Below are 72,089 nucleotides of genomic sequence, written 5' to 3' on the forward strand. Positions count from 1 at the left end.
GTTAACAGCAATAAAAATTGAATCCCATAAAGATCATTTTGACTTGTTTCTATCTCCATAAAATGAATCAATTATTCGTATTTATTTATAACATTCGTGCATTTTTGTTTGCCATACGTAAACGTTCAATGTAGTATGAAATCGGGCGAAATCGTAGGTCTAACAAAAAGTTGCAGTATTATTCTCTTTATATTTTCTATTTTTTTCTAGCTTTTTAATAAAACTCTAAATATACCGGCCGTTAAAATCTATTACAGAAATAGAACTGCGCAATATTTGGAAATTTTCAACAAAGTTATATTAAATGAAAAATACTAAATTAAATAATCTCTTTAGGAAACTAATTGAATAAATTGCTTTAAAAGCAGAAAGAGCGATGTCATACAGCATAAGCAGAATTACGTTTCTTTTTTTTTTTTCATTCTATTCCACTTCGTAATGCTTTAACAGAGAATCGCTATTCCTTTTACTGAATTAATAATATCAAAGAGCCGCGAATGCATTACTTTTGCTGTGAAGTATTAAACGCGGGTGCGAGCGTCCTTCGCGGTGGCATGCAATACTTATAACTATGAAAGAGAAAGGGGCAAATCCTTTCGTCTGAAATGTGTGACCGTACAAACGGCTACCTTGCCTTTGCTCCATGAATTTATTTTTTAGACCTCGTGAGGTTTGTTCATGTCCGACACTGTGAAGCTTTTGTCGTGCCACAACTTCTGCGATTTGCAAATTTCAAGCAGTCACAGGAACCATCCTCTTTTCTACGGAAAATATTGGTGAGTTCCGTATAGCGAGCTGACGTCGAGAGATAGTTTTATAATTTCAAGCAATTTTTGAACTTTTGTTATAAATACTCAACGCATAAATATAAGACACTCTGTATATCTTAGTTATATATATTATAGTATATCAAAGTTATACTCATCGTATTTTTCTTCTGTGATGTTCATATTCGTGTGAATATTAACTTTGTTGATTTTCTGAATTTAATGTAATCGTATGATTAAACGAGAGGAGAATTTTTATTTAATATAATTAGAAATGAAAACGATCCGTTGGATTCAAAGATGTAAATCTTTTACAAATAGATGGAAGATTGAGAAAATTTTGCATTGTATTTATTCGGAAAGTTGCTTATTTTGTCTTTCATTACGAATGAAAGTATCCATTCCTATTTTTGATATGCTTTTAATCGTTTACAAAAGCTTCATTTTTATTGCGTTTGAATGACGACGGAAAATCTGCACGGTTCTCATTTTCCAAAAAACTGAACACAAAATCTGGGTAGACTTGCTCATTGTTGCTTCAGCCCAGTCTCTCGATCATTACGGTGTTTTTTCATTTGGAAACAGAAGCTTGCTAGTTTAATGTCAGTTAGCTGTTTGCCTCGTGTAATTTCTGTGCCATTTTAATATTTAAAAATCACCGTGATTATAAGAGAAACGACGAACTAGTATAAAATTTCGTTTCAAATTAAAAAATTCAGCTTAGAGATTTTTCCTTGTAGTTCATGACATTTATACACAAATATATATTATATATAAATGTATATTTATAGTAAAAGTTTAACGTTGGTGATGGCAAACTGTTGTTATACATTTTGTAATGCCGAAAAAGATGTTTTTTAAAAAATGTTTCAAATTTAAATATTTAAAATTGTTCCATCATTAAAACTATCAATAGCTACCACATGGAACTTGTACTAACGAAGTTAAAATGCAAGATAAGTATATAAATATATGAAAAAATATATAATGCAAGGGAAAAATAAATCGGCGCGTATATTTTGCAAAAAATCATTTAAATCCTCCAAAATGCATAGAATAAAAAACAAAGTATAGAATTTACAGGAATACACGATTGCGGAAACTTTTTTTACGTTTCATATAAAAAAATAATCTTCTTGATCCTCATCCATACCATTTTAGAAAATGATGAACGATCTTCGTATTTTATAAAATTAATATCTATTCATTTTTACGGACACGCTACATATTTTAGTTCGCAGGTGTTGCTCGTTCCTGCAGTTACAAACTTATGTATGTATATACATATATGGCTGAAATAAGTAATATGCCATTTATTTTCTGGGTATGACGTCACCCACCCAAGTGACCTCCACTTCTTTTCAGGCATTCGCATCTGCTATGCGCTTTATGCATGAGATGCAGTATATTTTTAGGAATATTACAAATTTCTAAGTTCTTCTACGTCGAGTGAGCAGTGCGAGTTATACTTTATAATTTAATAGTTTTCCCCTTTGTTTTATAAAACCGAGAATCCATCATCAAAAACACCATTTTACAAGCTTTAGATTTTAGAAATATTTCACGATCGCGTTAAATCTTCGTATCATCGATTAGCCGTTTTTTCGTTAAAAGTATCATTACCATAAGCATCATCGTTCTTCACTTCCATTTTTCACAGAATATAAATCATCCAGCCATGAGACCAGCTGCCGTGCAATTGCATCGTACAGCTTAGAAACGGCGTCATTTTTTATCGTTCGAAAATTTTAATTTTCTTTTCGGACTCTCATTACTGGCGGAACGCGCGTGGTCGTGATTCTTTTGCAGCGGCGCCAATATCGCGAAATTTATAAGACAGTGTGCCGCTACCATATTGCGGGGCCACACTGTGCGACGTAACTGCTTGCTTAAATACCGACCAAACGCATACATACGTCTGGCGGATACAACGAGTCAGAGCGCGGCCAACTTTCGGCCCTTTGGCACGATACGACGATTCGAAAGCTCGTTCGAATCGCCCGCCGTAATCGTATATCTCTTACCGTGCCAGGCCGCCACTTCCACTCTTGGATAATTATGGCACACCTCGTGAAACAGGCTTTCGTTGTCGAGCAAAGAATATATTAAATATAATATATTCCTTTGTTGTTTATAGCGCTGTTTCTTTCGCACGGCGGTTACTCTACCGTCTAGAATTTAGAAGTACAGTACCGCGCAAAAGTATACGAATATTTGCTTAATTTTCACAGAAGATAATCTACTTGCGAGATTACAAACAGCAAGATTCAACATGGTTTCATTCTCCATTAGCGTCGTCGTAAAATATCATGAAATTTAATTCGATAACATTTGATATAAATATTCTTACGTGGACAAAATGTATGTTTAATATCCTATTAAAAAAAAAAAAAAAAAAAAAAAAAAAAAAAAATAGCACAATCATGACGGTCGAGCGGTATTATAGCACTAGTGAAATTTCAAAATGTTTCCTATAACGCAGTTAATGTATTCATAAAAGATGTCCACAGACGTTGGAATACTTTTGCGTGATCCTGTCTTATAATTTGTAAATCCTGTACACAAGTTTCGCTACAAAATATTTACTACAGTTCTTCCAGAATATAGTATCGATCACAGGAACGCGGATTTTCGATGGTTAATAGTTATAAGCGAAACGTAATAGAGTAGTTGGTGACATTTACAACAGGATGCGAAACCATAGATTACTGCGAGATAGTTCGAACAAAAGCATGCTTCGCGATAGCATACTGAAATTTAATAACCACCAAGCACCGACTTGAATCCGTTTAGAATTTAATACTAATTTAAAAGAGATTAGTTCCGTATCCGGCTCTAGACAAGGATCACTACTCTCTCAGCCGACCCCCTGCTTTCGTCCTGAGGTGAATTTCAGGGGCCAGCAACCGGGCACAGAAGCCGTGTTCCCATGGGGGAAGCGGCTTAATTAATTGAGCTTAATTTAAATTTAATTTAATTTTCCTCACGCCCTCGTCTGGTCTCTTCCGTTCTGCACATAGACACGTGTGTCTTTTCTCGTCTTTGAAAATCTTTCGAACGAATAGAGGCATTATCGAACATAGAAAATTATAGGCATTGGTATCGATGAACATTTATAGAAAAGAAATTGATTTTGTAAAATTTGTATAATCGTGTAATTTTATCTTTTTAGTTCGTCAATTTGTTTAAGGCTATTTCTCGAATTTATGTCTCACAAAATCATGAAACGGTTAGTTTAAAATTAATGCTTTTGAGATACACGACCAGTAAAATTGATTTCCTCGGAGTGTGCTTGTTGTTTGTTTGTTTTCCTCTTCTCTCAAACATTTAAGATAGCATCCATTATATATGATATTAGAAAGAGAAAAGATCTGCTTCATTTTTATTATAAATGTAGCTGGAATTATTTATCCAAGAACCGTCTCTTGTAGTTTGTCATCTATAATTCTATCGTATTATTCTTCTAGACAGCGATTTACAGAAAATTTCAACTTTCCGGCATCCGCGAACAATAAAATCCCTTCCTGCAACTGCAATTACTCTTCCTTAAGTTTCGGAATGTAATTGCTTGCCGGTGAAGTTCGAGGAAAGAGGCTGTGTAATAAGGATTGTAAACATTTAAATTCCAACCATTCTGAATCCAGTATCGATAAATTTAGATGATCGTGGATTTCCACGATCGAAATATTACCGAGAAACTGTTGAGAAAAATATCGGTTGCGGATAAAACTATCGGAATTCTATGGACAAACTTTCTTTAAACATTACGTCTTTTCGCAACGATGGTGTAACAAGAGAAATTATATCGTGTTCAAAATTATCATTAGAACGCGAATATTCGCGCATTTATGGAAAATTTGAACACGTAGAAATACACAGAACAAATCATACGCATGGTAATACGTTAGAATATATAAAACATCTAAACTATAATCGTTATGCTATTTAACGAATGAAATAAATTTCTGTTTAGATTCTATTTTCTAATTGTAATCATAGAACCATAAATTTTCAGAATTAATCGTAGCGTAACGAACATTCGATACAGAAAAATTGTTTTCTACGAACAAATTGCTCCTATAAAGCTTCACAATACATTTCACTCGTCGATTTTATATTTCGAAACATCGAAGGTGGGCCAAAGGAAAGTTTGAAGCGCGTCTAACCTCGAATGATTTACTTGGGATGTAAATCATTTTTCGCGAAGACTGTGTCGAGGTGTGCTACGTCCCCGCGTGAATTTCCAGAAACGATTCGTATCTCGTTCGTTCCACTTAGCTCGTTGGGATATCGAAGACCCTCTCGAAAGAACTTTTTCCTCGTTTTTCCCGGCTCCACTCAGGCTCCTCCCATTTTCCACGCGGAGGAATTCATCTCGTGGAAAACTTTCAGTTTTGTTCTTCCCTCTTGCGCGCGTTCCTCCGTGTGATTGCTCGTCCGCGGAAAAGAAGGAAGCGGAGAACCGATGCCAAGGAAAACTTTGAATATTTACAGATAGGGCGCGTTCCGACATTCAAGGGGGCAACCTTTAAAATTTATTAGCGAATATCGATGAAATTCCAGCACGTTTTAAGGTGAGGGAGAAACGAGAAAGAGCGAGAGAACGAACGTTCGAGGTGAGCGCGTGCGGCTAGAAAAATCTCACTCAGGACTATTTTTTGCGAAGGAAACGGTGGAACTGGATAACGGAAGTTTAAATTAAATTTCGAAAGGAGAAACGTAAGTAAATTATCGTAGGTTCTCTTACGTGAATTAGGAAACTCAAGTAAAAACACGAATTCTTTATAATATTACTATTTATCAAACAATTCCTCAAATGAGAAATAGAATTGGTTACTAAATTATTGCCCTAGAAATTGCTTTGGACGATCGATACACTCGAAGGAATATGAAAGTAAAAAAATAAAATTGAAAACGATTTATCGAATTCTTGCAATAAGAAACGCACGATCTATATAAAAAGATATTAACAATTCCATATTCTACTTTTAAAAAGTACGTTTCCTCGAAAATTATAAGCATTTATTTAAGGAAAGTTAGGTTTAAGGAAATTGAGTCGAGAATCCTAAAGAGTCACTCGAGAGGTAGAAAATTCCAAGTTAAATTTCCTAGAACGCAAAGAGGGAAGATTCTTTAGTTTCTTATGCAGATTGTGTACAATTTATACAGAACGGTTTTGTAATTCTAACGAACACAAACATGGAATTAATTCTTTCATGCAGCAGCCTGGTCGTTTCCTCTCGTGGTTAGAAACAGACACATTGTCCTCTTAATATGCGACGGAATAAAACATCGTTCGGTTAGGCGAACTTCCTCACATTTTTTCGCGTCGACTTTTACACACAGGACCCTGAATATTCATCAGTAAAGTACGATGAGAAAGTTCAATCTACAAGAAGTGGACGACCGACTTCGTTAGGGTGTTCTCTCTTTCAGTTCAAAGTTTCGGTCTGGACTGGAGCTTCGGATAAACTTTGATAAGGTAACATTGTTACCGGTACCTCTGACAAACGAATAGCTTTTTACTTTGTCAGAGAACATACCCGATATCGCTTCGAGGTAGATAGATCGGATACAAAATTACGAATGTTGTGCGTAAGATGAAAACTTTCGATAATTTCATTCGACTAAAGATAAGTTCGTACTTCGGCATGAATGTAAAAATATGGTGAAGAAACATTAGTAACAAGCTGATTGGATATTCGACCACCGATATTAGTCGATCGGATGTTGTGTTCGTTCGGGATTGGTTAGAGTTTGCACGTGGTTATTATTAATATTAATAAAAACTAACTAGCCGATTAAGAAAAATTAACTAGCTCGAAAGACCACCCACGACTGTGGGAAATAAATGGAACGATCGCTAAGGACTAAAAATGATAAAGTAAACTATCGATGACGAGAACCAACTGGAGATGACAAGTAACGACAAAACGATGAGTAACAACTAAGGATTACAACTAATTATTATATACAAACTCCCAGTCGACTCCTCCCACTAATAAAAGGATAAAGGAGCTGGGCTCTGGTGGACTCCGGCTCAACAGGATGATCCCGACAGGACAAGACTGGATATTACAAAGTATCGAAAATCGTTAGGCTCGGTACCAAGGATCTAAATTTCAGAAGGTCCTTTGGGATATGACTTTATGATAGTTCGCTAGCATGAAACCGAACAATAACTGACCTGTAACCAACGAATTTTCACTAAGTGCAGCATGTGGACCGTAGATCGGCTTGCCAAGGAAATTTGTCGATTGACGAATTAAAAATACACGACGCTTCGCTGTATCGTAGAGTTGTCCCATTGTGTTTCAATCGTTGCATGATCGATCGTGGTTTCTCCAGCAGTCGAATTATAACGTCGCAACTTGCGGATTACACGCGCCTGCGTGCATCGAACCGAAATTAATTCGGTTATAGCCATGGCGCGACGTCGAGGAGAAAGAGCAAAAGCACGTCGGAATTGGCCGTAAGAAAAAGGAAGAAGGACGGTGGCGGAAGGGAAAAGAAGAAAGATTCTCCCCTTATCCGCGGCGCTGTTCGTTGTTTGTAACGGGCGACCGGCATCAAAATGGGAAAAGAGGTGGAAGGAAGTGTCGCTGATGGGGTAGCTAATGAAGAACAGCCAGGATAATGTCGTTATAATAAGTAGTTGCGCCGTAGATGGTATGGTAGTGTTTTATAAGTCAAATGGTCCGCACGCTTAAGGATTTTAAATGTCCTTACAGACGTTAAGTGACTCGGAGTGGAAGTCAGATAGCGCTTTATTGTCATCAGCCAACCGTGCTCTTCTTTGCACCAACATCGTTTTCCTTTGCCTCTGCTAGACCATAGCCACTTATTCTTTTGTCGCCCGTACACGCCGCGTCCTCTTTTCATCTTTCTTTACTCGAACCGAGATAGCTCCTCGAATCGCAAGTTTCTTAGTAGTAGAGTCGCCGATTAAACGAATGTTGCGTTTCCAGGTTTTCATGATAATAATCGTTATCTTGTGAAACTGCAACGTAGCTTTTCATTTCGTCAATTTATTATTATCAAGAATACAACGCAAATTCTATCTATATCCGATATTTGATTTTCCAATCGTGTAAATATTAATATATTTATAATAATAATAATATAAATTATATTATTATCTTAATATTATATCTATAGTAATATAAATTATAGCCAGCATCGATCGATTAGTATTTAAACAAATTATTTCATTATTTTTCTAGAAAGATAAAAATTTCCTGATTTCTCAGAAAACATACAAAGCCTATGTGCCTTGCTACTCATTAAGTAAGCGACACGTTTCGTTTAATAAAACCGGAGTAATAACGACAGTAATGACTAGAGTGTGAAAGAATAGTCGAGAGTCGCTTGCAACGGAAATTCTTTGGATGAATATGCATGCGTCGAGTGTGTGTGACTATGGAAACGCTGTTGGGAACGGTACGCTCTCTCGTTGCATTCTAACCCGATGATTTGTTTCTGCGTTTTGCGATGAAAAATTTCCAAAGCCTATAACCTCCTTCTCGTAAATTCTCCCCCACTTTCCCAAAGAAAGAAGAAAAATCATTCGGAATATTTGCGTTCCTGTAGATTTTTTGTCTGCTCGCGATAGCTTTATGATTTTAAACCTATAGATTTTCTGGAGTATGTCGTTTATGATAACGTGGAAATCCATCCGTCCAACAATATACGGAATATACCATGTCTGACTTATTTCGGTTTGTTTCCACTGCCTACGCTATTCATCCGAATGAAAAGTTATTTGCTCAAAATTTTACTGTATATTCTGTATGTTTTATTGTATTTCACTGTATATTTACAGTAGCATGACCGACAATTTGTATTTTATTTAAGGATAATAGAAATAAAATATAAAGAAAGAAAATCGTTTTAATAGCAAGTAAATTGCGTAAAGTTCGTATATACGAAGAATCACGATATTTGAACACTTATCATAGAAAACTTTATACTGTAATTTGATAACTGATAATTTGATAACTGTAATTCGATCGATTGAAAACAATCCCGTATACGCGAAAGATTAATTCTCCCATGTCGAAGAACGCTTTACCTTACTTCGTGTTATTTACTCTTCCGTTCAGTTTTCCAATTGCGTTTGAAAGGAATGGTGTACCAAGCAAGTTTAGTTATCAGCCGCGAAAGAATGCATTTGGGAAATTGAGCTCATTTAACGTCGCACGGAATGAGGCTTGTGAGCAATACGCGCAACGTCATTCTCTATAGCAATCGTTAAATTTAATACTTCTGTTCAAGGAGGTGAAATAGTCGGTCAAGGTGTTACGCTATTCTTGAAAGCTTCAGCTATTTGCCGGGCCGGTAATCTTCTGGGAAAAATTCTCCATGCGACGCGCGATCAGAAAATGCGGCACAACGATCGGCGATTGTGAGTTCACGTGTGCCCCGATCAATCGTTCTCAGGGCCGTGGGAAAGCAACTTTTCCCGTCATACGGCAGAAGAAAAATTGTCCGAGCGTTCCGCAGCCCGATTTAAGCAACCGAGACCTTTTAAAGCGACCTTCCACGTTTGTTTGAAATTTTTATTCGCTTTCGTAATCCGGTCATTCATGGTCAGAGACATTGAGCTTGACGGTAATTCCTTGCTATTATAGCGAATCATTTTTTATATGTTGGATGATGTATGATGCTTTATATATATCGGAGAATTATTTTCGGAATTTTACCCTACCTGAAATACAAATTGACTATGATTACTTTAATCATGCACTCTTATTCGTATGCAAGTATTATTATTTAAGGACATCTACGGTCGTTATTTTCTCGAACAAAACGATCAATCAATCGGAATTTGGTATTCGTGTAAGATTGTGGCTTAAAATACATACGAAACATGATATACAAGTAATACGTAAATACAATAAGAATGCAATTATTAATCTCACCCTTTCTCCTATTTTTTGTCTTTAACCGCAAACTTCGCGTTATAATAATTTATCAAATTATGCTATCTACATTGAATCTTTCCTATTCAATTTCTCGATCCTTCCATTTACATTTATCCACCATTAATGAAGCAAAAAAATTAAATGTCACACGAACATCGCAGCAATCGATAATTCTCGGTTATTCGGTTAAACAACCAACGAAACTAACTGGTATAGTTGGATAACGGGTTCTTTCTAGACGCAAGACAGCTCGCTTTGAACGGTTCAGAACGATACATATACGTAACATAATAGAAAACGGAAGGAAGCGACGAGTTGCAGCAACTGAAGCGAACAGAGGGGAGTTGAAGGTAGGAAGCGGCCATCCAGTTTCTCTACTCCCTCTTCGTCATTCCATGGGTTGCCAGAGACAGCCGCAGAAACTTGAGAATTTATGGCCCTGTGGCTTGCGGATTTTCGTTTTCTACCGAATACCGCACGATCGTTGTTGGAAATTCCGCGCCTTCGTACGACGACACCAATGGAGACTCAATTAATATTTATGGAGATGCCTCGATTTCGTCCCCTTCGCTATTCCTTTGGTTCATGCGACGTCGGTTAAACTCCGTGGGACAAAAAGGAATATCGTTTTTCCGATCAGCTGCACGTTTAACATCGATTTCAACCGAGATCCTTACGGAACTGGTCTTTCGACTGATAAAAGAAGATCACGAGGCATTATAAGAGTGCACAGGCACAGTGCCTGTATAAGAGTGCTTGTGTCTATGTGTGTAATATCGTTGTATTCCAACACATAGAAATCTCATAAAAGATATAACTTAGAAAAAATGAACCTAGCCACCCACATGCTATATTTATTTTTATTTTATTTTTTTTTTCGCCAATAAGATATAACACTTTACCAAATGTCCATAAGGACAAATTATAAAAAAAAACCAAAATAAAATAAAAAAAACATAGAAATCTAAGTCAATGCAGTATTGGTTTCCATGAAAGAATATTCCACGTTTATTGTTATAAAAATTACATTGTATTCGATCAGATAATAAAAACGTATCGCTGCAAAGAATAAAGTTATATCATAATTATTATAATTATGAACCTAAGAAGATCAAACTGTTTTAGATGTCGAAGCACGTGACTAAATCCAAATTCTTAATATCTTGATTTGCACCACTTACACTTTTGATTTTAACGAATTCTTAATTTTCAGATCTTGAAATGAACGTTTATGATAGTACTTTGTTTCATATCATATCTTCTCTTTCTTAAGCTTCTTGCGTCTAGACAAGAAAGAGTTATTTATGGTCTAAGTAATATTTATGCTGCCCTTCTTCGATAGTAGAGCATAAGTTCATCACGACCCCTGCCATAAAAGAAGCGAAAGTTTACACGGAGATGAGCATAGTTTGTTCAACTATGTTTTGATGAGATCCTCGTCGAGGATACTCCAAATCCGGTTAAGTCGCGCTTTCGCCGTCTATTTTCGCTCATCTTTGCACGGCTCTCTGCCATTTTATGAATTGAATCGTTCAGCGAAGTAAACGAGCCGCGCGCTGACCAACGAGCAATAAAAAGAGACACTGTTGAAACGTGAAATAAAAGTTGGAGGAAAGGCTTTTGTTTATGACCTCCTCTATCCGCTTAAAGCTAACACTGTCTTGTTCAATGAAATTTTTAGAAGCTGTCATAAAATGATGTCTATGAATTTTTAAAGAAGTCGAGGGTTGTTTTGCAAGCCAGGTTGTAAATTTAAAAATTTCAAAGGGGAAAAACAAGAGATTTATTCAAGAAGCTTCAACCGTATCGAAAAACTCACCAAATGAAATTGTATACCTAAATATCTTCTTATATATAGGCAATAAATATAATTTTGTATATCAATTCATTTCTCCTTAATTATAATAAATTACCGCAATTATTTAATAAAAGAGCTTTGATAGCTCTAGTTGTTGGATATTCTCCGAAAAACTATTAGATTTACTAAATAGAAATTCCGTCTCTCCTCTCCTTTTTTCTGATATTAGACGCCGCGTTTCTCTTACATTTTATTCGCAATTATTTTGGTAATGTTCTTGGAACTACCTATAAAGCCCATTTTCTTTTTCATTTTTTTTTTTTTTTAATTGATTAACGCATTACGCTTTGTATTTTATAAGCGTGACAGCGCGGACGATCGCGTTGCTCGCTGCGACATTGAGAATAAAACAACGGATAGTCGAGTAGCGTATCTGCGAAAGACCATTTTTCCGGTCAGGAGTCATGGCTAGTTATGAACCTCTGTGAAAACGGAAACGAAAATTCCCCGGACAGAAATAAAGGTAAATTAAAGTACAGGTGGCAGGCTGTTTAAAATGTAACAGCCAATTACTGACCCTCTGGCGTTGCTGGTCGCGTCGATCGTGCCAGCGGTTGTAGCATCTTTTTCCACTGATCTTCTTTGACCTTGGTCCTTTACCAGCTTCTTGGTGTCACGCGAACCAGTCCTTTTCCTTAAAAAATGTCTTTATTTCGATATTTCAGTGACAACATTATTTACTGAATACTAAACCGTCCAATAAGGCTACGTTTGTTTAAATGGATACAACTTCACTTTAGGTAATTACATTAATTTGTCGTAGATTTGAAGTAAATGTTATTAATTTCTTACGATAATGTGACAATTAATTAAAGTAGACATGCACGCAGAAAATTGCGATATAAAATTTTCTACATAAGTGCCTAAATACTTTTGTGTATGTATCCTGTGTCATAAATGTATCCATGTTTTATTTTCTCGTGCCATTCCTTTTTTTTTTTTTTTATAAAAGGAATTTAAAAATTGAGCAAATAAACCACAATAAACTGCATTCCATGTGTCACGTAAACGTTTTTAGGATTCGTTTCGTCGTATCCGGATTTGCTTGTAACAGAGAGAGGAGCCAAGAAGCAGGATCATAGCTGTTTCTTCACTCGATCCGGACACACAACATTAAATCTTTATCGTTGGCAACAAATGTTCTTCCCTTTGCATTTCCCTCATTTCCCTTCCTCTGTAAACCCTATCTCCTTCCTCTTTACCTTTTCCCCTTTTTTCTTTTTTATTTTTTCCTCCGCATCTCGTCACTGTCCTCACGTAAGAGGATCATTCTCGCGTAGTTTTTATCTTCCACTTTGTTCCCATCCCTTACGCCCCTTTTAAACCAGCCAATTCGCCTCTCGAACGAGAAAGTGGTCTGGGACGAAATGCAGGAAGAGCGTGGAATTATCTGGTTTCTAGCGGATAGCCAGTTATCCAGGGTACGATTACGCCCGAGTTATGTCCGGATGTCCTGCCGACGTCGAGCGCCACTATCGTCTCTTTTTGCGCCAGTCGCGAGAGTGAGGAAATTGTTTCGCTCACGGCCACTCCACAGTACATCCAAGAACAGACGATAATCCGAAATTTCATTTTTCGTTCTTTCCCTTGATCGTTTCGTTGTCGTGTCGGATTATGGTCCAAGTGAAAACGCCCCACGGTTAGTCAGACTATATTTAACGCATCGTATGTTTGAGATTTTCCAACAGAGAGGGAAATTAATATTAATTTGGATAAGTAACACGGACATGTCGGATTGGAATTTAATGTCTGATAATATTGCTAGAGATATTTTAAATTATAACTATATTTATTATGAACGTGTATTAAATTAGTAATAAGTATATTTTGCGTGGATGCTGAAAGTAGAACGTATCGTGTTTGGTCAGACGTTAGGTGATAATATCATTTAAGAAGCTTTTATTGTTCTTAATTATAATCGTATCGGAGAGCATTAATTTTATGTTCAATGATACGATATATCTGCAATATATATATGGAATATATCGTATTTGATCAAACAATAGATGTTCTATTCTATAATATACATTTTATTTCAATACAATATTTTCTTCTAAGAAATTTTGTTTCATAATGTTGTTACAAGTGTCATGAGCCTTCCATCAATAAAAATTTCTTTCTCTTCGTTTTTCTACTTTTTCTTGTAATTATTAATAAAGTATCAAACTTTCCCTTCGAGGAAATATACCTGATCTTAATTAATCTTAAACCAACAATACCGTAACGAATGCCTCTACTATACATCGCTTTGTTGAATTAATATTTTGCAATCCCGTCAAGCGGATTTATATTTTATAATGGGAAAGACGGAGCTTTCGCAGAAGTTCAAACACAGCGTTCGTTTATTTTTTAATACATCGACAGAGGATCAGGCAATAGCATCGTTATCGGTCTTTTTCCACTTCTTTTAACTTATCGTCTTCTAGCAACGCGCATTACGAAGATGCTCGAGAGGATGAATGTTCGAGTCGATGGCCCTCGATGTTGAAGTGGATGAAGGCCTGCGGTACATAAGCCTGGTCCATTAATCAGGTCGCAAACGGCATTTCGCAAGCTCAGAGCTTGCGACTCGAGCTCTCGGTATTGGCTAGTCTGCCTTTTCAGAATTTATAGAGGCCTGACGAACGTTGATCTTCTTACGATAAGATACCATGTCCCTCGAAATGTAGTCATTTTTTCCACCGATTCTTCGTTATTGATGTTCGAAAAAATATTACTTTGCCCCGGTTCGGCTATTTATCGGCCTTTATCTTTTGATTCGATATTGTCTTTCGCTATTCGGTTGCCAGAGCTAAATAACCCGACGAACGAGTTAAAAAAGAAAGAACGTAAGTTATGGTCGTCGGTATGGAACTACACGGGATTTTTTATTTTCTGTTCAAGCATAAATACGTCAAATTCTGATAACAATGTTTCGTCAGTCTTTGCCTTGTGATGAGGTAATTAAATCTGTTTTATGTCTCTATATATCCACAGTGTGCTTCGTAGTATCATTTATATTAAAATATAGCCGCGAATAGAATTCAAATGGAACCTAAATCGAGATTTCTTTCGCTCTTTGAATACCATAATGAGAGCATTGGAAATTTTATATATGTTATGTATCACGTACACTTTGTATATTTCGTACATTTAAATTTCTCATAAATGTATAAAAATCCGCAGTTTAATTATTACTTTTGAATTTAAAATGTTTAAGTATATCAGAAATTATAGATAAATAATAAATCGCTGTGCTGCAGTATCTTTTATCTCTTTCGCTCTTTGAATACCATAATGAGCGCATTGGAAATTTTATATATATGTTATATATCACGTACACTTTGTATATTTCGTACATTTAAATTTCTCATAAATGTATAAAAATCCGCAGTTTAATTATTACTTCTGAATTTAAAATGTTTCAGTATATCAGAAATTATAGATAAATAATAAATCGTTGTACTGCAGTATCTTTTTACGACAGAAATACATCTTGACAAAATTAAGTAAGTGTCCAGGCACTTTTGAATACTACTCCACCTCTGTGCACGATTGAATCACATTGCATCACGCAATAAAAAGCACGCCACCGTTTTCATCTGGCTGTCTTCTGCGGTTTCATTCATCGCACATAAGCCCGCAATTTGTTAGTCTGCGGGTGCAATTTTGTCCTTTCATTGCGCTACTCTCTTCAAGACGGCGTAGTAGCGACCGTATTCCTTTTTTTTTTTTCTCTCTCTTGTCGACGAAACAATTTCAGGCAGGGCTTTACACCGATTTACGCGGTTGAGGGACCGGCGCCTCTCTCGACGGGTTCGGCTCGGCTATTCCGCAGTGCAGTCCAATACCGTGGATCCCCGGAATTATACGAAGAAGGAGGAACTATTTATCAGGCACGTATACCGGGACAGGCGTCCTCTGCGTAATCCAGCAGGGAACACGAGAGAAGCGGACAAGTTGCCATTGTTCCAACAGCTCGAAACTCCGCGAACTCGTGGATCTCCGACTCCGCTTGCAGCCATCGTCCTTCCATCCCGCTGTTTCCGTTGGCTTTGCCCAGTCCCATTGTGTCCCATTCCTCGGATGGCAGGACCAATAGACTGAGATATAGGGTCGTCGTACGAGCAGCTTGACACGACTAGCCCAAACGGAACCAAAGACCGCGAATCCAGCTGATGTTCTTGTTTCGAGGCTACCGCTGCTGAATACCGCCACTTTGCCGCTTAATCGTGGTCTTCGTCTTCATATTGTCTTCGTATAAATGGCAGATTCCTCTGGTAAACCTTCGAAATGCCACGCAATTCGTGATACCAGATGTCGGCAACCCCGATTATCACGATAAATCGCGCAATTGTCTTTTTAAAGGGTCGCCATATCGGAACAGCGAGCAATGGCCTGGCCATGAAGGAATTTCGGGGCAAGCCGCTTCTATTCCGTCGAGCAGGCTAATAATGTTGTCAGAATAGCTAGTGGCACGGGTCGAAGGATTTAAGTAGTCGGATACCTCGGACTGATCCAAGACTGGTAATATTTTCTACCGTTATTAATTCAGACATTGAGAACAGATCCATTTAGTAACATCTTTTAAACGTTATAGAAGAAACGAAAATAATTTTGAAAATTTATTTTGAAAGCAGACATGGAAGAAATCGAATCATATCGTTTTCAAGATTCTCTCAAACTATATCGTCTACAAGGAAAATATTTTTTGACTTAACAAAAATCATAAAAGTAGTTGGAAGATTACGTGAAGTAAAGTACACCTATGTGTCTTACTTGCGTCATTGTAATTTCCTTATTCTTATTTTGCTTCCTGAAACTTTTTTCGAAATCAATATTTTGAGCTTTTATGAGCTTTCTCCGTATTTCCATCGACGAGAGCTTTACTTTATTCGGATAATAACAATAAAAATAAACAATAATCCTATTATCTAATCGTTCAATTACCATTGCACGATATAAGAGTTTGTTTCAAGATTTATTACCCAATTCGTCCAACTGGCGTATGTATCTTACTGAATAGCTCCCTGAACAATCCAATTTCGCCAGTAGGTCAATCAATTTACATGATTTGTTTCGAGCAAGATAGCCTTAACTAAATTGTATTGTACTGAAGTTTGCTCAAAATGTAAACACAAGTGCTTACCTTGTTAGGGTTTCCGAGCCATTGATTTATCATGGAACCTACAAATCTTATAATTGCTTTCGCTTATAGCAGGTCATTAGTAAACATATATCGTATAGTCGATATATTTTTATACTTATCAGCAAATTTTATTTTTTTTCATCTGATTTATTTTCTTATCACAAATTATAAATAATATAATAATATAATATTATAATTCAGTATACACGTAGTACACGTAAAAGTACAAGGACATTGATTTTAAAATGTCGAGTACTCGTGGCAAAGAATTAATGCCATAGACCTTTAATGAAAGACTGTAACAATTTTAGCGAACGACTGTTGCAACCTACGATTCAAACGGCTTCTAAGCGTACTGCCGTAATCATAAGTCCGACTATATCAATGTCTGTCGCCGTTTAACGCATTAATTCACGACTTTGATGTATATTGGCTACACGGCTTCCACTTACAATTACAGGCTTCGAATAGTTAACAGTTAATACTGTTGTGAAGTAAGGTTATTCCGCAGTGCAGTGTTCATGTTAGAACACGTAGGAAAAATGTATTCCCAAAGGTCGACTCGTCTCACGCAAAGCTTTTTCCACGTTAATTGTTTCCAATGTACGTATCGTGTGCTGTTTTGAAAATACAAGCGTTCCACGCGATAAAGTAACCGAAGGTAGCAACATTGCCACCGTGTCTGTTCCCATGTCGAATACACGCACTGTCGTTCGTTTGACAAAGTGATCGTAAACGCGAACACACTTTTATTGTGCGTACAAAGCAAACGCGTCAAGTTGGTGTGATTCCCAAAGGTCTTAGCCTTCCACTGACGCATACCTGAACTTTACCGGTAGGGTAACGAGAAACGTCAGGGAAACGAAGCTTTGTCAGCAATCTATTTACTCCGATCTTAACATAAACGAATGGAAGTCGAATCTTGTTGATGTTAACAGACAATTCAATGTTAGAATGTAGTTTCGTTTTCATAAACAAAAGATTGCAAGAAGATCAATATTTCGTTAATTAAAAGAAAAATATTATCTTTCATTATTATTATTATTATTATACTGATGATACTTTTATTATTTTCTATATAATCGGAAAGTTCAGAAAGTATACGTTTGCTTTGATTCAATTAATTACGACAAGAGATTTCACAGATACGCCTGTAAGAACTGTATGGGATAGAGGAACTTCAGTACGACTGAGAAGAAACTTTTGCCGCGAGAATAATTGATCTTGCTAGACGTGGAAGACGAATGATCGTCGAAGTCCGACTATTGAAAAACCTAAGAAACGCTGACAAAGGAGGGAATTTTTCAATGAAATTCAATTAGTCCGACAATTCGTGGATATCTTCGCACATCTTTCTTTATAAATGATTTGAGTGCCCAATAAAACTACTTGAATAATGATTACATTAAATTCAAGAAAACATTGCATTAAGTAAAAATAGGAGAAATCAACTCTGTCTTAAACGATACTCGTAATCATCGTATGCAATGACTTTCAAAATTGTTGCAACGTCGTTTGAAACTGAACAACTTTTTAACAATTGAACCGCGTGACCGGTATTTTTTGAGAAGTTAGAAGCATTAATTTACTAGACGACGTATAAGACAATTTTCTAAAAATTGCAACTGGTCAGAAACGCGATTTTCAACTTTTGTTATCTGGACTTGTAATGAAAATTTCAACAACACATTTTCCACAATTATATCAGTCATACATCGCTTGGAACAAATATTTGCAGATCACTGTGTTTGACAAAGAAATTTTCATTTTAATTCCATCCATTCCATCTTACATCGCGATCTTTAATTTTCTATATTTCTATAGGATGAAAGAAATCTAAACGATCAAAGCATGATTATAAAAGCTCGTGCGATCCCCTAGTTCCAGTTAAACGATAAAGCAGGATGAGCATTACAGAACGAAATTTGTCTCGGAGGAATAATCGATGCCAAGTAGAAACAAAAGGTCTTACGATGTTCCGAGGTCGAAATCATGGAAAATTATTCCACGTAGCGTCTGGTAGGACGAAAGATATTTCAAACACGACTACCGAGTCTTGGTCAAGTTTTTCAATTACGAAATACACGTGTCCAGGATGCGCACGGAAGAGATATAATTGAAGGAAGACCAGGCTGGATGAAATGATCGATTATCATGCGTTGTTGAGCAACCGTCGCTCACTCCAGAGTCTCCAATTACATCTTTATCGGACAGAGCCATACCTACGCGCCACTACGATACATCATCTTTCCGCTGCTAACTCATAAGACGAAGTTTCGAGGTTGAGCAAAGATTTATGCCAGTTGGCTCGAGCAACGGAACGAACTCGCAACATGTTTCTCTCGAGTTTTCCTTTCTCGACTCGAGCATCGTGCGAGTTCATCGAAGAAATCATTGCTCGCACAGTTGTTGGCTGAATAGCCTCTCCTTGGGACCATCGACTATTTTTCCTTGGAATTTCTTTGGTCGAGAGGAAGTCAAAGATTGTTAAAGTCACTTGATCTTAATGATAGCTATTGTGTTTTTGTGTCTTCCTTTCTCTTTGATATGATAATTAGAAATGGAGCTTAAACGAGAGACGATTAATGTAAATGAAGTGTAACTGTTGAATAATGGTGGCTACTAAATTTAAATAAATGATTATTCCAATTTATTTCGCTCATTTACAATCCGAGTTTCTTCGTTATATTATAAGAATACGCACTATATTGTATATTCTAATAAAAAGTAGAAAATAAAAATTTCTAATGTATTTTTAGAAATCACGACAACAATTGCGCCGTACAATTGATTTTATTCCTCATTACAGTACTTCCAAATGATTCTTATTTCTTTAGATCCATCGTATCAACTTTTATTTAAACCATAAGTCATATTCTATAAAAGAAAAGTTGCGCGTAATTTACCAAAATTCCTCCAATAAATTATGAACAACGACAAGGTACCATAAGAAGATCCAACTAATTGATTTTTTATAAAAATATCTCTTCTTTACACTGTGCATGTCAAACAGGTTGTCGTATACGAAAGCGGTTATTTTGCGATTGTTGTGCATCTATTTACTGATTCCGATCAGTATGTGTAGAAGAACGATGTACGTTACCATCAAGAACAAATTAAAGGAATGGCAAGCGGGTCTAGAAAGCAAAGTAAAAAGAATCGCATTCAGATTTCATTTGTTTTTCAACACGATTTCTTCATGCTGCGGCCTGTGCACGATTCATTTTCCTCTGATACGAAATTCCTTCTTCCCTCTGTGTCGACAAAATGCACCACGAGCAAGATATTCGTTCAGGAATTTGATAGATGCGAAATGTACGAGCAACGTGAACCAACGAAGAAGCGTTTTGCTTTTACTTTTATTCGCAACGAATTCTCGTCTCAGCTGTGATTTTAGTACACAGAAAGCTTCGAAATTCTAGATGTGGAATTAGTTGATGTCGCAGAAAATATGAATTACGAAAAAATAAATAGATAGAATTCACATAATAAAAATGCTAGTATATTTTTTATAATTTCTTTTATATTATATTAGGTTTAACGACCTTATTTTTTTTTTTTTTTTTAGTTTATTTTGGTTTTTACAATTTGTCCTGAAGGAAATTTGGTAAAGTGTTATATCTCATTGGTAATAAAAAGATAAAATAAAAATAAATATAGCATGTGGGTGGCTACCCCCAGCGGGGTGCCAACTTCGTGTTTTCCAAGTTATATCTTTTATGATGGTGTAAGGATCTTGTTCGTATTTCTTTAAAAGAGCGTCACTTTCGTATGATTTATTCAATCAACGATGTATGTATTATTTTGTTCTACTATCCTTTGGAAATGGACTTTTTATTCCATCGCTTCCAAAAGTGTGATTTTTTTATTAGATGAAAAATCCAATATGCATACATATATTTTTAAATCCTTTAAATTATATAACGATTATTTGCGAACAAAATTTTCTAAATACTGAAATAATTGATATCCCGATATGAATAGTACAGTAAATATTTGTCATCAGATAATATCAAATATCGTAAACTCCAAGGAAATATAATAATTATAGTTAGAACAATAAATATTCATCAAAATTTTGTCAGACCTTTTATCGCCATTAGTTACTATTCTTTCTATTTATAATTCTAAAGTCATTTACATACGACAAATGAAATTTAAACGTTGGAGAAGATTTCATACTGTATGCAACACCGGTTGTTTGAAGATTAACGCGCCACTTTCAACAAGTTTATGAAGCAAGATCGCCCCAACAGGGTTCCCCTGTACTACAAGGTAAAAATATATAACGTACGTTTTGCACTTTACTAGAACGAAATTGTACTTTCCTCTGTGTCAAAGTTAAAAGATCATTTTAAATATTATTATTTAAAGCAAGTCATTAATTGGAAAAAATTGAAGAAACTTGTCAATAGTATATTAAAATTAAATATTCGACTCGTTGATGTGCTTCATCCATTAAATATTATTACTAGAACTAATTACGATAATCTTGCTGTACATTTGGAAAGACTTTTCTAAAAATTAAAAAAGCCAATATTAAGGCAATATTTCTAAAATAAAACGATTCCACCAAAGTTTGTCTCTTACGTGATTGCACGACAGTTTTGAAAAATAAACTTTAAAGATAATACAAAGAATACTCTCTGTTAGTCCTTTCATTCGCAATTTTCCAACTAAACGATATCTTGCTAAAATTAAACAAACTTCTATGGTATATTTATGAACTTTAGAGTATCTATTCATTTTCCATTTATAACATCGTGTACGTGCTTTAAGACGAGTCTACCTCGACTAAAATTTCCTGACAAACTCTTTTTATCGAAACTGTTCGATGAACCCTCGTTGTCGTCAAAAAATTGTCAACGACGCTAATTGCGACGCGATTCAACGCACGGAGCGGCTCGTTCACGCGCTCGCTGAACCACGTCGAATCCGCGAGGAGAGTAGATCAAACGAATGGGGCTACCGCGTCATTTTGAGTCCGTCTAGATGCATGCATTTCAGATTATGCACTCCGCTGCAACGCTGCCAGCGATCGTCGGCACAGAGGTGCTTCCATGAATCATCTTCGTCCATGATGGGCGACATTTTCTGTGGCTTCAATTCGCCTTAACAATGGCGGGTACGCGTGAGCACCGCTGAGGTAATCTAGACTCTATTGCTACTATCAGGACCGGCGATCAGGGTTGCTTGTTTCTCTTTGAACCAACCGGGTCAACTGGTTGCAGTGTCAACACGCCGGAAGTGCTCCTATAACGGTCCCCTTCACGAGCCTCATACTCTCCTCTACGTCATCCTACTCTTGCAATCTCCTTTTCTTCATCCTACCGCGCCTATCGCCCAATGCGGAGCCATCATCGTTGCACAGACGAAGCTTTTTTGCCGGAATATTTTTTTCAACGAACCGCCGCATGCCTTCGCTAAGCATAAATTTTCAGTAAGCGTGTTAAGCCTTTTCGCTTTTAGGTTGCGTGAAATTTGCAGTTTTATGGTCTTCTATTTTTGTTACACGCGATATGCTCGCCAAGGTATTCAAGTACGTGAAAAGCAGAAATAAAAATAAAATTAGAAATAGCGAAAGAAGCGACGGAAGTAGAAGTACAACTAGTGTTGTATCGATATCATAGTGTTGAATAAAATAAATAGTTCTAAGAAATACGATTTATGCAATAATTTATGTGAAGCTCGTATAATGTATCAAGAACATCGGAAATATCACAATAGAGGTACGTATGGATAAATTACACGGGCTGAATAATTATTTGAACATGTAGGTAACTCGTTATGGTTAGGAACACCTCGGATCAACGCGGAGGCGTTGAAAAATTTACGGGCTGCAAGATTAATGTTCGCATAAATGGGAAAAAGGAGTAGGCGGAAAACACGCTTGTACAACGATACGAAGTGTTTTATCAAGTTGTATGCTTTTAGACAAGGGATGAGCAACCAAAGAACTCGTAGTAAGCTCTGCGAGTCTGAACGATTCGCTGGCAAGTGTTCTTAGACTATCTCTGTTTCCAGTCCCCTGTGACAAGCGATTTGACTTCTTGAAAGTAAATATCCCAACAACCGGACGATGCGGTAAGTTAAAAGTGGCTATCTTTATGGTTGCGCTGCACCAACGATTCGTATTTATCAAGAAATTTAATGGATTTTCCTTTGAAAATCTACTTATTTCGTCGAATCTCGTTATACGCAAACCAGACGTTTGTATCGATTGTCACGAATACTGGAAACTTTCTGAACAATCTAATATTTTGTTTTAAACTGGTCGAAGCTGGCAAGGAACAAAATTCTTCTACAATATTTGTTAGTAATAAAAATAACGATGATGTTTGAATGGAAGCATTTTTATATCCTTCCTAAGATTATATGATCTCATTAAATAAATAATTTTATACGGTATTAATGATAAATAATTTCAAAGAACGTGCACCATTTAAACAAAAGTTTAAAGGTTCGTTGTAATTGCGAATTGCTTGCTAAAATTACGTGAACTGAGAGAGAAATTAAAGTTTAGCTCAGCCACGCGAAATAGAAACCGTAAGTATCTTGTTAATGTTCCTTTTCTGAGCGTTCCTCGCTCGAATTTTTCATTTCTTTTCTATTACCGAGATGCGTCCAGCTCCAGAAGGATCTGTATGCAAATAGGAAACAGAACGAGTTATATTCTTTGCACTCCGTTCTGGTTCCTCGTGGTTCTTCCATTAATTACTCGTTCTTCTCTTTCATTCCCTTTTTACCTCACATTGCACGAAAGAAAATTTCTCTTATATCGAAAATTATAAATATTAAATGTTTAGGAATTTTGTATGCAGTAAAGTATATTATTTTATATCTCGCTATTAATGTATTTTATATGACACATGTTTTCAGTTTTAATTAAAAAGAAGATTAATTAAGTTCTAAATTACACGGAGGAAAAGATACGTGCTAGAAATTAATGTATTATTAATATTATAATGTATTAATAAATATAAAGCTCGCTATTTATTAAAATTATATACCAGTTTTCAGTACCTAGAATAGGATAATTATCTTCCATCTAATTTAACATTATAAAAAATGTACAAATATTGTTAATTAATTAAACTATAATTATTCACAGTTTTTAAATTGTTGTTTCAAATCGTACCATATCTCAAATACGTAATACGTACCTTATCTAATAACATGGAAATGCTTTCACATATTTATTACATTCCAAGATATCACATTTTAAAATAACGCGTTTACATAAAAAATCAGTAAATAATCGATACATCGCTAGCACTTTACCCATCATCATCTTACAATACATCGCTTTACCCCGAAGCTAAATATACCCAGGCTACGAAATATCTTTCATATTTCATTTTGTTCAACGAGATGCCCTAATCCTGCCATAAAACGGTGCTTATATCAGAACGTACGTAGCTACGTCATAGTTTTTTTCAAACGCGCTGTCATCGATTATTATTCAATCTGGCTGTTCAATCTCGGTCGTATTACATCGAGACCTTTCGTCGGCTACTGACTCGTGTCTGAGAACACTGAATCGTAGCCAGAGTCTGATAGTAATTCATTTGCCTGTTTTCCAACCCTAGCCTCTAGGCTACGAACGGATGGAAGCTCGAGGCCTCGACCAACGTCCAACCAACCAATCATCTTCCCAGCCGGAGATAGCTGCTAGTTAGCTGGATGTTCAAGCTCGCCTGGTTATTCATAGAATGTGTAATTGCAGGGCCCGCGGACGATTCAACGCGGGGACGTTTGTCCGTCATTTAGTTTGCTCGGCTGGGAAGACAGGGGCCCCTCTCTGCTCACCTGGCCGGCTGGAATGGAGCTTGTCGTATTTGCCATCTCTCTTTGTGACGTTTGCTTCGCTTCATTTCCCACTTTGTTGAACTACGAAGACGATGAGCAAAGCTAGAGCGAAGCTGAACGCTCCGAGGAGGCACACTACAGGCTGGACCAACGGAACGGGTACAGGAGCCGGGCTCGTTTCAAAGAAAACGAGGCTAGCATTTTAATGAGACACCACTGCCAGGGAGAGTAGCTCGCGAGAGACCGGCAAATAGATTCGCTGATATCCTTCTTTTTCCAGAAACCCTCTCCTAACCTTCGAATGCCTCGTTTTCATAAACGGACGCGCGGAATCGCGTGAATCGCTTGCGTCTCCTCTCCTTCATGCTGCTCGTCTCTCTTTCTCTTTGCTTCTCGCGCCATACCATTTCCTCCGAGTCTTTCACCGCGTCTTAAATGCACGCCCTTCCTCTCTATACGACCGACCGACCAACCGAACGAACGCTTCGTATTCACGTGTCTTCTCGTGTGCCCTCCGAATGCTTTTCCGCCTGTGCACCGTTAATGATTAATGCGAATTCTCGGATATCTTTAGAAAGAGAAAGAGTGTATGTATGCCAACCGAAGAGAAATCGCACATGGATGCTTCAACTTTGATTCGAAAGCCGTGTCCCTCTGAGAGATCGTTGCCTTTTTCTAGCTCCCCTGGCTCTTGCCGATTCGAACGCAAGATCGATGGAGTACGGAGTACACGTTCCACGAAGGTTCGCTTAAAGCGTTTCGAAGTGATTACTTTTCGTTTCATACAGGTGAAAGAATTCTCTGAACGGAAACGTGTACGAGGCCAGTTTTAAAGAGTTCTGAGATTTCTTGCATCTTTATATCAGAGTATATCATATTCATCGATGGTCGATGAATGTTCTTCACTATCTCCCATACGTATCAGACTATTTTAACGAAATTGGCATAATTTTATTACGAGTTTATGATCAATTTTGTTTGTCATATTGTTTGATTTATTTAAAGCTAAACATATTTATCATGATCAAACTAAACGGGATACTGTCCATATAAGTGTAACCAGTTAGAAATCCCCAAACGTGGAATTTCTGTATGATAGATGAGATCAGGATGCGGAAAAACTTCCTCGAATGGATAAATTTAATAGCGGTGCTGCCGCAAATGCAGAGTCAAATAACTCATTCCACAACGAGCTGAAAACTCCGTTGTGATTGCGTTGTACGAACAACCCGACCGGAGCTTTTCGCCAACGGAGAACTGAATGGAATTAATTCAACGGAATCGGGATCGTTAAGGAGGATTAAATCGTTTTCACAACGACGACGACGACGACGACGACGACAACGGCGACGACGACGACGAAGAATCCACTCCATAATCTCGGCGATGGTCGATATCGCGATTTATTTGATAAATCAATGGGGTGGTTCCTAAATTATTCGTTCACCTTGATGTAGGTGGCCGTGAGGCAATTAAGAATCATGATTAACGATCGTGTCTGTAACTCTTAGGGAAGTTCGGTTTGACCTGAGTTTCGTTCAAAGTTGACGATACTTTGTCCGACTAACTATACACCAGCGACCAGTTGCAGGAATTATAGAATTATGTTCCTAGATCTTCTAACTATACATCAAATATTATATTAATTTAAATTTTCATGATTTAAAAAAAGATTAGCTGCTTAACGTTTGGAATACTCAATTTCTGACGTGTATCGAGATATTTGCACCGTAAAAAAATTGCGATGTGTAAATAAACTAGTTGAGACAACTTTAATTTTGCTAAAAATATCTGCATCGGTTAGAAAAAATTTTCTTTATCTGGAATGAAACAAAATTTGAAATTAATGTTTACAGTAATTTTAGAAAAAAGAAACAATTTCACTTTAAGCTTGCCTCGATTTTCCGTTTTCTTTTTTCGCTGTTTTATAGATATAGTGTATTGAATAAATTGTAAGCAACTCTTACAAATTCTTAAAATGATATACTTATAGTTACAGTTTTAGTTTATTATAAATGAAGTAATTTTTCAGTCGTTTATTCCATTCATAAAATACAATTCGAATTCAGGTAAACGCACAAAGGCATTGTTATCTCGCTCAAGTCAAACTGCTAACCCAGTAGAATTATATTATCAGCATTCCAGGCCGTTAATAACATTTTCAGGGCAATTAGTCCGCTCAAGGTATCTCACGACTGTTATATAACGTGTTAATAACCGCTAATTAAGTATTTGGGAATGCTATTATAAAGTTAACAACATTCGAGATGTCGTCGTCGACAAAGAACATCGTGAAAACTGAAAATGATTCAGTTTGGAATATCGTGGCCTGGAAAGCGACCGTCCAATCTAAATTGCGATATTTCCCGCGAAACGAGACAAAATTCACTGTCGGCTTGTTGCTCAACTAACGAAATCTACCGTGGAAATTCGATCTGTTTTTTGAGTGATTTGAGACAAAACAGCAAGATACAAAGTTTGTTCCATTCCACAGAGATTTAGAGGCTGGATCCACGTGAATTCTCTCTAAAATTCGAGCCACCCATGACGCGAATATATCTCAACTTGGTTCGCAACACGAAATCACATTTCGACAACTGCGAAAAGTAGTAATACGTGGAAATTTGTTTGCTTTATTGAAAAAAAAAAAAAAATGCTTTATGACAGAATCGTGAGAAATAAAACCTGTGAAAAGGTAATTATACAGATTCTTTCCATCCGTATTAAACAGATTTTCCTATGATAATTTCGAATAACTCTACAGAGTTAAATAAATATATTTATTACTTAATACGAACTTTCGTACGTGTTCTTGAGAGTAGTCGAATTGTATGAGTGGATGGTTTGATTCTAATTCTTCATAATTTTACAATTTTTATATTTTTAAATAGATTGCGATATTTTTTCATCTTTCCCTCAGCCTTTCACCGAGTACAAACAACAATTTGTTGATCTATTCCAGTTACCTAGTATTTCCTGCTATTAGGATTAATAAACCTCTTCTCATAAAAGAGTCATATATTACAATTATAATATAATTCGTAATCCAATTCCGTATAAACCAATAAATTCATTAATTTCTTTTCTTTGCCTCGTGCATCTCGAATAAACTAAATATTCTTAAGAAAGGTTTAAAAAAATCCAATATATCAAACAATGACGCCGTCGCAACGATTCAGGCGCGGTGCTCAGAGGCAAGTAGTAGACTCGAGCTAAAGCCATCAGTAAATACTCCCCTCTCCGTCGAATATTCCTTCTCTTATCAGATGATGCAGCTTCCTTTAAACGTTGTATAACTGCGCTCTATCTCAAATCATAATTCCCAGCCTCAGATGAAGTCGAAGAAGCACCCCCTTTGCAGATGGAATAAAGATGGGAAGCTATTCGGCAAACAGGAAATGTCTGCGTTCCCAAGAGTTTCTATGACTTCTCATCCGAGTCTGCTTCCGGCAGGCAAACGGTCTCTGATATCTCCATCTTTGTTAACAAACCATTAAAGTTGTACCGCAGTTTGCTCTTGCTCATTAAGTGAACCTTCTTCTTCACCCTTTTCTAATCTTTCATCTACCTTCGCCTGTGTTTGACGCGCTTAACGACAATCCATGGCTCTTAGTACAAAAAAACCATCGCTCGACCTTCGATTAATAACTCAAATATCAAGTTTCCATTTTTTCTATAGCAAAAGAATCAATTATTGGATTCCATCTAGCTGTTTCAATAAATCTCTCGATACTCAACATTTATCTCGATTCTTTTCGTTTGTACGAAACGTCAGACAGGTTTCGTTCGAAGCTTTCGTAATATTAATTTATACAAAAGGGATTGTTATGCTGCTGGCTATACAAGGTGTTAAGGAAATAGCAGACGATGTTTATAAAGTTTATAATTTGAAATAATGAAATCACGCATACCCATAACATGTCTTTCATATTGTGTCTAAGCTGAAGATTTTTTTTAACGTTAGAAAAGTTTAATTGGGTCAAAAATGAGTGAAAAGAAGTAGGGCGACTAAATTTTATTCCCAAATTTCTAGTGTTATTTGTTTTCATAGGTATTTTCAGGGTGAAGAACATGAAACGCGAATAGAATAAAGATCTGTCGTCTGATTTATTGATTTGCACTACTAGCGTAAAATTACATTGTTTACTACTCGAAAAATACTATGACCGTTTCATTGTCTTCGCGTATGCAATTTCATCGCGCCTTCTAAATATCGCTCACTTTTCTGGCACTCTGTATAACGTAATCGAACCGGATTCTTTCTGGGACGAAGATCGGAGAATATAATAAATGGAAAGCCCGAATGTACCGACGAATTATTACGTTCTTGTGTAAAGCACACGGTCCATTACCGTGTCTACGCTTTTTAACGAAATTGAATGCTGCAATCCTCTCCGATGAAATTTTTAAACTGTACTTTTCGAAATAAATCGAATGACCAATATTTGTTGAGCCAATTTAAGTAGGTAGTACGAGAATTATTAAATGGAATGCTTTCAATGATCAATGGTCGCTTTATTACAGTACCAAAAGATCCATCTCCCTAAGAATCTGAGACACGTAATTTCCTATGACCCCTTAACGTTGACCAGTGACCAACTGGAAACACGTAAAACCAAGGTGTAGCATACAAAAGGAGGTCGATACAGTTAAACAGGAGGAAGCTTTCAGCAAGGCCACCGAGGCCACCCCTTTTGGTTCAGCGCCCCGGAATTCAATAAGCCGCTTATTCCGGCACGTAATGCGGTAAGCCACGCGGAAAAGTTTACGGTGTCTGCTAGTTTCGGTACAGCAGTGCCTTAAAAGTAACGTAGGATATAGGGAGTGGTTCTCCAATGTGCAGCGCCACCCCTTTACGATGCACCGTGTAGCAGTTGATAATATCTGGTAAACCATTACTTCCGTTTTCCGGGCGGACCCTGTAGCTTATCTTAAACTGGGAAGGCGTACGAGGAACCATTTAGGAGATTTAAAGTAAACTACAGTCGGCTATGAGCCAGCACCCACTGGTTTTCGTTCTGTCTTCTATCCTTCTATCCTTTTGTTTTTTTCTAGAGTCCGCCTATCTTCCTCCCCTTTCTTCCCCCCGCTTCATCTCATTTCTATCATTTTTTATAATTTACCATGGTTTCGTTCGTACCTGAAATAATTTCACTTTTTGTCGGCTAGGTCTCGAACACTTTCCTGTTCCGCTGTCACTGACTTACAAATTGGTATTACAAGTATTGTAACAAATATCGCCCACGTATTATACCGTAGGTGAAAAGAGTATAAGTACTTATGCACGTTTTGGCTCAACGCTGAAACGGATAATTAAAGAAAGTTTTGGTCGGTGTAAGATTCTCGAGCAATATTGCATCAAAACGCTATATTGATTCTAATATTCTATCAACATTTTCATTTTTAAATTTCATTACATTTCTTACACTTAACACACTAACGTTATAATTTTATTTCCACCCCATGAACACGCTTACACATATTTTACAAATAAAAAAAAAGAAGAAGAAACCCAATAGATAGGTATAAACAGATAAATAGACATTGTCGAAGTTTCTTCGGTACGATACGGGAATGCAGTCCTAAGCAGAATCCTAACAGTTTCTATATAGGGTGCAGGATAAACGTTCGACAATTCTTCAAGTCCAGTTACAAAAGACGACAGGAAACATCCTGAGGGTTGTTCGATTTAACAAACAGATGGAATTCGTAGCAGCGTCCTAGCGAAAATAGTACCGACAGGGAAGCTTCTCACAGGGGTTAGTCCTTAGAGATTGAAGAACCTCCCTCTGAACAAGGGTCGCTATCAAGAGCCAAGCGAAACGCCCACTTCGTTCAGTGGAAACATAGTTTATTTGGGTAAACAATATCTGAATTGGTGAGTCACTGCTATGATTCATCGTGAGAAAGTTAACAGGCCATTTATATTTAGATTTATTATTTATATTTATATATATATTCGAGTTTCTCTATTTGCAAGTAGTTTGACGGAAAGGACTAATTTCTTTTTATTTGCTAACTTCGTAACCATAAATAGCTTGCTACGTTAAAAAGAATATACTTACATGTACATACTTCTTGGGCACAACAATCTTGCACAACTACAGAAAATTTTTGAATACTTTGAAAACTTTGCTCAATACACTTAATTCAATATTTCGATACCTGATACCTGAAACTTTGATTAGGAGGAATCATGACGCGTGGGAGTAAACGTTCGATCCTTAGGATGAACACACAGGGGAATCAAACTGCTTCTTGCCACTACCTCATTTCATCCTACCATATCCCTGGTCCAAGTTTACTATTTGCATAACTAAACTGTTCCAACAGCCGTGGCTGCTGTTGGCGCTCTTTAGTACGGATGCAAGCACTTTCTCGGCTCGGCTACAAAGTCACTCGATGTACGTGCACATGGATACAGGTGCACATGGATACAGGTGCACACGGGGTCATGTAAAGTCCCAGCAGTTTAGACTTCCTCTCCTTTTACCTGCGTCACCCTCTCCCTTTCTTCTTCGTCGCGTCACCGCGGTAAATTGCATAAAGTACACGGCAAATGTTTAGTTGGGCAATGCGCATGTTGAACGTGGAATTATTATACAACGAAGATATTCATAACACGATGTTGTTGAATATCGATACGTAAGAAGTTTGACATAAGTCAGTTGAATAGTTACAGCGACTGAAGGTATCGTATAAATGGATAGAATCTGATTTCATATAGACACGTTGATTAAACGCAATGCAATAAAATGCTTTCATTTGAAGTTTGTTTTTTCAATTGAAAATTAGTACAGTTCGAAACCTTTATCCTATCAAAGTCTAAAAAGTGCTCTTAACAGACATAAAGAATTATTCTATACGAATAACGAAATCGTTCTATAAAATGCCAATCTATCCGATAAGGGTTGGCTTCGTAATAACTCCGTAATTAAATATTCAAATTCCCATAAGGCTGGTTGCATTACCGTAATTTCCAACGCGAACGTTCGTGTATCACCGTGCGCAACCACGCTGACCGATTAAGAGAACACGTCAAATTTAAACTCGTTTCCCTACCATAATTTCGTTCGATCGATTCCGAAAAAAAAAATCAACGACAACATTTTTATTTGCGACAATTCTATTGGCTTTAATTATCGAAAGATCGCGAAATTGAGAAGCACAGCAACTTTTGTTTTTATAATGAGCAACATTGGCTTATTATGACAAACTCGAACGAGGCTGTTTTAAGCTGTCTGGTGTAATCAAGGTAGACAATGTCGGATATTGCTCTATCAATCTAACAACGTCCTTTCTCATTCTACTTCCTTAAACTTCTTGTAACTTTAGCCAGTCTTTAGCGACGAACGTTGAACAAATGACTAAAGAGGAGATAACCGATGCTTCCAGATGGTCGTTCGCAAAGAATCGATATCGAAGGGTAAGAGTAAGGAAAAGAGATTGTGATACGTTTTGAGTTTGAGAAGGATTCTAAAAATCACCATAGATGTATATAGGCGTAAAAATGAGAATCTAGAGAAAGAAATTAATTTTATGAACGCTTATACTCCGCGGTTGAATACTCTTTGAGATATCTTTTCCCTAAAAAACACAACAACTGTATATGTTACAATATGTCATGTTGTAGACGTAAATTTGTTCGATAACAACTTTCTCAACGTAACAAAAATCAAATTCCCATTGGGTTCTATTTTAAAACGAAAACATAAACCGAAAAGTAAATTTACGAAACGGTCTGCCATATATTTTGTTGATCATAAAAGATATAACTTAGAAAAAACGAAGCTGGCACCCCGCTGGGGGTAGCCACCCACATGCTATATTTATTTTTATTTTTTTTTCTTCACCAACAAGATATAACACTTTATCAAATGTCCATAAGGACAAATTGTAAAATAACCAAAATAAAATAAAAAAAAAAAATATATTTTGTTGAAGTGATCGCCACTTCTGAGAAAACTCTACATCTGGTCTTCGGTTTTCTCAAGCGCCGAGGCCATCGATAGCGCATAGACGAAAGAATGCGTCGAGGACAGACCATAAGCGATACATGTGCGACGTTGGCTTCAGGGTTCTTTTAGTCTCAGGGTAACGTTGCTAGCGAGAGGATCTGGATCGGCTTACATTGTATTTCACATTTTGTACTTTATTATTCACAATATATATACTTTCAATATCTTACAATTTACCCACGCATTTCTTTAATTCCACATACACCGAATAACCTTAACATATTTATATTACATTTCGGTATTACGCATATTGCAGATGCAACGTGTTCTCGCCGAATCATTTAACGTAATTACGCGTCAAGCGTGAATATCTCGTATCGAGATAAGTGAAATACAATAAAGATGCAGGAGACTTATCGCCTGTTCTTGTAGAGTTAAATCGTTTGGACTGAAACTGTGGGAAATGGGTTTGGTAGACAGAGAGAGGAACGGCCGCGAAAATGAATGGTAATTGGAGCATTTTAAAACTCATCACCATCATTTCCTGCAGCTCGTCCATTGTGGCCGTAGCTTGTTCGTTTTATCCGGAACGTTCGTACTAATGAACGACTCGGATCCCGGTTAAATTCGTTTTAAATACCTGATAGCCGCGGCTTTCGCTCGGCTAGGGCTCAAAACAACAATGTTAACAAGCTCCGGTCGACATGTGACGACGCAAAAAGGTCAGGTGGTTTTGGAACAATCGCGTTTTCGCCCATTTCACACATAGTGTTTTTCTCTTTCTCCTTTTTTTTTTTTTTCAAATGTTTCGATACTGCCCAATTAGTATTCGTTCAATCCATGGAACAATTCGTGTTCTCGCGAACAATAACAACGTTAACTTTACAATAGCTTTCATTGAAAAGCATGCGTGTTCCGACGATTTGAATTAAATTTCAGTATAAACTTTCCCAATTTTTTCTAACACCAATATTTCTCATTTTCGTTTTCTCATCTTTTCTTGGAAGTTCCTTCTGTCACGTAGAATTTGTTACGTAATATAAGTATAATACTTCAAATATTTTCATGCGTCTACGTATGGACAGTTTGATTCTATAACACTCCTTCGTTTATTTCTTAATTAATTAACATCTTTCGCAATGATTCTTAAAGTCTGTAAAGTCATCGACAGTTCGTTTGACTCGATCCTCATTTATGAATGTTTTCGGAGATTGAATGGTGGCGGATGTTTAAGCGAAATATATCAGGAAGGAAACGAATAAACCATCGTTGTTTGTTTATTTTTAAATTAGTTTCGTATTTAAGTCCATCGTAACGTGAATGAGAAAGCAATTCTATTGATAGATAACTCATAACAGGATGTTTACATTCATCTAATATTAAGTACTTATTATATTTTTGGTTAAATTAATAACATCATCCATCCGTTTCTCTTTGCTTCCTATTTGTGATTCGTAAATTCTATCATGGAAAATACACTATGATCTCGGAAAATTTTATGAGGCTATAAACTTGTCTTACGTTAGAATCGTGACGACAATCGCAAAACTTTAAGAGACACAGAGTTAACAGAAGAAACAAGGATTTATGTGTTAGGCGTTGGGAATTATAAATAAAGCTACTTGGGATTGGAAAATAGTATTCTCTTATTTCTAAAATTTATTGACAGAATTCTTTAATATACCGAGGTTTATGTGTGATTATTAAACCTCACGAGTGTCAAAATATGTAGGATTTTCAATAATTTGTTTAAATTTCAGTAAACATTTTGTGTATATATGTTCAATAAGAGTAAAATAAAATAAAATTTAGTGAGTTTCATTTCATTTAAAATAGTATTTGAACTTCGCGAAGATCCTTTTTAATCGATATACTTCTCAGAAATTTAATTTTTAATCCTTTTTATTTCTTTAGACTGTATTTAGTACTCTCTAAGCTACTTATAAATTATGAAGTAGAAGCTCTGTCAGTATCAAGACAAATTAAGGTACAATACCTTAATTTCTAATTTAATTTTAATGTTCATAGGCTTTAAAAATACTATACAAGTTTATAAACTTGCATTCTACTACTTCATTCGCACGAAACACGTATAAATTTTTATTAAACAGGCACATTGATTTCTAAAAGGTTCAACGTGACATCGCAGTTTCAATTCACTGTTCGGAGCTATCGTTTTCCATTCTACCATCGACTCGCAAAAGATCTATCGAGCGGGATTGTTTAAAAGCGGCATTATTTCGGTTGGACCAACGGCGATCTAATTTCTAGTTGGACAATGGTCCTCGGGTTCGATCAGAGCCTGGTCCTTCCGTTTCGACCTTATTCTACCTCACCCTACGGAAAACCTTTCGACCCTCCAGTCTCACCCCTGCCCTGTATCGACGATAAACAGCGCAGAGGGCTGTTCGATGTCAGTCCGCTGATTTTAATTCCAATTTCGGACGTAAATCTGTAAGGGTGTTTACAACCACGAAATCATAAAACTCGGAGCGACGTCATAAATTTAATATGGAACTTCCATAAAGCATAAACATAAACGGAAACGCAAGCAGGGTTGCGCTATGAGAGGGACGGAGTTGGTGGCAATTGTCGAAGGAGGAGCGTGAAACGGAAGTTTCAAATGGGTGGAGGTAGCTGACCTCGCGACCGAGGTGGCAGGTGACAACAGTAAGCCAAAACGGTGTCTGTAGTTGGCGGTAGAACAGAGACAGAGAGAGAGAGAGTGATAGCGAGAGAGTGTGTGAGAGAAAGAGAAAGAGAGAGGTATTGTTAAAGGTGTCGGAGGCCACAGTGAAAAGTTGCTTTGGAAATTAAAATTCGAACAACAAGCAATATCGTGGCAGCGATGGAATTTTCTGCAGCGAGTGGAAACTGAAACAGAGTAATATACACTGCCTCACGAAAATATTTACTTACAACCATAGAAAACTTTTATGTACGTATTGTAGATACGTATACACGACATACATAATTTTTGTGGGTTCGTTGTATTTCCTTTTTTCGTACGTTCTGATTCGTTCGATGGCTTCTATTGGCGGCTATATATCTAGGTACAGGTTGTAATTTCATTTTCAAACTACGTGTATTCTCTTGGAAGGTTCGCAAAGATATAGAAATCACGTTTTCATAAACTATGAACCTCTTCTTATCGAATGCTAGGAAAGTTTCTATTTATTCCAAGAATCCAACAAATTTATAAATATTCTGTATTCAATAGTAATTTTACCAATAGTAGAACGGACGATTATTTAATTTTGCCCGTGTTTCAGCCGAGTGACGATAGAAAAATCGCTGACAGGGCTAAGGCATTCGGGTCGAGTAGGCTGTAATTATCGGTGGATTTTTGGGCAGTGCGATCGAACCGTGAGAACGCGCACGCGATCGCTCGTTAATCCGTCGTTTGTATCCGATTAACGATCGTTTATATCTGCATAAATTTTCGAACGCGTACAAATCAGATTTCACGCTGGCGATTGTTTAGGAGCGACCGACGGATTCAGCGAAGCGCTGCGGGGTCTCGATTGTTGGAAGTAATTCAGGGATACGCTGTTCGGATAATGAGCCTCTTTTTCAGGCACAGTGATTAGATTCGAGCGACATGAATAGCAATTAATTGGGTAACAACATAGGTAAGTTTCGAGAACGATCGAAACGCGTGCAACGAAAGATTCTATTATCTATTTGACGATGATAAAATTATGGAAGATTAAAAGCAGAGGAACGTGATTTCCAATAAAAAGTAATCGAACCTGCGAAATAAATAACTTACAGGATAACGCTTCCTGGAAGACGTTCGAAAATGATTTTTCTGCAAAGATAGAAGAATCGTCGGTGCTACTTCAAGTGCAAGGAAACACAATTCTTATCGTGGTGAGGTTCAAAGGGCTTAACGAGTTTCCAAGATTATCTTCTTCCAACCGGACTTCGTGCACGTGTGTCAATCCATTTCTCGGTTCTCGTTATAGTTTCCCCTTTGTATGGGGAACCAGCTTCTTTCAAAGTGATCGTACCACCGCGTAATTACGAGTTCCTTTCGCGGGAAACGGTCTCTCTCGTGTGTATATATCATCTCTGCTAACGAGACCGTCCGTTGTAAGCGCGTTTGTATCGAAGTCGCGTTGAAAAATCGACGATAATCCTTCCTGAAAAAGCGCCGGCAATTTTTTGACATAGGTACATGCGCGCAAGTCACATGCCATCGGTTTTTCTTTTTTTTTCTTTTTGTCTCGCTCTTCGCCTTTTTTTTTTCGCTACCGGGAAATCGTAGCGAGTTCGGTTCGACGGGAAGTGGGTCATCGGATTGCAGTACATTCAACTCCATCGACAAAAATTGGTAAAAATATAGTAAAAAGTGAATTAAACGCAACAAACTGTGTTACATGGTGACGGCGTTTACGAAATAACATTAGATTATTTTTTACGTTCTCAACAGACCGATTTTTGGGTTTGTTTTGAAATATCTCCTGAATGTGGAAATATTCTTGCGCGCGTGTGTGTACGCGTTACGGACTAAAGTCAGATAGAATATTATCATTATCTTATTTAATTTCCATTCATCCTTTCGTATTTATACTACCTGTCTTACCATCGCACCTTACTAATTGCTTATTTACTTAGTTTCTTCTACTCCATTACTATTTTATTACTAACTAACCCTAGCTTTGGTTTTCTTGGTCTTTCTTTTTCTTTTCCAGTTCTTTCAGCCAATTTACTATTTTCTCGCAGTATCTTTCGTACTCCACTTTATCCAGACTGCTTCTTAGTCTCCAAGTTAGATAGAATACTAATCTCCATAAAATTCTGCAGAAAGAAAATTATTTAGGAAACGAAACATTTTATTATACAAATATTTATATTTGTAGAAAATTAATCGTTAATACAAAATATGAACGATATTTATTAATAGTAGAAACTGAAAAGCCACGAACTAAATGCTTTCATTGTATATCATTCTAGAGGAGAAGAAAAATTCTCGAGTCGTACCTCGCGACAGGAGCACAAATTTCATGAAATTTCTTCGTCGTTTAAGCTAGCGCTCTGCCATAAAGTGCTCGCAATTTCTTTGCGAGCGTTGTTGCGTGGACTAACTCTGTCAAGAACGATTTTCTCCAAAGAGTCACGTGTTTTTACGAGGTGAGAATCTAATCGCTGACGCAAGGAAGATAGAAAATAGTTGAGAAATTAGCTTTAAGATGAAGAGACAAGAAAGCTGTCGAGTACCGACGAGTTTCTACATGTCCCAAAATATTCACCTGTTTAATTAATGTGATACTTGACCGGTCATGGAAAATAAACGCGAGTCATTCTATCTCGTTTCTGCTGATTTTCTCTCCCTTTTTGTATCTCTTCGCCGCTATTCTTTATCGTTCATGGCTTTTTCCTATTTTTCTCCTTTCTCTCGTTTGTCGTTTTCCTATTGGCTTCTACTTTTTTTCTTAATCCATGACGAGAATTATTCCGAGTCGATGAACGCGCGCACAGATAATCGGATTTATCGACCGAGACAATGAAGAATACACCTGGAAATAGCGGTGTCCACTTTCCATTCGGTTCGTTCGCCCGTACATGATTTGGTTTACGTTTATGTCAGCGTGCCCGTGGCCTAAATTTTTGCTTCGACTCGCACGATGTGGCTACGCGCCAAAGAATCTAGTTAATGTGGTTTTCGCCATGGTTTATCGAAAATGATCTGTCTTTACGCGACAACGAACAGCATCGAATAATGCTCGTAATTCTTCACGTAATCCCCTTGATTATTTTCGTTATGTTTGTTAAATATATTTAACGTTAACAAATGTTTTTAATTTGTTTATTAAATAGTCAGTTTTACGGCACGATGTCCTTATCACGAGGAATATTTTTAATCTCTCTCGTATTCCTCTGTATAATTGGTTCTCTTTTTTGCTTTGGTCATATTGAAGGATTGTATGCTTTTGAAATCTTTCTATTTTATGATCATTGCGAGAATTATGTTACCATTACACGTTTTCATGCATATGCGCATACACGTACCATGGTATTCGATATTTCGAAATATTCCAACAGATATCCACTAAAGCCTATCCCAAACAGATCAAAGAGACATTATTTTCTATTGTGCCTTTCGATGCAAATAATCTGTATTGGATTTTACTTTATTTATTGCAAATAAAATGAAGCGTAATCCGTGTGAGCGCAAAACACGTGTAACAGAGCGAAGGAAGGGGTGAGAGAAATAGAGGGCTTCTGTATGGTTTTATCGGGTATTTGGTGTATGAAAAAATAGAAGGGCGACAGAAAAAAAGTTGAAAAAGTCAGAGAGACACCGATTATCGATTCACCGCAAACAGAAAGATCTCAATAGTCCATTCGAGTTCGTGATCGTTATGGGAATGCTGGGGATAACGCGTTTGCAAATACCAACGGACACGGTGTACCTATTCGAATAAACTGCTTCTCGTCCTAGATAATTTGTCACTGCGAAATCCACAGGGATTATTTGTCGAGCTAATAATGTGGGTCCACTGTCCCTGGCCGCTGTGCAAACGATAAAATCAGCGAAAATGCGCCCGCAACGAGTAATTGCACGCGCAAGTATCCATGTTCGCATCTTCCTGTATAATTATCAATGAAAATCAACAGTTATATCGACAATAATGCACGTCCATGTGCTTAACATTTATTGTCATCTTCGTTTTCTGTTATTTTTTCTTTCCTTCCTCGAAATAACAGTCCACGCGTGAAATGTGTTGTTAGTTATGATTCGTTACTTTCGTGAAACGTTTATGGAAGAGAAGCGAAGAAATGTTCAACCATAATGAAGTTCTTCAAAGTTAATGTACCATAATAGATCAAAGCATAAATATAATTCTGAAATGACAATTGGTTTTCGTGGCAATGCAGCAAAGCCTTTAATAATTTTATCGAGCGTAGTGCAATTTTCTGGTGGCGACCAAGACCGTGGAACAGACAAACGACGATGGCTGATCAATTTAGAATATTCGCATAATACAATGTTGACGATTTAATCCAGGTAATAATTAAAACCGTAGCGGTAAAAATGAAGAATGTACATTTTCGACGATTTTACGGTATACAACGCACTTTTTTAACTATAATTGGAACTATAAAACAGTCGAATTTGAGAGATTTGATATATTAGGTACGAGCAGGCAGTATTGACCTTCCATCGAAATAAATAGAAAAATTTAGTCAAGGAATTTTGTTATTCTAAGACAAATTATTTTAGGATGCATTGATTCATCCGTAGCAAACGCGTGAGAATACAAAGTATCTGCTTGACAATGTGTATTAATAAAATAGCCGAACATTCTTTTTTCTATGAATATCTTTATCGATATCAGTTAGTATTAGTTAATTTTTTAAAGAAACATAGTTTTCTAAATCATATTTATTATTGCAGATTTTGTAATTTTTCTAAAAATAAACTACTACAAATAAAAAACAGACGAGTAACTTATTATTGAATAAATATTAATATCAGTATTATTATCCATTTACTCTCAAGGCATAAAGAAATTTCGTAACAACTCTGTTCAATTATTATTTCGTACAAGTTTTTACATAAATGCGCTATGAATAAGATTCATGAATTTTAGAGATCTTTAATTTCATCGTAACTTCATCTATTATTTTTAATCTTGCGAATGCGTCCTCTATCGGAAAACGATGGAGTACGATCGATTACGGATCACTTTTAGCGTTTCTATGGTATGTATTTCGACTTCAATGCATTAATAATAATGACCGAAACCGTTGAACAATGTATCAGTCGAGCGACATACCGGGTAATTACACTTTGTCGGCTCCGTTAAATTTGTAATCACAAGTTCCACGTTATTACCACCGATAACGTCGAACTGTTCTGTTGACTGAATCGGATTATTTTAATATGTTATTCATGTTTTAGTACCGCAACAATCGCGCACGGGGATTCGAATATTCAGTAACAGATACACGCGATACCATTGTGTAGCTCATGCTAATTCGAGATTATATCGATTATGCTCGTGTTATCCTTTATTCCAAGACACACGATCGCATAAAGTGTCGCATTAAATGACACAATTTACCCAAATTAAACATCGTTTATTCGATAACGCTCGATCATTTGCATACGTTTGATCGACGACAGGTAGAATTAAAAAAACAAAAACCTTGAAACAGCTAGGCAACTGTTCCGTGGCTAATCGGATGCGAGTTTGAGTGCTGGGTTATAAACCGTGACGGTTAAATATTTCTTTCTGCGAACCATCGATATATCGTCTCTTCTCAGGCCGTATTTAAATATTTCACGTCCAATTTACGTGCAAACGATTCACCACACCCTTCAAGTTGTCATCCATTTTTTCACGTCGTAACAATGACGAGAAAGCTTTGTTTAATTCATCGCTTGTCCTCTCCTCGTATTTATTTTAATGGTTTTCCACAACACGTTAGGTGACTTATTCGAAGAAGATTTTGCATTGTCAATATCGTACAATATTTTTTGTGTATTGATATCGATTAATTGTTACCTTACGATGTAATTCTAATTCCACTCATCTCAACTCCGTCTTTTACTTAGTTTTTAGTTTTAGTTACTGCTCCATTCAACCAACATTTGCAGATTAAAACCATTTATCTAAACGTGAATTATTGCACGAACGAGAAATCACTTTCAAAGACACTTTCACGTTTACAATATCCTGAATGATTCTCAATTTATTTCATGGAACATCTTTCACATGGAATTTAATTTAGACAATATTTATTGTTAGACATGCAACGATACGTAACATCGTTCAAAATACGTATTATATAATTGTCTGTAGTTACAGAACTGTTTCTATGTGGTGGCGCACGAAAAACTATTCTCGTTATTTCAGCTTGATTTCCAGCGCTTGTATGTCGCTGTTCGCTCTGTACCCACCCCTTCTACCACCGTTAAAATGATAAATAGTGGACGAGAAAAGTTATCGCGCACCGTTCATACACGAGGTGGTCACTGATCGATATTATAGGTCAGGTGTGCTCTCTGAATACCGTGCCATAGGACCAAACGGCAGTGAGTTTGATAGTGATGATACAGTGACGCGTTACAAGCGAGTACTGTTAGCTATGTTCTATCTACTTCTTCTGTGAAATTAATTTTTTCAAAACATTAAAGTTATGTTCACCATGTTTTGCGCCGATCGATTACACTACACACATATATATGTAATTTTTCAGCAGATATTTGTCGTTCGTATTTTAACGAATAAAATGTGAGTTCGTAATAAACGAATTGTTTGCATTTATATTCGAATGTCTTAGAGAGAAGAGAAGAAATATTTCAAATTCTAATCTCGTGCTGAAGCTTCTCTCAAAATATTAAAACGCTCTCTGTTTTACTGAAACGAGAACGAGCTATCCGTTTTTCAGCGTGGACACCGAAACATCTCTGCCATCGACGTTTATTCGCTTAAAAAATTGATTGTACAGCATGCGACGAATCAAGCTCGAGTGGCCAATAGCTGGTCTAGTGCTTTTCAACCTCCCGCTAAGTTTTCTCCCTTCTGTCCCTGCTTTGTCTCGCACTCAACCTGCTTTCGACCTCTCCAGTTGAGCCGGCTTCCTTCTTCCACCGATTAAGATTACCCACGTAAACATACTCGAAAGGAGGTAAATGCGAATAGCTTGTGCCCCTAGTGAAAAGTATTAACTGTATTCACTTGACCTTTCGTTGAGTGTCGATCGGCCAAGTCCTATCCACCATCTTGTCGACCGGTAAATTGTCTTTACGGAGTTGACACGGAGAAAGACAAAAAATGAGAAAGAGATCGATGCCGAAAGCTCTGCCCTAATTTCTTGCTCGTTCGTCGCTCGTCGAAGTGGACGACAACCGAAGAAACGGGATTAAATTCTTTTCAACGATCGTTACAGAAAATGTTACGGACTCTCAAGACCGTCCGTCGTTTTCAACACGAGAAATCTTCGCAATGAGAATGCGTTAATTCAATTGTATCTCTTTCTCAACGATCCTTTTCGCGTTTTTGTTCCATTGTCATTCGATTAATCTTCGCTTGAATCTCGATGTTACCGTCACCCGTAAGAAGCATTCTTGATAATATCTAGTTGGATGTTTTTTCAAACGAAAGAAAAGAAGATGATGACAATGCATCGGTGCTTTTAGTATAATTGTCTGTATATCGGACGTGCTGTGATCGCGATGCCCTATACTTTCAATTAAGTTTTCTTTCCGTAGAGAGATATTTTTAATCAAGATTGATTGTTAGTAGCAACTTTTAGTACACCATTTTCTTATATCTATTAGGTTCACATTTTACGAATTATACTTTACTAAGCTGCTTCTTTTCGTCTTTCTTTTTGACGTTTTCCAGACTAATGGAATGGTACGTTCTAAAATAGTACGTCGCCGAAGGACTTTTAAAACGTCTGCTGGTTTGTTACAATTTTTCTAATATTACCGAGACCTATCGAAATGTATGCTTCCATGCTAAATGAAATTACGAATTCTATTTAAAAAATTATGCTTAACTTATTTCGAACCATTGAAGCGAATTAATATCTACTTTATTATATTATCTTTATTATATTATCAGTATTAGCATCGAGAGAGGTTAACTAGCTAAATAGAGATATATATATATATAATAGTTAAATCTGACATAAATAGATGACAGACAGTATATAAATATGTATAATAGAAAAGAAGGGTAAAATAAGATTGGGTGTGTGAGTGTACTTATGTACGTGTATATGGATAAATGAGAATGCAAGGCAATAGAGAGGGTAATTGGGAATCAAATTTCTTTTATGGCTGATAAGTTGAAAGTGAACTAGATTAGCTATAACTACTATATTATCTTCATCAAATTATGCTGCAATTTAAAATGTCAATTTTCATTATTTCGTCGTCAGAAATATCCTTATCAATATTATATCAACAAGTTATTGGCTATAGCAGTGTCAATAATACTGTTAAAGTACTATTGTTAATACCTGATAAGTAAACAGTAGCAATCAATAAATTTTTTAATGTAATTTCAATTAATCGCTCGAAATTGTAACAGTTTACGTTGATTATTTCATTCTAAAAAGGATGGAGGGTTCACTTTCGTATACAGTCGTTCACATTAATAGGATTTAAGAGTAATACTCTATCAGTAGTATGAAAAAGTGCAACAGACCATAAATAAATAAAAGTTCTACCGCTATCTCGGAAAAAATGGCTGGCGATACTTCAACTAGAATATCGTGCAGAATATTTGTGTACGTTATTTGTGTTTTTTTAAATTTCATAACTCAGACGCATATAATCCTGTACAATTGGTATTTGTCTGTTTTGCTTTAACTCCAACGCGTAACACTTGAATCAATATTTTGGTAATCCCTGTTCCTAACGAAAGAAGAACAACGTGAAACAAAAGAGCATAAATCGATGTTCGATTTTATACGAAGCATATTGCAAGCAGATGATATATTTTTAGACACAATCCAATCAGTAAGCGACAAATCAGAAATGTCTGCAAGTGAAATTTCGTATATTATCTGAAAACGCGTATACGAGCGATAATATTATTAGAGACGCATAAATTTCACAGCCTAGCGTCACTGAAATTGACAAGTTAAGCTATCACGCTTGTAATAAGTACATTAACAGCTGCATTTGCCTCGGAGGATAACAAACAAACCTCCTATACAATTTTACGATATTACTAGATTAGAGACATCTGACAATAAGCTGACAAGGCAGCGTCAACCACATTGCACCTACGTATAATACATTCCAGTAATGACACGGCTTTTTCGTGAAACAAGCTATCATTCTGGTACGAGTTTTATCGCATACCAGAAGAATCAGGGTAGAAGTAATGGCGGTGACGCAACGCGGAGAAAACGGCTTAGTCGCACTATTATTAAGCATTTTGCGTAATCACCCCTAACGTTGTCTCTGGCTGACTACGGAGTTTCCTTTGTCCCTGCCCCTAGGATTCCCATGCGCGTGATCGTGGTCGTGGTCGTGGTCGTGGCCGTGGTCGTCATAAGTGTGGTGGACAGGCACGGTTTGTCAGAACACGTTAAGCCCCGTCCTTCTCATTAATTACGTGCTCCGCTTCCTACCAGAAATAAACGTATTCCTCTTATTAATTCCGGCGTCAGCAATTAATCTTACACGACAATTAAATTGTTTACGGACAGAAAAGATGCACGTTCGTTGTCAAAATCATCGCGCAAATAAATGGACAAACGCTTCGTTCGGCAAGAGCTCCGGTTTCAACCACACCACCTCCTCTTTCTTTCGTTCGTCGAAATTATAGCGGCGAATACTCGATTGTAATGCTACCTGCGTCGCCCCTTGCTTCTTAATACATCCTTTTTGGGTTTATTTTTCGAGAAGTAGGGCTGTCTCTCGTTCCTCTTCCATCGTGTTTACTTTTGTAAGAACCTACGTATGTATATACATCACGTACGCTCGCTTGCTTTTCAAATATTAAATGCGACAGAGGAGAGACGGAGCTTTTGAAATCGAGCGTGGCTTTAGGAACGAATAATTTTCACGTTATTTGTTCCCTGTTCATTGGATTTGCAAGTTGAGCGTAACTGATTTATGTATCATTCGAAGGAATATAGTTCGGAGTCAATTACATCTTCGAATTTCGAAATTTTCACAAATAGCTCTACATATATTATACACTTATCATAACCTGATTTGATTCAACTGTCTCAATGCCAACATACGCCCTCGCAACTATTAGGTTTATTTTCTTCGAACGTGAAGTAAGGAAACCTCTTGGCAAGCGACTAGGTAGAATGTAGAATGCTAGAATATCGCTATAACTTGGAACCTAACCCAGGCACCGTGCCATGTATATCCTGATTTTCCTTTATTATGCATCTGCTTGGGCGATCCCAAAGAACCCTTCTAAAATCTTTCAGCCTCATAAACCGTAGCAGCAGCAGCAGCAGCGTTACTAGATATCTCTGTCTTGTTTCCCTCAAATTTTCACCTTTGTTCGCCACGAAATATTCCTCCATTCTATTCGATCCGTGCTTATTCAGTTTCAAAGTCACGAATATTCGCGTCTGAGCGTAATAACCAGCCGTACGTCTTCCGCTGGAAAAATCGTCCAGATAAATAATAAGAATAACGTCTACGAATCCGTTTCTTCCGAAACGAAAGAGAGCGCAACTTGGCAAACTTCTCTTGGGCTGAATTATAGCTCGTATTATGCCTACCCTACGAAATGCTTACAAAGAAATGCAAATGGCAAGAGTTACGAGGGAAAAAGAATAAGCAGCCTCGAAAGCGGGCAGGCTAGGAAAAAATATTCGTGGATCGGTTATAGACAAGTTAGAGGAGGGTCTGTCAGTCGCAGCTCTAACTCGTTGGCTGAGTGACTCACCGCGCGTGGAAAAAAGTGAACGTCCTATCGCCTTTTCTTTCCTTTTCCGCCTCTTACCATGGACAAGCGAGCGCGTAGTGTCGCGAAAAGGCAGAAAAGGCACGGCGCGCCTCGTATTTGTCACTCGGTGCTAAGGGGTTGTCGGCTTGTCGCCACATAACTCTCCGGATACCTTATACCTCACACGGCTGTTGCCTTAACTTCAACCCTCTAACTCTGCCTCGTCTTTTTCCTCGTCTAACTTGCGTCCTCCGCGTTGTCGCAAGTGTTTGTCTTTCTCGAATCTCCTCCCGCTTTTCACCGTTTCTCTTCCCTCTCTTTCTCTCTCTCTTTCTCTTACTATTCTCTGTATTTCCTCTTTCGCTTAGGATCTCCGTGCGTCTTTTTCTTCCTTGACTCTCGCGACACGCGGTTCCAGAGCACAGCTGAAAATTTACATTCGACCCGGAATATCTCGCTCAGTGCCGGGCGAGGTGCAATTTGTTTCGTTCCGTCCTTCGTATGTACAGCCTGTTTTTAACCTGTTCGTGCTACAACCGATCCACCTTATGGAATATTTATGCGCCAGTTAGGCCCTTGCAGCGGAGGGAACAAATTGGCAGCCAGTCGTGTTTTCGAAGACGAACGAGATATTATGGTCAGTGATATTCTAAACTCCATGCGATTTGTTCATATCTAACGCGAATTTCCACTTTCAAACGTGTTATTCCGATTTATGGTTTCTTCGGGGCACGTGGCTTTTTCCAATCAACAAAAATTTTTTAATGTCTTAAAAGGCGAACATATCATATTTTCAATTCAAAAATTCTCTATATTCACTAAGCGGATCGCGAATCGATATGTTTTACGTTCGATTCGCGCAAACCGGCGCCGATTTCGTAAGAATTTTCAATTTCCGCAGATTATTCAAGGCGATTAAAAAACCTGGTGATGTCAGTCAGATAGATTAAGATTGACTTGCAAAATTACAATCTAATTTCAGTGTATTCCAATAAACCGGATCTGGACATTTCCACCGAACTGAATATCTTTGCCAGTTGAAATCCTTGACATTTTGCGATCAATCTTCGCGCCAATCGAAATCCACCGAAAATCGTGCACCACCAACCAGCAGCCTGAGGGATGTACACGATATCTATATACATCATAAAGATTTCAGGAAATCGAAAATGACAAATTCGATGTACGTGGCTATTTCGTATTCGCACGTTTCGGGAAAGCGGTTGAATTTGCGCTCGGAATTGCGATTCGAGCCACTCTCGTTTCACGGACCACGAATATTCTGTTTGAATCGGATTCGACTTCGAGTAAACGCGTGTCGACTTTCCTTAATCCGGCTTGGGAAATTGTACGGCACTTTCGCCAAGTGAAAAATATTTTTCGAGTTATTCATGCCGTAAAAGAGTGTAAGTTTTCTCTTCTTTGATCTTCTCGTCCTTTCGATTCCATGTTTCTGCGGTTCTTGCGATATTCTGCTGCAATCAACATCGAACAGGGAATAAAAGGAACAGGGATACGAGACTTCGGCAACTATATTCCCTCGACATTTATTTCGATCTTCGGCAAACTTTCTTTACAATAAAAATTTCATTCGTTTTAAGTTGATCAAACAGCCCTTGCGTGGATCCTTTTTATCGGGAAACTTTTATGCCGGTAATATTTTTGAAATGAAACAGAGAAGCGGTCAAGAGAGGTTTCCAGAACTTTATTTGAACAAAGAATCTTTCTCTTTATCTTTTTAATATTTTCTCCTACTTGGGTCGTAGAAAGTCACGAATACAGGGATGTACTTACAGTGTCTGTTTCCGTCATGAAATGTTATTTCATATATAATATACAAATCATTTCTATGTAATACCTTTTTATAGCGAGGCACGCAAATACCTGAAAGCTTGTCACAGCTGTTATTGCATATTGTATCTCATTTACTTCATTTAGCACTACGCGAACCTATATATTGTACATACTATGTTCTTCCTATTATGAGAAGAATTTTTAAAAACGCTTTTATTTTTATAGTCTTCAAATTGTTTAATAATTTCTCGTGATGATTCTCAAAAGAATGTTCCAAACTTTACACTCTCTATGGACGCAATTTTCTTTCTTTGTCGTGTTTGAAACTTGTGGAACAGTCTAACTTGAAAACCGCTTTTTCCTAAAATATACCAAATGCGTTTTAAACCCTTCATCGAGGTTTCCGTTCAATTCGACTCAACAGTTTGAATAAACTCAACGATTAAAGTGTGCAAAGCCTAGGTGTCAAGAACGATCCGGTCTTTATCCAGCGAGCGTGGAATCGCCGCCGATTATTGGTGAAACGTAAGGAAGAGGGTTTCTATAGTGAAAGGAAGTAGCTCAAACGAAGGAATATTTTACGAAGGAAAAATCGCGAAGTTGACAAGTGTTGGACATCGGGCGTGAAAAAGGGAGGTGGGAAGGTGACTCGAGATTATGAGAGGAAAAACTTTCATAAAACATCCTTCGCACGACTAGTTCGTCGACTTGCGACCATTTTGAGCGTCTGCTGGGGAAGAATTTGAAAGCGTAGGACACAAGGATAGGTGGGTCGATAAGTACGTGGATATTGCACGAGTTTGGGGACAGCCGTCCCCTGCGAATTACGCTCCTGACTATTCAACTTTTAACCGCCTGCAGAAGAAAAAAGTCGTTCATCGGATCAAGAGATTGGGGAATTGCTGCCAAGTGTGGTAAGTTGATTTTCAAGTATCACGTACCGTTGGTGCTTTTGTTCCTAAGCAATGCAAATTTTTATAGCAGATGTGTTTAGGTTGAATTGAAATATTTTTACGAAATAGGATCTTTTTTCCAGACAGCTTTGATTTACGATTTAACATTATCCACTGATATTAACTGTTAACAATTGTGGATCTTTGGTGCCGAAATAATGTTGAAGGAACATTGAATACACACTGGGGTCTAATATTAAAATAATAATATATTTATTACAAGAAGGATTTCTCACATATTCTTCGATTCACACTTGCACGCGTCTCCGCACTTTTCCCACACGCGACCGCTAACCGACTCTTCCAGATGCTTCTAAACCACTGCCAATCGTCTTTTGTCCTAACTAAGGCCTGGACGCTTACACACATGTATCCACACACTGATACTCGCATACAAGTAACTCTAATACGCATTTAACCCAGTCCAGCACGGAAAATTATACATATCTCAACATTAACAAAAGTATCGAGAAAAATATCGACGTTTGTAGTTACAAGTTAAGAAGGTCCCGATATATTTGCCTGCAGAAAAGAAAGAAAATGTTATAACAGGAATACAAATATTCTTTTATAGTGTACATATTCATACGTATAGTTCACAGATTTGAGGAAAAGTATAGCGAGCAACGGTTTGATTCTAAAAAGAGACAGCTATATGCAGCCCTTTTGAGAGAAAAGAAAATACAGGCCACTTGTGCAGCTTGGCCTAGCTTTCTTTCGGGATCGCTAAAATATTGACCGTCTTTTGCTATACGAGTTCTTACATTCGTATTTTCGACCAGAAAGGAAATTTAAAATTATGTTTGAAGTTAAACATTTCACGGACGTAGTTCCTATGACGTAACCTCGTATTATTTCCAGAACATTGAAAGAAACAGGACATGTTTCTGCAAGCTCAATGCTTCTCCCTGAAATGACGAATGCCTGTGTACTGTACATACTTCTGCCTGAAGGTATCTTTTCTTATTCGCCTATGATCTCGAAATATGTTTTTTTGGAATGATAATTGAACTATAATTGGAATATACGAGATTTTTATTCGTAAGAACGATGGTTCGATAAACTTTTTATTATTCCATTTACGTGTTTGTTTCGCGTTTGGTGGTAAATTGAACCTGTAAAACTATAGCCAAAGTTTAGATATACCGTATCGATGTGCGATGTAACGCGATAGTTAAGATCTGGAAATATCAAAAATGCTATATACAAGCTGTATATTCTACTATATATTATATTATAACATATATCTACTCTGGAAGATAGTTCGCAAGTAGCATAATGTACTCATCGTGGATAAAAATAGCCAATGGGAGGATTATTTATCGTCAGAAGTATTTTTCTCGAATGATCGATGCCGGTTTTAATTTAAGGGCACGATCGATTGTTGTTTTTACGATGGGTATGTAAAGAAGAGTTGTAGCCTGTAATTTCATTAAATTCTTTGTTGCCTCTCCAAGACTCGCTTGCGCAACGAACGATTGATAAAGGCGTGGCTCTCGTATTAATTTTAATTAAGGGAAGCCTTCTTCGCTACCATCGACTGTAACTTATCGTACTTCTTTTCTGCAGCGAGTGTTTCTTTCGAACTCGCGAGAAATTGCCCCGGAGATTCATTTGGAGATTGTAAAGAAAATTTATCAAGTCCTTTATCTAATCAGAAAGTCCTGCCAGACATCTTATTCGTTTTAAATATATATAGATGTGAAACATTGTAACATCGCTAGATGCATGCACTCAAGTTTTGATCAACGTGTGGCAATTAACTTTTGTTTTAACATGTTTTAATAACATGTTATAACAAGGGTAGAGTATGCAAAACAAATTCGAAAAAATTCAATTCGAAGCTCGCTTTTCTACGTTTCTGTGAAATATATTATTCTATGTAAAAATGCTTGTATTTTTTTTTTACAAATAAAGAAGTTACGTTAAATAATAATCTATTATTTACATCCACGGTCTCAGATATTATAGAACGATAACCGCTAACTGCGCGATTACGATAAATAATAAAAATGCAACTACGGCGCATGATCTGTATGCGTGCATTAATGTTCCGGTTTGATAAATATGCAAAAACAAATTGTGTTTCCGCAGTCGTATTATGAAAAGCAGATACAATTTCGAAGTGCTATTTCAAACAGATGAAAAATATTTTCGAAGATTTATTTCATTCGACCGTGAACCTCGTTTAATAATAAAAAAAGAAACGTAATTTATTGGTGGTACTGCAAACAACATATACCTAACCAATTGACACTGTCGTACTGGGAATTTTGGAGAATAATATGCATTTACTCGATTTGTACAATCAACGGAGAATAAATTTTATGTGTTTTCCATTCAATATTTTTCGAATCATTCCGTCCAAATCTCTTTCATGTTTCTGCTTTATTCGCAATTTTATATTTACGCCACATCGAGCTATTTATTGGAAATCGCTTAAATTACAGAAAGAATTGTATCATTTAAATTTGATTCAGAAAAATTTTTCATATTACAGCTAAGGTTAAAATATTTTCGAAATAAATTTTTTCTAGCAATGTTGGATCGCAGAATGTCGTATAAAATAATGAAATATATATATATAGCAATTAAAAAAAAAAAAAATGAAACTGCGTCTCGGAATAATAATCTCAAGTCTCTCAAAATTCTCTTAACTTCTCCTTCGACTCTCAAGTAGCTCTCAGCCTTTCTTCAACTATTTACACAAAATTCTCTCGCTTCTTTTTATAAATCTCACGTGTGCAACATGCATTCTTGCCACATGCAACAAAATTTTCACATAGTATCATGCACTCTACTGGTCTACTTGTACATTCTTCGAATCGCTTCTCACCTGCTACCGATACTCCAGTATAAACACTCGCCACGGTCTCATTGTCATAGTGTCGTAAATTGTTGCCGCTAAATATACGCTAAACTCCATATGTACTTATAAATTATATCCGCAAATTATTACATACAGTTTAAATGTTATAGATTCAGACAAATATCAGGGATAATCGTATACTCTCTATTCTATGCTCTGATGATTCTATGCTTCTAATTATTTACAAAAATACCTCAATTTCATAAGAATCTTAGAAGAAGTAAAAATCTTAAGAACGTGAAACAGAAGAAATAAGTCAAAATAAAAGATTACAATCGACTTGCTATGTAATACGTATATATTGACTTGCTCATATACCCACTTACGATTTTAAAAAGGAACTGCAGCTTAAACATTTAATCTTCCGTTATTTAATTATCATTTCACGATATCTCTGCTACAGCATTGAAAACATCCGTATTATTTAAATGTTTCGAGTCCGATATTGAGCAGAAACTGAAATTACAAACACCACGAAATGGTTTTTTGAAAATCACCTACCACTGTACCAGTAATACAATATTTTATCAAATATCAAACACGCTTTAAAACCTAATACCTCTTTACCCTACGTCTACTTCTTTTCCTTTTTTCCTTTCTTTTTTTGTTTTATCATCCTAGTGAATTAAAGAACACGACAGGTCGTAACGCAACGCAAGAACGCATACGTTGCAGAAGCTAAAGCCTTTCAGCAAGGGGTTGCTTAGGCAATAGCTTATTTGAGTTTTTAATAACATTTCATTAGCGATAGAATTTTAAGATGCGGCTGTACGAAGATAAGTTGGTGTAATTGTTTCCCTTTAATTAAGCAACTTCAAATTACTCGTTCACCAAGCGTATCATCCGCCTTTGTCTCGGCTTATTATAGCAGTGAGGATATTTTATTAGGAATATGAGCACAGGCTTTAATTGCGATATACATTGAATTATGACTGGAATTTGTAAGATTCCGCGAATTTTAATAATTATTAGTACACGGGTTCGTGGAAGTGTTCGAACACTTGTAAGCATTTTTTTATAAATATATTACATTTATACAATGTCATGTCCAGTATTGCGATTACCACTATGGGATTAAAATAAAAAATTTAATTAAAGTAATTGAAACGAAACTGAACGAAGTTTGTGATTAATTAACACGTAATTTATTATTTCAAGATGTTACTGTTTATTTTTATTTCGAATAAAATTTCTCCAAGTTTGATTAGAAACTAAGATAGATATTACAAACACAAATGGATTATATTAGAACTAAGTTAGAAAAATATCATTAATACAGTTGCTGATCACTTTTACGATAAAGAATCGACCAATGTTCGCGACTAAAGATAATATTTTAATGCAACAAAAGTCTCTCATTTGCTACTGGTATTTTCACAGTCTATTATCCTAGGCAGCTGTTCGCTTAACGATCTTCGAGAGACCATACTTCTAGGTCGTCAGCTTTACTGAATTCTCCTCTGCTCGTTTAGCAATGCAGAACGCTGGAAACTTTCCGAGCGATTTCTTTCGCGAACCGGAGTTTCGTTCGCGATCCTGCCGTGATTAAACAGAATCTCAAAGTTCGATGCGATGCTTGCTACCGTTGTTTCAGTTCAACAATACTTCTACGATGCTCGGTAATTAACACTACTTATTTTGTCTGTGTGAAACTATCGACGAGAGGCTTAAACAAGTTTTATGAACATCGATTCTGTCTTCAAAATTAGCGCGAATAATTGTAATCAAATATAATTTGCAAACATTTTTTTGTTTCTCAAGTATTTTTTTATTCCTTGAATATTGCATCGGATACGTATAAATAAGGTAGATTTTAACGATGTACAACTGAAATCTATCTGAGATATTTGTAAGACTAGAAAATAATTTGTAATATTTAAAATAATAAAAATATTATCTTAAGCAACAAAATACCGACAGGATGCACAAACAATCATCTAAAAACTTTAATACCTGTAGGTACAGCAATAATTATAGTTGCTGAAGTAAAATAAGCTCGTGTATCAACATCTAATCCAACAGTAAATATATGATGTGCCCAAACAATAAATCCTAAAAATCCAATTCCTAATATTGCATAAATTATTCTTAAATTTCCAAAAGTTTCTTTTTTTCCTCTTTCATTTATAATAATTTGAGAAATTAACCCAAATCCAGGTAAAATTAAAATATAAACTTCTGGATGTCCAAAAAATCAAAATAAATGTTGATAAAGAATAGGATCTCCATGTTTTCCTAGCAGATTTGTATACAATATTCCAAGTGCGTTAACAATTTGAAAACAACGTTAAGTGACTTTACCTAGTTCCGAGTGTTCTCCGGGAACTTTGGAATATTTCCTTTATAATTCTTCTACAACTATTACCCCTTTACGTTTATTCTTTTTATGTAGTTTAACTTGGGGTTGGAATCGAATTCGGGTACACGTTGCAGTGGCTTAAGTAAGTTACACATGCATCGACAGACGCGCTGAAGAGGATTATGCGATAGAAATTTTTCACGGTGACACACGCAGTTTAATTTCAAGTAAATTGTTATTAGTCGACGCCGAGAATTAGGCGGTTCATTCTGATTTTGCGTTTTACGATTCCAGAATGATATAATTTTGGAAATTTTAGTATTATAAGTTTTCACGAAAATACTAGCAGTAGGTGTTGTTCTTCTAATAATTAGTCGTCTTCTTTCCACTTATAAATTTCTCTTTTCCAGTTTTCTTTAACATTAAAATAATCCTACATAATAAATTAATAGTTTTTATTTTTGGTATTTATACATATACTTTGCTTACTATAACACGATATAACATGTTATTTTATTAATGCCTACTAGCTTCTATCTCATATTTATTCAAAATAAGAAGTTACAAGATTAAAATTACTTTGATGTTCGAATATTTCCACGATCGACTATAATTAGAAATTTGGAAAATCGATGCGTGCTAATCTCTGCTTTTCGATGATATACCGATTCATTCTCTCGTATTTCGAAAAAGAATTATACCGACATCGAATGAACGTATCCAGCTGGAAATCCTTTCAGCAGCCAGACGTCGTCAGACTCTGACTTTATCGTTTTTGCAGCATCACCGACTTTTCGTTTAAGAAAAACGAGATAACGATGCGGTATATAGTATCGCAGCGATGTTTAATACTGCTCGTGGAATTTCGCTTTTTAAATGCTTTCTTCTCTTTCTCTTCTGCTCAAACTTTTTACGTGCCCGTCTGTGCATCATTTCGGTGGCCCGCGAATCATAAATTACGCCTTCTTTAAAAATTGAGACCAGACATCCTGGTAAAAAGTAAAAGTTTCAAGTGCTACGGCTTTTCTTCGAGTCGCACTTTACGCTTCGAAGTAGTACACGAAGGGAAGAAAATCTAACGCGCATCGTTCTTAAAGTAGCCGACGAAAATGTCTGAACGCTTCGCCATAGAAAATTTGTACGCTTCACCATAGAAAGTTTGTACGCATGTATACATATATCGCGTGTATTATATAAAATACGTTTGACAATTAATTGATAATATTCTGAATTTGGTAAAAGAGATGGAAAACGTGACTTATCACCTTTTTCCTCTCTGGTCTTCATATGCATATGCCCGTGGCTGTCTTTGATGAAAACATTATTAATTCAGAAAAATTAAATATATCCATATTCATACAGCATCGTCAAATGATATAAGGGACTTTAAAAATATTTTCTAAAAGCGTCGACTTGTATAATCAACTAAATCAAAGGGATTTCTTAATTTGAATAACATCACACTGGGATTCTACCAGCATCATTTTTAAATTGATGTTTGATGCAAAGCAGTAGCTACCATCTGAAGTTCGTATTTTAAGTCCCACTTATATGAAATACACAAAATAAAGCATTGTTATTTTTGAAATTATAAAATGATTATGTAAATTGCTTTTTCCGTACCAACCAGTCGAAGTTACATGAAAGTAAAAGATAATAAGATCAGTGTCCTGAATAATTTTACTTTAAACATTTATTTTAATTATTGATATGAGTGGCCGTAAGACCTTCCATTGCGTTATTTAAGTGAAACTGAAAAATTATAACGTTTAAAGTTAAACGCACGGAGAAGTAGACTCAACAAAGTACATACTTTTATCGTGAATTATCCAAGAACATTAACTTTTAACGACAGCTTTCGTCTTAGACCTAGATAGTGAAACATAGATACGTATTAAGTTCAGCTAATAATTGCTAAAGTTTCAGAGTCGTTCCATTATTGTATCTACAGTTTCTATTATCTTATCAGTACAAGATTATGCAAAACACTTTACCTCTACAATTATACGAAGTAAAACTATTAAAGCATTTCCTTCGTATCGGAATACTGATTACGGTAGAAGATTCTCTTTACAAAAGGAACTACTATAGAATTAAGTAAACCAACTGAAACTATCGTAGATAATCAACGACGAACAATATCAACGTCAATAATTTCACAACGCTCTTTCAACATTTTCTCATAAGCTTGCTAACACTTACGAACAAGTGTGCGCATCGTTACGTACACGCTGTATGAAATCATTACCTCCGAGGCATTACTTACATGTGTAATACTTACACTAATAACCAACAAATCCAATTATTCAACAACGTCTGTGTCATAAACGTGAAGAGAGTTGCTCGACACGGAGGCATCTTTCACGCATCTGGAGGTCTCGTAAATCCGCTAACATACGGAGCTTACTGTGAGAAAATCGTCGTAGCGTTTGGTCGTCGCGTCTTGTGTCACGGACGTTTATGACTTTCAGACTACTTTAACTGTAACATACCACGTTGTTCTCGCCAATGTGTACAAATAAACCGTATATATACATATGGAATCATACGTTCTACGTACAACCAATGTTGTACCTACTTACACGCATATACATATACACTCTCTTTCGTAAGTACTACGACACTTACGCGAATTCTATTAAATCTGAAAAATGATTAAGAAATTATCCGAATCCTTAGAAATTATTATTTGAAATAACTTACTGAAAATAACAATATAATAGATAATTTCATAAATTTTTAGTATAGCGGAATTAATTTTTGTAGTCGTACAGCGTTAATCAAATTTCAAGATGTTTTACATAACACACATAATGTATTCATAAAAATATTATACAAGCGTTCAAATATTTTCGAGAGTTACTGTATATTAAGTCATAATTTTACATCGATATAAAATTCTTAATTGTTTCTTTGATAACTCGAATTAATCATCGCTGCTCAATCAGCGTTTCGAGTTTCATCGTAAAATCAGCAAGCGTTCCAATGTTCGGTATTTATGAACAGTACGTAGACGAAACGCGCGAGGATAATCGAACGTCTCAAAACCTCGCAACCCCTTACCTCGACTGCGACATTTCTACGATAAAAATAAGTTCAAGTTTAAAGAACATAATCAGAAAATTTTCCAGAGGCTTCTCTCCAATAAAACGAATTAAAGAAAAAGTCTATTGGATGATATTACGTTTTATGACAAATATTTTCAACAACACAGAGAAAAGACGAGCGGAAGGAACAGCCTAAAAACACAACGTGTAACCTGTTAGCTTGACAAGCTAGTAAATCATTCACAAGCATTGGTATTTGACGATCCGTGAAAAGCTGAGAGTGTAAAGGGTGCAGAGGGCTGACCTATAAATTGTGAGACGGGCTATACCATTACGTTGCACTCTAAATCCATAATTCAAGGAGCTCTTTGCTTAGTAATTGTCAACGATACATACAGTCTCGACTGTAGGTAGGAAATTTCAACAGACAATTGTAATTTTCGTATAACGCGTTTAAATCGACTGCGAACCCTATTGTTCTAAATTCCGCGTACAATCTTGTTTACATTGACAAAATTCGCGGAATTAAACGCTGTCCTAAAAAAGACACGATATACAGGATTCGAATATGAAATTCACGGTCCAAGCAACTATTTAGTGAGGCGAACAAGTTAACCGTGAGTTTGTTCAAAGCGAAATCACTAAATGTGCCTGCACAGAGTTTAAATACAATTGGAATTGAAAATATCTTTACGTAGTGGTTGATCAATTTTTTAATGGGAACAAAATGAAAATAGTTGAAAATTAATATTTTGTCTTGGAATTGTATAATTCTGTTCTGGCTTTATTCGCCTTTGGTGTTCATATTCTTGTTAATATAATTCTGTACAAATATGTACATTATCGCTTGTATACGAATTCAACATTACGATATTAAAAGGATCAAAGTTACGTTAACGCAACGTTTCATTTGTAAGTTTGTTCTTTTTTTTTTTTTTCAATGTACACTGTAGCGACTCTATTCAATTTCGATTATGAGAATAAATCTCAAGAATTTGCTGGATATATTATAGTAACCTAATACATTCGCTGTCACCAAAATATAGTTGTTTCATAACTTGCATGCATCGATAGCAGCGAATATGTTACGTAAACATCTTTCCTAACTCCTTTCAATTTTCTGAACAACATTTACATTACTCTCTTAACCCCTTGTGTCGTTTATATCGCAACAAGAGACGAGGCAAAGGAAAGGTAAGGAAAATAGAGACGAAGTTTTCCACTCGATTTTCAGAGCCGCTCCACTCATTCTCGAAGTAATCACACGAATCTCGTACACGTAATGATTGTGCAACGAACAATATCAATTCAATCTCGGTAGACAGGAAAATCGGCGAAAGTCGAGAGACACAGCTCCGAAAGGGGTAGACGAGACGAGCTGCGAACAGGAGGCTAATTTTCCCCGGAGAGGGATTAACCCCTCACGGACAAGGAATAGTCCATGGAGAAGCGTCAGCGTGGTAGGGAATCACGAGGGACGGAAGAAAGACGAAGAGAGGATCTTAAGGAAGAGACTCTTACCAGTGGTAGATACACGTAAGAAGAACTTGCGGTCTTGAGAGGCTAAAGATGGTGGCGGTGTGGTAGAGAAGAGCACTGTGGTTGAGGAATAGCCGGTGTACAACTTGCTCTTACCAGATCTCTTACCGCTATCAACTATTTTGCATTTCGTTGTTATTCAGAAACAGTCGCAAACCGCGCCGTCTAGCGAACCTGTTGTCTTTCTACTATCTTTTCTCGTTTCTCGCCTCTTCTCTATCCCTTTTTCCATGGAACTTCTTACCCAACGAGATGTTTTATTAATGAAAATGAAGAAGCACCCTATATTTTCCTTGATCCTCTCATTCCTGCCCTTTTTGTCGCTCTTGCCTTTGCTCTTTGCTCTTCATCTTCCTTCTTCTATCGTCCCGTGTTGTTTTCCAATCCGTATCTGGCGCCAGCTTTGTGTCGATTGTCTTTCGTTCCTCCAGCGTCCGTTTTCCCATTTTCCAGGATATTCTCAGCCAAGTATCTCGTTCGAAACGATTTCGACGCTCGTTCCCTCTTCGTCCTTCGGCCGACGACTCGCTTTGTCCATTTTTCCCTTTTGCTTCTCCTCTACAGCCATCTTGCCGTCACCCTTCGTACCGTCACTTCCTTCGGTGCTTCAAGTAACGATATTACTTTCCGTACAGCGCGCCACGGCGGTCCGGTCTCCGGGGAATGCGACAACAAGCTATGCGCGAAATTAATTCAGACTGGCAACAAGCACGCGTCGCAAGCCGACGCGAAGTTCGCGAAAAAGGGACAAGGCCATTCTAATATCTACTAAGCAGATGTAATAAACACACTGACATGTTCTCTCATCTTCAATTCTATTACTCGTGAGGCGAGTGTTTCGACCAACCGACTGCTTAAAGAATCGTCGTATTTTGAGTGCGTACACACTGAGCCGACCTACACCTTGAAATCAACATTAAGATGGAGAATAAATTATTTCGAAATATAGCTCCTTGTCGCAACTGTAAAGAGGACCTGATGTAGATTCGGATGAAACAGAATTTTTAATTTGTAGTGCATGTCGAGTGTCATTCTCTCTAATACAATTTGATTCGCTAATAGGAATCATTAATTTTGTTTCGTAATCTGTTGCTATCAAGAATTTTTAAGAGAAAAATTACTCTAACAGTAGACGCGTTAATTCCTGTTAGAGAAAGAAGAGATTTCCTTGTATGATGCATGTATCTCAACATTTAGAACAAATATCGTAAGCGCAGGAACGTGCTTTAGAGTAGCTATGCAGCAGTAAGATATGGTTACACATACTGTCAATCCGAGTGTATTTCAGTATGATTAAGGTGTTGCGAGCGAGCTCCGTAGAAAAAGTAGCAAGGGAAATTTAGTAGTTTATGTAATACATATTTAAACGTAGGATAACGAAGGTATACATCCTAATAAACATCAAGAAGTTCTACAAAATCAACGCGTGTATCGTTTGATTATAAATTACTATAAATATGTTAAACAAATTTAAAGAGTTAAATCATAATCATTGGCAATCCTAACAAATCAATTATACACAATCTGCACCAAGAAACAATTTTATTTCACCCTAACATTCCGAAATCGTAACTCTCAAAACTTTCCTAACAATCCCGACTGGTCGCGTTCTAAAAGGACGTTTATCACTGGGAAACACGAGATCACACGTAAATCAGACGTGCTACACGGAACCCCAGGCGAAACACTTTTCCCAATAGTAGTCTCCTTGCGTTGTGGTTGTAACGGTGTGCATTTATGGCGTGGAAGAGGAGTTCGAAGCGGATGACCGATGAAACTGATGACGGGCGGAAGGTAGCGCAGAACCGGCTGCTGGTTTGGCTAAGCCGTAGATGCATAAATGCACAGTCGAGCGAACAGAACGTTGGTTCGGCTTGGTGGCGTAGTTTGTCGGGATGTCGTGCAGAAGCAGGGTCCAGTTGCACGCGGAAATGTAGGTTCGTCCTGTTTCACCCTTCAGGCTACCACCTATATCCCTCCCTTACTCTCCCGCTACGCGTCTCTATCCCTTTTCCATGGAGGAATTCCTCTGTTCCGACCATCCCATTCGCGAATCGTGGTTTCATACGCTAATGTGCCGGAACCCGTTGCTTTATCGGATTATGACAGATTGAATGACTCTAACGAATCATTCAAGTTCGTTATTGGTTTTCATTCCCACGTGTCAGAGGAATGTGATTGATTAACCCTTTCCCTACTACGAGCGACTACAATCGCTCTCTGTAAAATGCCACTGACATACTACGAGTGCCTCTGACGTATTATTACGGGGGGCTATAGGCGTTCTGTATAAGATACCGCGTTTTGTACATACGACGAGTATCGTACATCCTTAAGCCTTTTATTAACAATAAAATGGTGTGACAAGAGGACAGTGTATATGTTGTTTTCTTTCCACAATGAACAATTTGTTGACACGAAACGTCATTATCGCACGCAAAAAATGATGAAAAATCCAAAGTGTGTTGTCGATTATAATCGACTGATGGGAACTGTGGAGCTAATACCAGTGTCAGATTTGATGTTATTCTATGTGTAACGCTATGTTTCGAAAAATACCACACGCAGTACCATTATTAAAAACTATCAGTATCGTACAATTATATTATATTATATCATATTATTATATTCTGTAATCTGTTTGTTTCCAAATTGTAATTAAAAGTGACTGTGTTAAGAAGTTGTAAGTACTCTGTCTTGAGGAATTTTTCTTTCTTTTCTTTGAGGAATTGTTGATGTAAAAACACCGTTACAGCAACTCGGTTTGCATTGAGGCGTAAACGCGGCCGCTGACGATCTTCCTCGCGCACCGTGCACTGTTTTGACCCGTAGCGAAAGGGTTAAGGGCTCAATATCTGGGAATTTTAGATGCTCAAATCTATGTTTGCTGGAATGTAATTAAATCTTGGTAATAGCTGTGCTATTACAAGTGAGGAAGTATTCGATTCTTTGTAGTGAAGATCGATATAGGATGTCTGATTTGAATTGAACGACTAAATTGTCTTTGTGGATCACTGATCGTGTAGATCATCTTGTCTTGATGTCGACTGTAAGATTAATTACTGTAAAATCAATTGAACTCTTTTTAAGGCTCGTTCGATGTTTCTTTCTTTGTTCTTTTCCTTCTTTTTTCTTGTAGTAGTCTTTTCGAATTCTTCTATCTTGCAATAATATTCAACGTTGTCGAGCGTTGATCCGTAGAAGAAACGTGTATTATGTTATACATGTTATGTATAACGTTGAAGTTTCTCAAGATATATATTCTACACCACATATTTAGAGAAAAGAAAGTTTCACGTTATGTTTTATTCAGCCAAGAATGTCTTTAGCGTTTTGTTGGATGATAAAATATACAGTATTATGCATACTTGTGTAAAACTATGGAAGATTTCTTTTGAAAGATTTCGGTGCATCAAGCATTTTAAGAGATATTCTCTTCCTGTATTTTTTCAACTACATACTTTACACTGATACGTATAATTTCGTTAAAACTTCAACCTACACAAAACTTGAAAGTATTGAATACTTATGTAGGCTTAAAGACTATAGTCACATTTCATAGTTGAAAATCAACAAACAGTTAATTGTATATCTTGCTATTCTTAAAACTTGTGTAGTTCTTTACCTCTGTCACGTAAATGTAGTTTGTAAAGGATTTCAGCCGTAATATAGTTGTTACACAACATTTACCATCAATGCAAATGACACGTACTCGTGTTTCCGAATAAAACTCACTGCCCTTTATTACAAATCGGTCAATTACTTTTAGCGTAGAGCGAAGGCAATTTTGATCAGGCAATTTGATACACATATACGTACACACAAGTAATTAAATCGTCTACGCCGATCATCGTTGATGAGAAGATCAGTCGAGATTCGATCGTAATTTTCTACGCAATAAATGCCTGTTTATTGGAAAATATTTTTTAGCAAAGTAAACAGATGATCTTGTCAACTAGTCCAATGAATAATGGTAATCGTTGTAGTAATTGTTGCGATCAAACAGCACAGCCACAAATAGCGTTTGTCCCTCCTATTTTGTAGCAAGTTAATTACGAGAGCAGAGTCTATTATTCCGGCGCAATGTCAACTCATAGCTGTGTTATTGGACGTACATTTAATACCTAAATTCTTCTGTGACCACGTCGCTGTTAGCTCTTGTCCTTTGTTAGAACTGCAATTTCATTGAGCACAATTGTTGATGTAAACGTTGGCCACAGCTATTCGAAAACGCGTCTTTTCCAAGATTAAATTATTCGCTGTGTTGAAGATCCATTGCATAACAGGACGGCGTTTGTATCGGCTGTAATTTTAGGTTTGCGAGTTGGATTTTATACTGAATAATAATAGCGTATTATAATAGCATTACGCGACTCCATTGTTACATTGACATCGAGGAAAGAATTATTGGAATTTACTACAAAATTTTTATTTAATAGCATTTAAAGATTTAAGATTCATGAACTCTTTTATTGAGATTTCCAATACTTTTATAAATACGATTATATTTGTCCGATTATACCACCAATTGCGTTTGTATTTTCAACTATACTTTACTTTCAACGTCTTTCTATAAAGTTTAGCATCTCGCGATAAAATATATAGCGACACGATTTCATTTAAAAATGTGTTAAATTATGAAAGAAGAATCTTACAATGTAACATAGGCAATAATGTTCCCTTCTACTTAAACGGTGAGTACAGTTAACAACAAAACTTCGCCTCTTCACTACGTGCTTATCATAATATATACCGATTACGGCAAGAACGTAGCACAAAAAGAGCGGCCAGTTGCTAAACCGCGAATTCAGCAGAAAACAAAAGAGCACGATTGGCGAAGGAACGCGGAGCAACTCAAACGGTCACGATTGTTGCAAGTAGTAACAGACGCCGCGAGTCAGCCAAACATTTTAACGATCCCTATAACCCGCTGACTTTACAACTCGCCTCGGCGGCGATCCGCTCGGCTGGTTGACTGAGACTTATACAGCAGAGCATCCACATGCTTCTCCGTTGCTTTAAAGCATGAAAGTATAACAACACGATAAACCTGTCCCGTTTCCCACCCACATCGTTCCTGACTCGTTACCTACTTTCGCTCGTCTTCTCTGCGTAATAAGCCTTCAACATTGCACGTTTTCTACCAACTACGTTTCGCCTTCAGCCAACCTCTTCTGTGCTGCTCACCCCGCACATGCGCCACGAAGCCAGAGCTTCTGCCTTGATCGGTGCATAAATAGGTTTGCCAAAAGTTTATCATGGATTAGTCTCCGGCATTGTACTCCGTTTTGGTGGTAAGGAACAAGCCATGGAGAAGACGAGGATAAGCATCGCCGGTAGGCGAGTACACAGGTGGAAGCAGCAGCGGAGGAAGGTGACTCGAGTACACCGAGGGTGTCTACCTACTCGGCTACACACTCATCCTCTCTTCTCCACAGCCGAGCTACTGCACGTTCGAGCGAGTTCAACGAGGCAACTGCTTATGGCATCATAACCAAGCTTACGAAATGCTCGTCGTTGTCGTCGTCGTCGTCGTCGTCGTCGTCGACGACGTCGCAATGGCGACGTCGCACCCATTTCACGTCGAGCCAAAGTCTGGAGCCAACGCTGGAGCTTGCCTCGAGGTCGGTTAGACCTGGTTGAAGCCGCTTGATTCCACTCTAGAGTGGAGCGCGCTTCCGCGGGTCATCCGACCGTACACCGCGAGCGGAATGAAGACGTTTACGTGGGTAAACCTCGACGCCTTCAACGAATTTTCCACGAGGATACAAGCACGCCGTTGGTTGAACACACGACGGCACTACCGCGGTATCTTCGTGTGCTCCATCGCGTCGCGAACTGTCTGCTGCAGCAACCGAGGACTCCCGCGATTTTAAAGCTTGGTAATGTGAAAACCGGTCGTAGTAGAGGGGTGGCGAGTGAAACTGTTTGCCGAGTGGGGTGTAACGTGCCGGAAGTCGTTTACGGGAGAAACGATACCTGCTGGCAGCAGTTCTGCCAACTTTGTTTAACGCGATACCAGTCGGCACGTATTTTTGTTGAATTTTATGATATGCGTGGTATGCCTTATACGAAAAATTAAAAATCATCAGATTTTAAAAAGCAGAACTCAGTTCGTGTAAAGTACATGTACACGAGAACACGTTTCTTGCAGAAAATTGAATCGAATAAATCGCTGGATCTAAAAATTGAATTTTTAATTCGTTTTTCTAGTTCATCGTAATTAGGTAACATTTAAAAAAGTTTGTTATATATGTTAATTAAAGATAAATAACTAAAGGGTTTCATATGTAAGAGATGTAATTTCGTAGGAGATTAATTTTTTCAACGTAGCCAACCCTCTCTTTAACCAATAAACAACTGTATATACTAAATAATAAATTTTACGTAATGTACAAATACTCCAGGCGAATGATGTTTTACGAAGCTTTAAATGGAAACGATTTGAATAAGACGTATATTTCTTCTTTCCATTAAATAAGCGCAGCACAACTTATAACGAAGGAAATTAAGATAATAGAAGGAAATGAAATATCATTTTTCTTCGCAATTCTTACAGAATGTTTCTAAAGAATTTTTCCAAAGAAATGAGCGAGGACGAAGAAAAAATAGTTCCTCATATTTTCGAGATAGATTCCGAGTTTAATTTCGATCAACATTATTGCTAGAAAAATAATTGTTCTACGAAGAAGTATTCGTGGTCCTTTTTCCAAGTCCCGGATTCTCGAGACAACGTAACCAACGAAAACCGCTAGAGGATTTGCCAACTCCGGTGTGTACTGCCCCGTGAAAGTTTTCTCATGTTGAATTCAGAAAGCTATTCTTTCGGAAAACGAATACCAGTTAGATACTCCCTTCCAGATTTAATTCAACAACTTCGTCCCTCTGACTCTCTGAAAATGTAATGTCGGCGTTTAATAAAATACGAGTAAAATGCAATTACTGTGAGATATGGCGACACGAACGCAAGTTCGCAACGCAAGAATATCTTTTATACCTTTAATTACTTAATAATGAAATTTCGAATTTCAGCAATTCGTTTGATCTATGATGACCGTACTAATTCTATGAAGCCAACCCTTTTATTACACACATATATACAGAATGATTTTAGTAATTATGCTTGGCTTTTCATGTGTTGCAAATTAAAGAAAGATCGTGCAAAAAAATTTTACTCGTCAGGATCTGTCATTCTGTAATGTGAATTTCTTACATTTTAAATCTTCGTTTCGATCTTAAATTACACGTAATTATAAAAAATTATCGACGAAAGCTGGAACTACATAATTTTTGTACCGAGCGATGGAAAAATAATATTTTACACGTCGTTCGTTCAAAATTCCTCCTAGTTTTATATCTGATCTCTCAATAATATCTTCAAATTTTACGACGGTAAAAGGATTCAAACCTTATCTTGATAAACCCATGAGATCTGGAATTTGGAAGCAAACTATCTATGAATTTTATAACTATTTTATTGAAAACCGAATCGATTTGAGTAAAATCAGCAGGAAAAAGTAGTTGGAAAGTTGAAGGAATTATCTGCACCATTTTAAAACACGTGGAATAATAATGCAAACGTAGTTACTGTAACAGAATAAATTTAGCAAGGGTGGAGAGAGAGGCACAGCTACCGAGGACGAAACGAAGCGTATTCGTTGAATGTTCGATAAAGCGGGGAACGCTGACGATATATTATTCAAAGGACCTTTATCTTCGAAAGTAGATTCTATCGTGCTCCTTATTTCGGACTTGAGTTCTTGCCTCTATTTACGGCCACTTAGATCGAATGGATCCCACGGTACAAGCTCAATTAAACGAGTGATAGGGCTGTAAAAAATTTGCTGCTTCGCGAAATCTTTTTTCATGTACACGTCCTTCCTTTCATTTTCTTTTATAGTCGATGTGTCGTGGATTTCTTATCACGAAGGTGGGGCCATCATTTCGAGGTAGAAAACTCGCCGGCAGCGCAATGACAAGAAAGCATACGAAGTTTTATTCGAGTGCACACGATGACATATAAAAGTTTTCTCATGCAGCAGTCAGAGAGTTGTTCTGGCGAATATGCGAACGTGATCGTATTCTGCGTCTGAATTTAATACACTTCTGCGTTATTTATACGCTTAGCTGCAGACTGCGGAAACAATATATTTCAATAATAAAAATTTCGTAGATTAAATACGATTGCTCCCGAGGGATATCTATTTATTTTTTTAATTATGATATCTATTTAGTTTGGATAGTTTTATCGTCGTTGAGAATTCACGTGCGTGCAAATAAGAAAATGCTTCGCGTGGCGTTCTGTAAAATTCCTTAATGTGCGTTTCTAGTTCATTTGTCTACATGCTAATTTCATGTTTTCATGTTACGTTATATAAAATAGAAAATCGTTGTATAAGACATGTAATAGAATGACAGATTGTTAGTCGGCTAGTTTGCTCTCAATTGTCAAATATTGGATCTTGTCATTGAACGAAGTGCATTTACGTACAGAAGTTCTACGAATTTACACACGAAGACGAACAAGACATTTGCATGAGAGAAAATGTCCGCGTAGTATCTAAAGTGGTGTACAGTCTTGGATAAAATTTCCGTCCAAACGCTTATACTTATCATTTATTGCTACAAAAAAAAAAAAAAGAAAGAAAAAAAACAATCCTATTTTATTCACACTACAAATATTCTTCTTTCAATGAACACGTATCTTCAAAATATTCATTTTATATACGACGATATATACGATGTTTTAAAATTCCATTTATATGAAATGTTAAGTTTCGTCTCCTTCAAAAATTACGTTCCATCGTTTTTCCCATTGTTATTCTACAACTTGATATTAAATAGGACAGTTAGGTGAAAATTACGACGAAGTGGAGTCTTATTTACGACCGCAGCGTCGCGTTGCGTCGTGGAAGCATACAATATTCGCTCTCTTCGTATTTCGGACTGTACATCGAGGCTCTCTAGGCGCAAGCTCAGGCTTGGCATGAGATTGGACCACATTGCACAGCTGCAAAGTACCGCATTTTCTAAATCCCATGGGTCGAAAGGCGCAAAATTCTTCCTGACGAAGTAGTAGAGAAGAATATACAGGTGCTGAGAGTTATCTTAAATGACTAAGAAGAACCACGAAACACTCTTACGAATGGAAAGTATTGTAGTGGCGCGACAATTTTTCTTAACGGGAACAGCGCAATTCATTTCGTTGTTGATTCAATGTTGAACGAAACTTATATATAATATTCTAAAGAGAAAGATATAAATTATAAGCAATGCTGTGTATTGCGTGTAGGTGGTATATTCCTTATCTAAAGACGACTGCTTGCGTTAAGGTTAAAAGTCTTTTTATCAATCGAGAAAAATCTTCCTAATCTGACTTGTGATGCCGAAATTGAAGAATCCAAAGACGAAGAGCTAATCAATTAACAAAGTAGTTCCACCAGATTTGACACATACAGACGCTGGTTGTAGGATCATATACTCGCTATTAGTTTAAACTCGTCATAATGTTTCATCCCGTATTGCCGTGATGATTATAAAGAGTGAAATCATTGCAGTTCAATATACCCGCAATCCTGTAATTAAAATATATTTTGTCAGAAATAAGGGTCCGGATACTTTCTAACAGTAGTGCGTATTACAATTTTCGTCTCAAATAATAATTAACTTAATATTTTTATCATTTATCTCTCATTCTTTTCTTTCGTGAATATTCTATTTCCAACACTAATACTGATTATTTAATCCTTTATCCAGAATCTGAAGCATTATTTCAATTTTTGTTTAGTGTATCCCAACAGTGAAAAATATTGCTTTGTGATACGAAAGTACAAGGTTGAAAGTGGGAGATCGTAACGTGTAAAATGTCGAACACGTAAAATATGAGGATGATATGCCGGACCAAGGTACTTCACGGTTATGTAAGATTTCCTGCTAGATGCAAACCTCAGCGGTATCGGGAGACATCACGTGTCGGCAAACGTGAAAGCAATTTTCTTCTATAGATGGCTCGCTGCTTTGCCCTGATAATAATGAAATGCTATTTAAAAATAGAGATAGTACTTTAGTTACAAGTATTGTTAATAAAATACTAGTTCGAAGTTGAAACCAAAATTGCAACTATAATCGTACTAAATGTATGATACGTATAATACATGTTAGCGTTCCTTCGTACCGATATAATGGTAGATAGCCCGTCGCTATTTAATTTTACCGATAATTTACGACTGGGCCGAGAGCTCAGTAAACCGCAGACTCGAATTTGCCGAGCTATAAGATGTCGATGACACGACTATTCAGAGGATGCGTGAAACAGTTTGACGAAAAATAAGTTGATAGAGAGATAGACTGATGGCAGACGATTCGACGTTGAGATTTCGTTTAAAGGATCTGGCAACAGTTTTGATGCTAACATATATATCTAAGTTGTAATATAATACGCGATTCCTCTTGTTTCTATTCTGTTTACGGCTCGCGGAAAATTTTCCAAAGAGAAGATTGGCTTGTTGCTTCGAAAGCTGGTTCGGGAATGTTTGAAGGAGTTTCCGTGGAATTCTGTGGAATGGGAAAAAATAGAAGAGGTTAAAAGGTTGACGTTGCCGGGGGTGTCTCTGGTCTCCGTCTCGTCTAGGGGTTGTAACAGGTACATCCGGCTCGAGGCCGTTTGTTCTTAAACAATGGTTGTAAAAGTGACCCTCGTTGAGCAGCGGCTCATCATGGCACAACACGCGGTTTCCAGATTCAAAAAAAGACCAGAATACAACCGTAACATGAATCATAATTCATTAATCGTATATTGCTGGAAAGAAAAGCTCCAATCAGAAAAAGATATGTGATATATTCAATTACGTATGTCGTTTATATAAAATACGCAAAATCTATGTAATATGAAAAATACGCTCTTGTATAAAAATCCGCAATCTACTAATAATAAATGAACGAATAATGCTCTTGCGTGTAGAGATATAACCTGGTAGTGGTATTTTTTGACACTTTTTTTTCGAGTATTCGCTTGAAAAAATCTATCATAGAATTTTCTGTTCGTTGTACTCACTATGTTCTGTTTTTACAATATACTGGCCGCACTCAATAATTCTCTGATCCCTACATATACAAAAATACGGGTTAGGATTTTATTCTCTACGAGCATCTACCACACTCAATATTTAAGAAATATTTATATATCGACGCTTAATTCAGTCTCATATTAACGATAATTGAAAAAATTCTTAAAAATATGTAAATTATCTATGTTTTCATGTATTTACATTTTATATTTTTCTATATTTATACTCGCATTGAAACATGGTACATCGAGATATAAATAACTATCTATCGAAATAAAAACTTCGATGTATACAAATGCTTGAAAACTGAAAAGAGGAAATTTCATATAGCTTCTATATTTTCTTTTGTATGTTTTTACTATAATACGATTAAATAAAATCTCGAAATTTTTAAATATAAAAATATCTCCGAAATTTTAAAGAACTATATATTGCATATTAAACGAATAAAAAGCCTTTTCATTTAAGGAAATATAACATCACTGCAAATCGAACATCTCCGTCTTACCAATCAATCTTACCAATCAAACATGTATTGTATCTGTTTCCTACTGTAGAGAAACCAAGATTCGGTAGAAATTTACACGTTTGATTTTCCTGAAAACACTGGAGCAAAGGAGCGATACAGAGATCAACAATTCCATGCAATTCCTCTAATGATTTGGCTCGTAGAATTTCCAGCACGTCGATTCGGGCAGGGCAATAAACTTTCGAGTACCACTTACGTCTAAGAAGTTTCGGTAACTTGCGCTAAATTAATTATGTTACGCATACGATCCTACGTAGTATATCACGTCAAGCATTATAGACGCGCAACAAGCTAGTGGCAGCGTAACATCACCAAGTATCCCATGGATTGACACAGTTAATGCTACCACTTGCGACAGCTTTCTCAAGGATCAACGAATCGGCTGTTAATTATCGCAGCAATGTAAACGTTTGCCTCCATTTAATTATGGATCTGGAGAAATTACGCTAATCGATCGCTCCAACGTATAAACGAACGTGTTACGCATTTACGCTGGATCCGTGGAAAGATCCGTAGAAAGAAAATCGGCTTACGGCTTGTTTTAAACGACGCTCGATACGAGAGCTCTTGTTTATCAATTATAATAATATTTCACAAACGATTCAACGAAATCTCGTATAAGCGAAGAAAAAACTTTTCTCGTTATTTCGCCGAGCGTATTTCAGTCGGTTAAAGGGTGGAATTTTGTTCTGAACGCAAACCAGCAGCTTCTTGGTTCCGCTTCTTCGCGGGATTAAATAGGGAGGATTAATTAAAGGTGAAATTCATCGGCGTCGAACGTATCGCGGCGCGGGTGCGTAATAAACGTTCGCCTAGAAAAGAAAAGGGGGAAGAAACGCGGATAAGAGTGGGCAAAGAGAGGCGATGGGTTTCCGCTGCGGTTGATTTATGAACGAAAATAATGATGCACGCTCGAACGGCTTCGTAGGTTAATCAACAAATGATTTTCTCTCTGTCTCTCGGTTTTTCCGTGAAGCACACGGTACCGTTGGGAGGAGAAACACGAGACGCTCCAGTGGTTCGCGAGAAACGAGCAGTAGAAAGGGCCGTAAGGATAATAGGGTCCCGAGTACAATAACGTGTGATCAAAGGGAGAGTGTCTAGTTATCCGAGTGCAACGGCACAAAACACACGGAGAATCGCAAATCGATAGAGGTGAAATCGTGTTGGCGAGGGTGCAATGCGGCAATGGCTCACCCCCTCCACCACCCTTCTCTCCTACTCTCTATCCCTTCTCCTTCTATCTGTCTCAATATCTGCACCCTATCTTTTTCTTCATCTCTTCTTTTCCATTCTCACACCGTCACGCCGTCTTCCTCTCACCCTATTCAATCCATCTTCTTTTTTCTTATTTCTCTCAGCATATCCTCGCACGTTTCCCAGCTTTTCCTTTCTAACCGGTTTTCTCATCCTGTATATACTTCTCTGTTCTTCCTCTCCTTTTCCTCTTCTTTTATGCAAAGTTCCTCCGTTTCTTTTGTAGGTGCAGGCTACTCGACACTCTTCATTTTCCTTCTCTCTTTTCCTACCACGGTTTGTCGTGTTTTGCGATGGTAGAAACGAAATCAGCCGGCACCCTCCTATCAAAACACCGGCCCCGTCCCAGACCGCGAGAGACTAGTTAGTGTTCACGTGGAAATTCTCCCTTTCTTCGTCTCTTCGCTATTTCTTTGTCGATTCTATAGTCGAAATCTTTCAGTTTAATCAGAAATTTTGATAGACCCACTTCCTAGCCATATTGAATTGCCACGATTATATCGAGCGCCGTAATGAACCTAGATTTGACAACGAAGGCAGATTGATAGTGTGAATTCTTCCTTCAGGTCAGTCTTAAACGTTAAATCGAGTTAATATTTCGACTACTTTGAACCTGTTGCTTAAATACTATATATTTATGGCATGGTAAATGTTTTTAAAAAATTTGTTTAAAAGCAATATCTAGAACACTTCAAATATTAGTACTGGAATCATAATAGATACGTTAGATTCATAAATTTTAATTCTTTGTATCTTCCTTTGTTTTAGCAATTTCACAGACGAAAAGCATAAGAAATAGGACGACGTGTCGTATCATATGCTGTATTCTCACCTAACTGCTACAAAATAGTTTCGCTCTTTTTAGTTCAGACTACATACGTTGCTTCATTTTCACTAATCC

The 72,089-nt window shown here is 37.0% G+C and overlaps 2 long non-coding RNA genes across 2 annotated transcripts; both read left to right on the forward strand.

Moving 5' to 3' along the window:
* The first annotated feature begins 17,092 nt into the window (after window positions 1-17,092).
* On the forward strand, window positions 17,093-18,318 carry LOC132912473 (uncharacterized). The gene is made up of 2 exons (XR_009659217.1): window positions 17,093-17,607; window positions 17,823-18,318. It is a non-coding gene; the product is annotated as an uncharacterized LOC132912473 (long non-coding RNA).
* A 242-nt stretch (window positions 18,319-18,560) lies between these two features.
* On the forward strand, window positions 18,561-19,330 carry LOC132912393 (uncharacterized). The gene is made up of 2 exons (XR_009659200.1): window positions 18,561-18,696; window positions 18,772-19,330. It is a non-coding gene; the product is annotated as an uncharacterized LOC132912393 (long non-coding RNA).
* The last annotated feature ends 52,759 nt before the right edge of the window (window positions 19,331-72,089 follow it).

This window comes from Bombus pascuorum, chromosome 12, assembly GCF_905332965.1.
Source record: "Bombus pascuorum chromosome 12, iyBomPasc1.1, whole genome shotgun sequence".
In the NCBI taxonomy this organism is placed as follows: Eukaryota; Metazoa; Arthropoda; class Insecta; order Hymenoptera; family Apidae; genus Bombus; species Bombus pascuorum.